The sequence below is a fragment of the Chiloscyllium punctatum genome, chromosome 50 (genome assembly GCF_047496795.1).
Source record: "Chiloscyllium punctatum isolate Juve2018m chromosome 50, sChiPun1.3, whole genome shotgun sequence".
NCBI lineage: Eukaryota > Metazoa > Chordata > Chondrichthyes > Orectolobiformes > Hemiscylliidae > Chiloscyllium > Chiloscyllium punctatum.
The window spans coordinates 22,941,137-23,013,225 of NC_092788.1; positions in this window are offsets into that span (position 1 = coordinate 22,941,137).

A 72,089-nucleotide genomic window follows, 5' to 3' on the forward strand; every position below is an offset into this window, starting at 1 on the left:
TGTTCCAAATTCCAGGTGATTGAATTGACAGATTTGAGAGCATCAAATGTAATCCCAATATTTCTAAAGGAGGCAGGGAGACCGCAGGAAATTACCGTCTGCTAGCACCAGAGAAGCAGTCAGGACAATACAAGAGTCTATTAGAAAGAATGCTTTGCCAGTGAACTTTGAGAATTATGTTAATTTGAAAGTAATGAATATGGATCAAGTCAATACCAAATTATTAATGGAGAATCATATTGAAGATTCCGACTGCGAAATAAATTATGGCGAAGCAATAGATGCAGTGAATTTGAATTTTCAGAAACATTTTTGATGATGTCCCAAGTGTAGTGTTGTGACAATGCTACTCCTTTAACAAGGTTGTGCTGTCCTTGTTTTTCTTTCATAGCAGTCTGAAAAGCAGCGAATCCGAAGAGTCTGGGTTTGACAACTTGGGAATGCTTTCAAGTCGAAAATTAAAACACGTACAATGAGTAGCGAGTTATGCTAGATCCGGTCCTGTATAATGAGACAGGAATAATTAATGACCTCTTAGTTAGGAATGAACTTGGAAGGAATGATGACAGTATGGTTGAATTTAAAACACAGATGGAGAGTGAAGATAAAATTTAATACCAGGGTCCTGTGCTTAAACGAAGTAGACTACAACAAAATGGAGGGAGGACTTGGCAAAATTCGACTGTAAACAAATACTTTATGGTGAGAGTTGACGAGCAGTGGAGAATTTTCAAAGTAGTTTTTCAAAGTCCTAAGCAAAAGTATATTCAGTAACAAAGGAAAGACTCTCAGAAAAGGGGCAGTCTGCCGTGGGTGTCTAAGCAAATACGCAAGGCTATGAAATTGATAGAGATGGAATGCAAAGTGGCCAAGAACAGCAGGAACCTAGAAGATTGGGAAAAGATTAAAGGTAAACAGAAAGCCACGAAAAAAGCTATAAAGAAAAGTAAGATAGAACACGAGAAAAAAAAAACTAGGACGGAATATGAAGACAGATAGCAGATGATTCCCTCAATATGAAAATGAGTGGCTAACTTAAATGTTGGTACTTGAGAGGATAAGAAGGAGCATTTAGTTACAGGATATGATGAAATGGCTGAGGCATTGAACAGGTGTTTTGTGTCAGTCTTCATAATGAATGACACTAATAACATGCCAGTGATCGACGAAGAGATGAAGACTCTAGATTAGAGTGGTGTTGGTAAAGCACAGCAATTCAGGTAGCATCTGAGGAGCAGAAAAATCAACGTTTCGGGCAAAAGCCTTTCATCAGGAATGCTCTGAACTGTTGTGCTTTACCAGCACCACTCTAGAATCTGGTTCCCAGCATCTGCAGTCCTTGATTCTACCAAAGAGATGAAGGTAGGTGAGGACTTGTGAACAATCATTATTACAGAGGAGGTAGCATTAGGCAAGCTAATGGAGTAATGGAGCTAAGGTTAGACGAATCCCCTGGCCCTGATGTAATGTATCCCAGGGTACTAAAAAGATAGCAGGAGAAATAACAAGTGCACTTGTGGTAATTTTCTACAATTTGCTGACCTCTGGGGCAGTCCCAGCAGATTGAAAAAAAGCAAATGGGACGCCATTGTTTAAAAAGGCAGGTAGATAAAAGTTGGGGAATTATAAACCAGTTAGCTTCATCTGAGTAGTGGGGAAGATGCCTTGACTATATTCTCAAGGAAGAAATAGCAAGGCATTTTGATAGAAAACGGCCCATTGCACAGATGCAGCGAGGATGCATGAAGGGCAGATCATGCTTACCAAGTCTTTTGGAAATCTACGAAAACATTACGAGCAAGATAGACAACGAGGCCGCAGTGGATGTGTTGTATCTAGGTTTCAAAAAGGCTTTGACAGGGTGCCACATAGTAGGCAGCTGCATAAGATAAAGATGGATGGTGTTACGGCTGAAGTATTAACATGGATAAAAGATTGGTTGACTAACGGGAAGCAAAGAGTGGGTATAAATGAGTGCTATCCTGGCTGGAAATCAGTGCTGAGTGGTGTGCCTCAGGGATCAGTATTGGGTTTGCAATTATTCACAATTTATATCGATGATGTGGAGGTGGGAGCATGCGTAGTTGGCCAATGTTTGCAGATGGCACGAAGATGAGTGGCAGAGCAAAGTTTTCAGAGTCCTGTGAAACTTTGCAAAGGAAAATAGTTACATTTCATGAATGGGTATAGGTTTGGCAGATGGAATACAATATTAATAAATATGAAGTAATCTATTTTGTTAGGAGTACCAGTAAAAGGGATTATTACTTGAATTGTAAAAAGATGCAGCATGCTGCTGTGCAGAGGGAGCTGGGTGTCCTTGTGCATGAATCACAGAAGGGTGATCTGCAGGTGCATCAAGTAATTAGGAAGGTAAATGGTATTTTGTTCTTCATTACAAAAGGGGTTGAATTTAAAAGCAGGAAGGTTATGTTACAGCTGTACAGGGTGCTGGTGAGGTCATACCTGGAGTATTGTGAGCAGTTTTGGCCTCCTTCCTTGCAAAGCGATGTACTGGCAGTGGAGGTGGTGCAGGGGAGATTCACTCTGGTGAACCTGGAGTTGAGGGGGCTGTCTTATGAGCAGAGACAGAGTAGATCAGCATTATATTGATTGGAATTTAGAAGAATGAGGGGAGGATCTTATAGAAACATAAAAAATATGATGTAGGGAAGAGGTAAGAAAAAAGTAGAGAGGATGGTTCCACTGGCAGGTGAAGCTAGGACAAGATGGAATAACCTCAATATTAGAGGGAGCAGATATAGGATTGAATTGAGAAAGAGCCTTTTCACCCAAAGGCTTGTAATTCTATGGAACTCCCTGCCGAGTGAAGTAGTTGACGCTACTTTAGTAAATGTTTTTCAAGCTGAGATAGATATGTTTTGAACAATGAAGTATATAACGGATATGGTGAGAGCGCGGGTAAGTGGATATGAGTCCATGAGTAGATTAGCCTTGATGTTACAGATTGGCTGAGGAGGTTAGAAGGACCAGATGGCCTACTCCTGCTCCTCGTCCTTCTGTTCTTATGAAGGGGGCGTGGCCAGTTCTCCCAGCGCAGTCCCTCTGCTTTGATTTGTTTGGACTGGTTTTTCACAGACTGGCTGTTTACTGAAAGCAGGCAGCCAATTGTGAAGCTATATCCGCCCCCCCCCCCCTCTCTGATATCTCTCCTGGAAGAACCTGGGTTTGATGTTTCCTTTCGAATTTTCCATGGGGTGTTTATGGAGATTGTTTCAAGTACTTCGAACAACACCTTAGATTATTTAGATACAGATTACTTACAGTGTGGAAACAGGCCCTTTGGCCCAACAAGTCCACACCACCCCCCAAAGAGCAACCCATCCAGATCCGTTTGTCTACATTTACCCCTTCGCTCTGCGCAATTGAGCATGGCCATTTCAACTAACCGGCACATTTTTGGACTGTGCGAGGAAACCCGTGGAGAATTTGCAAACTCCACACAAACAGTTGCCTGAGGCAGGAATTGAACCCGGGTCCCTTGCGCTGTGAGGCAGCAGTGCTAACCACCGTGCCACGGTACTACCCCATGGCTTTCAACCATTCTCAGTTGAGAAGTGGAGTGCTACTGAAGACCAGAAAGCTTCACCTGGAAGATTAGTTGAGTAGCCAACTTTTAATATTTTTTAATATTTATTTATAGAACTTTAAAATGACAAAAGCTGGGTAAAGTCACTTTACTTCTACTTACTGTGGAACTAGTAGCATGGATATGGCTTTTAATTGGCTGCCTCTTGGTATTATCATCCCCAATCATGTTACACAGTAATGCCCTACATTTTTGTCGGCTGAATTGAAAGTCAGTTCTTGGTCTTCCCATGTACCCACTCCTTATGAATTTCATTTGCTAACATCATTAAGTTAGGATAATCTGTGGGGTTTTCGGATAGGTTGTCATTCTGCATGCTATTCTCTTCTGTTTGTGTTTCATTCCGTAACCTTGAAAATAAATTCTGTTTTATTTAAAACTAAGTGGCTTGACCAGCTGCGTCACTCCTGGAATATCTGCCTTACAACTGCTTAAGGCAACAAGCAAAGTTTGAGTCTGTACTACTTCCTTGAAATGACTCGAGGTGGTCTGTCCTGGCCCATAACAGTGTGCAACAGTGAGATCTAATATACTGGCATGGGTTGAGAATGGGAGAGAGTTGAAAGAAAAAGTGAGTCAGAATAAGCAGTTCCTTTTTTTTTGGAATGGAAAGCAATTATGAGCAGGATGATCCTGGAATTGATGTTTGGCACCAATCTATTCAGGAAGTAGATTAAACATCTGCTCGATGGTACTAAATGTAATGTTTCAAAATCTGCTGATGGCACCAAACTGAGAATTGATTGGGTGAGGCGGATGTAAAGAAGTTCAAGGTAATTGAGACACGTGGAGGGAATGGGCAAATACGTGGCAGATGAACAGCAATGTGGATGGACGTAACATTGAACATTTTGGTTGGAAAAATAGAATATCAGGCTAGCATTTCAAAAGGAATTGATGCGAAAATGTTGATCTGTGAAGATACTAACATGCATACTTTTGTTGACTTCTTCACCGAACTCTGAAGTCCATTCACGGCAGTGAATTCTGAAACCAGGCGTCAATACTGGGATTGGCACTGGCACATATGCCAGTGGGTATATGTAACATTGAAAAGGACCTGGATCTCCCTGTACACCAGTCACTGAAAACATTATTGGAGCAACTGAAAGCAGTTAGGAAGCTAAATGATGTGTTGACCTTCATTTCTGGGGAATTTGAGTCCAGAAATAAGGGTATCTTATTACAGCTATACATGACCTTGGTGAGACCCCATCTCGAACATTGTGCAGTATTGTGTGCAGTTTTGGTCTCCTTACCTAATAAAGGACAAACCTGACATTGAGGGAGAGCAGCAAAGAATGACCAGACTGATCTCTAGGATGACAAACTTGTTGTGGGAACAGAGTTTGGTGCGACTGAGTCTGTATTCCATGTGGTTTAGGAAAATGAGTGGAGATCTCAGTGAGATATATAATACTCTGACAGGGCGAGATATATTGGAAATAGGGATGATAATTCACCTGGCTGGGACGTCTAAAACAAGCAGCCACAGTATTAGGTACAGTCAGGACACTCTGCATTGAGATGAGAGTAAATGTCTGCACTCACAGACTGGTGAATCTGGGAATTCTATGCTACACAAGCCTGTGGAAGGCAAGGCACTGAATTTCATTAAGTATTTCTTGACACTAAAGGGACGAGGTTGCAGCAGAGGTTTGGTGTGGGGAGAAAGGATCAACCATCATTATATTGAATGGGAAAGCAAAATTGATGGACCGATGTTCCTAATTCATATTGTTCCAATAATTAATCACTTCAAAGGATATCCTGTATGAAGTGTTTGGGAAAAAAATTGAAGAGATGTTAGACCAAAAACTAGAATGGGGGAGGGTCAATGTGTTGAATGACCTACTCTTCCCCAATGTTTCTGTGCAGTCTGTGTGAAAACTCTGTAAATGTGTCACAGGCTCTCAGCTGTTAGGAAGGAGGCATCTGCTGGATCAACAGGGCTGTGTTTCCCATTACCTTTTCTCATACCGAGACTGGTGCTGGGTGTTCTGTCCAATTTTATCCATTAAGGGCTCGGAACAGTTTGATACAATAGAATGTCTTGCTTGGCATTTTAGAGACCGTTGAAGTGTTTGCCACATGTCTGTCGTCTGGAGGCACTTTTAGGACAGAACAGGAAAGCAGGGGAGATTCACTGCCTGAAAGTAAATTGGGAAGGCAATTGGTGTTTACAAGTGACATTGGCTTCAAGGTCACTGTTACTGACAGCAGATTTTAGATTTCGATATTTTATTAGTTGTTTTTAACTTCCACCAGCTGCCAGAGCATTAGCCTGGTCGAGATTGGTAATCCAGTGACATTTCCACAACAGCACCATCTCCACATGGGGACCAATCGGAAACCACACTGAGCAGATAATTTTTTGCTGCTTGATAGCTCTGTCAAAAATAACTCACACAATTTTGTCTATTGTGATGGGACTGAGGGGGTGGTAAATGGTCAGCTTGTAATTATTCTTCTCTTAAGGGACAGGAAATAGTTGAGGAATTTTCCACGTTGCCAGGGAGATGTCAGAGTTGGAGCTGGAATGAAACAGTTTCCCAAGGGACACGGTTTGTTATGCAGCACAAGTCTTCAGTCCTATTGCAGGAATAGTGTCAAGGCCCATTGCCTTTTTCGTACCTACTGTATTCGGCTGTTTCTTCATGTCAGGTGCAGCGAATCGAATTGGTTGGAGACTGACATCTGTGATTCTGTGGGCATCATCTAAGGAACACTTCTGGCTGAGGATGGTGTAGACATTGCATACTGTCTTTTACACTGATGTGCAGCAAAGTTCCATTCTTTCGGGGAATGGCAAAGCAATAACCAATTGGTATTGAGCTGTTAGTCTAGCGACCCAGGCAATGCTCATGTGACCTGAGTTCGAGTACTGCCACAGCAAATGGTGGAATTCAAATCCAATAAATGTTTGGAATTAAGAGTCTAATGATGATCATGGAACAGTTGCTGATTGTGTGGGAAACCCATCTTGTTCGCAGATGCTCTTTCGGGAAGGAAACTGCCATTCATTCTTGCTCTGGCCTACTTGTACCTCCAGACGCACAGCAATGTGTTTGACTCTTAACTACCCTCCTGTCAATAAATGGTGACACAATAATCCCATTGAACAGTTTTTTTAAAAAAATATTTGTGGAGTCCTCTTCTTTCATCAGTTGTTTCATAGTTCAACTCCATTTCTAACTGGCTGTGGCAGGACTGCAGAGCTTCGATCTGATCTGTTTGCTTTGTCATCATCTCGTCCTCTCTATCAGATGTTAGTCCTACTGTTTGCAATGTAAGTGAGTAGTCAAGTGTGGTAGCTTTAAATGGGTTGTCATCAGTTTTAGGTCCACACGGTTCTGACCCTGGTATGTTCATCTACACTCGTGACTGAAACATCTTTCAGCTTAATGGGAATAATGGACTGAGGAATTATCCTGGGCAAAAAGTTACAGATTGTGACTCAGTACAATATTCGTTCTGTCCAACTATGATCTACACTATGACATGAATTCCCGGGTTTGAGCTGCAATTTCTGCAATGCAATTCTGCTGTCTGTCGCCCAATTCATACCGAGACCCAATGACCCGTACCCCGTGAGCTACTCTGGTTTCAGATGTGGTAGCACTTCCAATTTCATATTCTCATTCCTCTGAGCGTTTGTTTATTGTGTCACATCTCTTATTGTCTTGTTTTTCAAAACTCCAAAACGCAGTCCGTGAGGTAGCAACACGGCTCAGTGTGTAGTGCCGCTTCCTCACAGCGCTATGGACCCAGGTTTGATTCCATCCTCCAGCGACCATCTTTGTGGAACATGCGCATTCTCCTTGTTGGATTCTTCCCTCCCACAACCCAAAAATTTCCAGGTTAGGTGCATTAGTCAGGGGTAAATATAGGATAAGAAAATGGGTGTGCATGGTTTACTCTTCAGAGGATCGGTGTGGACTTGTTGGGCTGAAGGGCCTGTTTCCATACTGTAGCGATTCTAATTCTAACATTCATCTGAACGTTTTCCCTTGCAGTTATGCCATTTTCAGTGTTTAAATTGAATGTGCTTCACTCTGTTCTCTCAATGGCTTCTAATAAGAACTCTGTAGTGTCAATGATTCCAGTCTTATGTAGTTTCAGAACCAAGATATTTGTGCATTTTTAATTAATTTTCACTTCCCAGTGTACGGCAATCCAAGTGGGTCAGGACATTTGAGCAGCTTTGACATATACCTTTGAACATATTCAAAACCAGAAATTTCTGGAGAAACTCAGCAGGTCTGTCAGCATCTGTGGAGACAGAGAAACAGAGATAGTGTTTCAATTCCAGCGTGGCGCTTGTTCAGAATTGAAAAGGGCTGCTTAATGCCTTAGCAAAAGTGGACGACGGATGATAGGAAACAGAGCATGTGGAGACGCAATGGCACAGAGGGATGGGCTTTTAATTATGGTGAAAGAGAAACAGATATAAAATTGGTGTAAATTAAAGTGTGGATGGCAGAAATGGGTTGTCTCTATTGAGTGCAGGATAAAATAAGACACAGACGAGATCATTGGGAGGTCAGGAAGTAGAATATATGAAAAATGGAGAACAGCCATAATGGAATCAGGCTGTGAATTTGGAATTGTGTATTAACTGCTGCAGGCTGTGGCACATCAAAGTGTAAAGTTAGGTGTTACTCTAGCTTGGGTAGTGTTTCACTGGAACGTTGCAGCAGCTCAGGACCGAAATGTTAGGATGAGCGCAAGGTCGGTTATTGAAATGAGAAGCAATGAGAGGCTCAGGGTTATTCCTACAGACAGAGTGAAAGTGGTCCTCAAACCAGTCTCTGTTTGGTCTCCCCAGTGTAAAGGAGACAGCATTGTGAGCAGCAATGACAGGAGACCGGATTGAAAGTGTAAAAGTGAAATGCTACTTCACCAGGCAGGTATGTTTGGGGTCTTGGACAGTGAGAAGGGAAAGGTGAATGGGCAAGTGTTGCAGCTTCTGTTATTTCATGGGAAGGTGTCATGGGGGAGTTGTGAAGTGTTCGGGATGATGGAGGGTGTCACAAAAGAAATGGTCCCTATGAAATGCTGTCAGTGGTCGCGAGGGAAAGATGTGTTTGATGGTGCTGTCCCACTGGAAATGGTGGAAGTGGCGGAAGATGATTCTGTGAATGTGGATTCTAGTACAGTAGAAGTGAGGACGAGGGGAGATCTATCATTGTTCTGGGAAGGAGAGGACGGAGTGAGGGCAGAAGCACGTGAGATGGGATAGTCACAGCTGAAGGCCCTGTCCACCGGAATTAGCGGATTTCTGATTTGAAGGCAAAGGAGGTCACGTCACAAGCAGTTCACTGGAATGTGGCGTCATCAAAGAGAAACAACAGAGACGGAGAAACTGAGAGAATGGAGTCAGCCTCCGCTGATCATGTGTTCAGCTACATCTAGAAGACACCCCTGAATGATTGAAAATAACCAGACATCTAAATTGAGGCTTTCTGTCTCACATCTGATCTGAAGCAGGATGTGGAAGTAGACCCAGAGGAAGGTCAGTGGGTATACCTGGGCAGACATTCAAGCAGATATCCAATAACGCTCAAAAATTATTGATTCTGTTCAAAAAGAAGGACTCGATTAGAAGATGTACCACCCATGGTCGACAAGGATACTATGATGAGCATTAGTGTAGGGCCAGATTTAGGATGTTTATTTTTTGGGATCATAAGCATATGCTGGGCATGACTTTCAGCTGTGCTTCCTGAATTCCCCCCAGAAACCCCTGCCATTGCTGTTCCATCCTCTTCCCTGCTCCTCTCCCCTTCCTGATTCAAGTTCTCCATCTCCAATTACAGAGCACATTCTCTCACATTATGGTCCCTCCCCACTTCATTGAGGATGACACTGAGAACTAAAAGGCGGGCTGTTACTTAATGGAGAGGACACCCACAAAAGGAACAGTGCAAAGGGATGGAATTGTCTTTGTGTCTTAATCATAACGTCAGCATGCTGATGCAGCAAGTAACTAAGTTGGTTCATTAGGCGGATTCCTGGAATGAAAGGGTTGAATTATTTAGTACATCTAAAATGGTGAGGCGTTTATTCATTGTTGTTGAAATGAATGTGGATGATATTACTGAAATGGACATGATGCAGAGGGGGCTTGACAAGGTAGATTTCGAGAATGTGGATCCGTTCCAGGGCAGAGAGTCGAACTCAGGGTTGTAGATACAGAATAAGGGATATCGATTTCAAACTGAGATACATAGAAACATCTTCTTTCAGAAGGTAGTGAATGTCTGGAATTCCCTAACCTAGAGGTTATGGAAACTGGTTTTTTTTTAATACATTTACAGACTGGCTGGATTGGGTTTTGATAGATTAGTGATTTGAGGGATACAAAAGGTTAGCAGGAAAGTGGAGTTGAGCCCTGAAGTAGATCATCCATGTTCTTATTAAATGACAGTACAGGTTTGAGTGGCCGAATAGCCTGCTCCTGTTTCTATTTCTTACGTTCTTATGTTATTTTCCTGAAAATGGTTTTGTACAATGTTGCATTCAGGGAGAGCAGAGGATTTCTTTGAGCTAACACTGGTAGAGGGCTGTATTCACAGCGATTCTGGGTCTGTAACATGACCCAAATCTGGAGCAGAAGTTACAGAGACGGGAAGCCTGAAAAGAGGGATTGGGGTGCGGAACAATTCCTGACTCAGCCTGGATTTTCAATTACATTTCACGAACTACACCTAACCATCGGGGTGGCCTCAATCTGCCCCTGTGTAGCAGGTCCGAAGGGCTGAATGGAACATCAGAACATAAGGCTGAGGAACACGAGTGGAACATTCGGCCCTTTGACACTACTCCGACAGTTAATAAGGTCGTGTCTCATCTCATTGTGGTCCCAGCTGCACTCTTCTCTCCAAGCACCATTATCCCTGATTCACCTGTCGATGGAAAATCAGATGAAGCCAGCCTCGATATAATATAAAGCTTCAACCATCCCATACTTCTGGGAAGGAGACTTCCTACGTCAATAAATTCCCACTTTGTGAATTTCTCCTCACCCCAGTTCTGACTGAGGTTGGAGGGTGTCACTGATTCCTTTTCTAGTCCCACTCCTTCACTACTCACATCACATTTTAAATGTGACCAGATTGGTGATATAGCTGATGATAAAAGTCTTAGACTAGGTCTGGTTCAGTAAACAAGTCACGCAGATTTCTTTAGTCAGACACAAGTAACTTATAAAACTAATTGAGGAGCATGGAGGATCTGTGTTTCACACTGCTGCCTCACATCACCAAGGAGCTGGGTTCAATTCCAACCTCGGGCGTCCTGTATGTGGAGTTTGAACATTCTCCTTGTGTCTGTGTTTCCTCCCAGTGTTCCAGTTTCCTTCCACAGTCCAAACATGTGCAGCCTAGAGTGGATTGGCCATGCTAATTTGCCCATAGTGCCCAAGGATGTGTATGTTAGTTGCGTTAGTCATGTGAAATGCAGGGTTACATGGATAGGGTGGGGGCAGGTCTGGCTGGGATGCTGTTCACTGGGTCAGTGTGGATTTGATGGGCAGAATGCCTTGCCGCCACACGGTTGAAGTTCTAGAACAATGGCAAGAAGTTTGGACTATACGAATACCCAGTGGATATCTACCTGATACACTCTGTTGAAGGTTTTGTATGTTTCAGTAAGATCACCTCTCTTTCTATGAGTAACCATAATATAAGGCCTTTATTCCTGGAATACATGAAGTGAAACATTGCTGAACTGCTTCCAATGTAATTATATCCAATCTCAGGGAGGTAGACAAAAAATAACCTCACACCCCAGGTGAGGCTTTTTCTTTGTTTTCTCAGTGCTCTGAGTTTTTGGAACTCTCTTCCCCGCAGACCATTCGAGGCAGAGTTATTGAATATTTTTGAGGCACAGACGGAAGATTCATAAGTAACAACAGAGTCAAGGATTATCAGGGAATGAACTGGAATGTGCAGCATGGGGAAATGTTGACAGTGGTACAAAATGACACTGCTTCAGAACATCCGTGAAAACGAAATGGTAATCTAGAAAACATTTTAAAATGCCAACAGTGATAGAACAGAGTTCCAATGACCATAGAGCTGCTCTGTCATTAAAGAGAGACCACTTGTGGTCATTTAACCTGAGGGTCACCACACCTCGGGTGATGGGTTGAGGGTGAGACAGCGTCCCTATCATAGTAACCTCTGTCAGTGTGGTGAATCGAACCAGCACTGTTGATCTCCATCTTCATCGCAATCCAGCTGTCCAGCCAACTGAGTGGGAGACTGTATAACTGTTACAGACAGAAACAGTCACAGGCAAAGGGTAAGGGAAACTTTCATAACAAGGAATAAGGTACAATTCAGATAACGGTCAAAATAACGACTGAGGGTAAAAACGTTCTCTGCTAGAAATTGTATTTTATAATGAGACAAGTATTTCAAAGCCATCTTTGGCTGAATACGGTAAGGTGAGACATATGAAATAACCAGAATTACTAATTGTGATTGGATATCGATAACCCTAAAATGAGCGTAGATTTTTGATTGCTCTGTGTAAAATGTGCTTACCATTATATAGATGGAGAAAGCTGATGGAATATATTATTGGGACAGTGCATCCCCTTGGGAAATGTCCTCGAGCAGGCGCTTGAAGAAAACCCGCGTAAAAGTGCCTGAGTGTTGTCTGCTCAGTGACAGGAACCCAGGGGGTGGAATGACTGGAAATTCATGTAACATGGAACTGAGAAAAGCATCAGATCAGCAACAATCTTCTTAAATGCTAGAATGCGTTTGAAGGGCTGAATGGCCCCATAGTGGATTGCATGTGATTTGAAAACTGTACAATTTTGTTCCTTCCCCTTTTGTGTTACATATTGGGGCATTGAAATTTTCTTGAAAATGGGAATTATTTGGAACACGAACTTGAACATTCCACAATCAACATTCTTCAGAATATTCTATCAACATGTGAGAGTATTGCGAAGGCGAGCGTGTGTGTGTGTGTGTGTGTGTGTTTGTGTGTGTGTGTGTGCGTGTGTGTGTGTGTGTGTGTGTGTGTGTGACAAAGAGAGAAGGCTTTGCATGCAATAGTGAGAGTAGTGGACCATGAATCGTGTTCGGGTGTTGGTGATATAACAGATATACAGTGAGTGTGAGGGAGCAGGGAGAACACAGTGACCCTTATCCTGACAGTGTGGGGAAGGTTATTGAAGCTTGTCCTGTATTGCTGAACATTTCTTCAGACCGCAGATACTGCACTGAGCTGGTTGGTGAGCTCAGGCCCTGCTCGTTGGGTCTGGTGGTGTGGTTCCGCTGGAAAGAGTATGGTCCCCTCTGTACTAGCCCATCCACCAGGAGCTCCGTGTCCCTGTCGACAAACCGTGGTATAATTGCCCCTTATCTGCCATGCTCGGGGTAAACTGTGCACCAATGCCAGGGATCACGGAATATCAGGGCATCCGGCCGATCGTGAATAACTCCAGCCATGATGGGTGGGATCGGACTGGCATTGAATGACAGGGACACCATGGGGTGGCTGGATAGTTAATGAGGTGAGTTCGATATGATAGTACCAGTAAAATAGCTCAGCCTCGTGCAGACAACCCATCTGTCACACTCAGTGAAAATCACACAAAGATAAATTATGGTTATATTCAGCCCAATGAGTCATAGACTCTGCTGTGCCCACTTTCAGTTACAGAGCTGCAGAACAAATGCTCATTCAAAACTGTCCATCATCTGAACTCACACCAATATCAGGTTCCCTTTGCAAGCTCGAATATGAATGCACAATACATGGTTAAAGACAGGATTCTTGGCAGTATGGAGGAACAGAGCGACCTTGAGGTCTGTGTCCACAGATTACTCAAATTTGCTCCCAATGTTGATGGTGTGGTTAAGAAGGCACATGGTGTGTTGGCTTTCATATGCAGGGGGATTGAGATTAAGAGCCGTGAGGTTATGCTGAAGCTCTATAGAGTCCTGGTTAGACCACACTTGGACTATTGTGCTCAGTTCTACTCAGTCCATTATAGGAAGGATGTGGAAGCTTTAGACAGAGTGCAGAGGAAATTTACAAAGATGCTCACCAGACTGGACGGAAGGTTCTATGAAATAAGCTTGAGGGAGCAAGGGCTTTTCTCATTGGAGGAAAGAAAGATGACAGGTGATATGATAGAGGTGTGCAAGATGATGAGAGGCATAGACAGAGTGAATAGCAAGCGACTGTTTCCTAGGGCAGAAATATCTATCACAAGGGGTCATAATTTTAAGGTAACAGGAGGAAGGTTTGGGGAGATATCAGAGGTAGGTTGTTTAGACAGAGAGTGGTGGGGGTTTGGAATGCACTGCCAGCAGTGGAAGTAGAATCAAATACGTGAGGGAAACTCAAGAGATTCTTAGATAGGCATATGGAAGAAAGTGAACGGAAGCACGGACGATAGTCTGATCATAGAGTAGGATAAACGGGTGGCACAACATCGAGGGCCAAAGGTCCTGTACTGTGCTCTAATGTTCGTTGTTTTGTGTTCTATGGAAGTGCTCATAGAGGTTAGAGAGGGATTTTGATGTATCAGAGAGGTGAGGGCTATGAAGCCATGATCTTAGTGAAAGGCAAGACAGGCTTGGGAGGCGAACGACCTGCCTTTGTTTCTGATATTCTCACATTCTGTTATTGGAAAATTTGATTAGATTAGATTAGATTAGATTACCTACAGGAAGGTACCTGGAAGGTCTGTTATGGAATGTTGCAGTCACGGAGCCCAGGGGACGTTGTGAGCCATCTCTGGGTGAGGTATGGGGGCTGTATTCACAGTAAATCTGCATCTACCAACAAACGGAGTACAAGTTGTAGAGAGGGGAACCTCTGTAAAGAGAAATGAGGGACTGCTTTCATATCCAGCCTGGGTTTTCCAATTACATTTTCCAAATCTCCCAAACCGTGTGTGACAGTCATGAGGGAGTGAATGTTCTCCTCTGTTTCTATGCACCAGGTGATAGCAGTAAGTGGCCTCCAACTGCTCAGATCCAGCAGGTTTGAGGGTCTAAATGGAACACAGAAACAGGGGACTGAGGAGTAGGAGTAGGTCCTGAGATACTTTGAGCCTTCTCCACCAGGCACTAAGATTGTGGCTGATCAGGTTGTGGTCTCAGCCCCACTTTCCTGTCTGTATCCCATTATCCATGACGCAGTCTCTGTCAAATCTTTAACTAACTCAGCTGTGAATACTTGCAATCAGAGAAACACCACAAACTTCTGGGGAAGAGAATTCCCATTCAAAAGCCCTTTTTGCATTTTTCCTCATCACTGTGATAGAATAGCAGAGTCATACAGCATGGAAACACATCGTTTTTTTCCAAATTCTGAATGCCGATCAGGCATCCTAACGTGACCGAGTCTCACTGGCCAGCATTTGGCCCATATCCCTCTGAACCATTCCTATTTATGTATCTATCCAGATATATTTTAAACATGTAATTGTACCCGCTTTCACCACTTCCTCTGACAGCACTTTCCGTACCCCCAGGGCCTCTGCATGTGAAGGTTTCCCCTCAGGTCCCGTCTAAATCTTTCCCCTGTCATCATCAACCTCTGCCATATAGTTCTGGAAGTTCGAACACTGGGAAAAAATGTTGACCATTGAGACTATAAATAGCCCACAGGATTTTATAAACCTCTGTCGTGTCACTATTCAGCTTCCAACAGTCCAGGGACAAAAACCCCAACCTGCTCATCCTCTCCTGCAGTTCAATTTCTCAGGTTTCAGAAAATCCTTTTCTGCACCCTCTCAAGCTGAGCAACATCCATCCTTTAGCAGTGCCTACTGAATTGTACGCAGTATTCTTAAAGTGGCCTCAGCAATGTCGTGTAGAAACGTAATATGCTACCCCATCTCCTATAATCAATGTTCTGACTGAACATTAATACTCTGTCTACCTGCTACTCCACTTTCAAGGAACTATGAACCTGCATCCGTAAGTCTCTTTGTTCAGCAACATTCCCTAGGGTACCACCCTGCTTTAACTTACCAAAATGCAAAACCTCACAAATGTCTGCATTAAATTCTATCTGCCAGTCCTTGACCCTTTGTTTGTCAAGGGTGCCGTTGTACTCTGAAATAACCATCACTGTCCACCGCCCCACTATTTTTTGATTTAACCTGTAAACCTACTAACTATGCCCTCCCCTGTCTGTATCCCATTGTAGACGCTCTGCCCTCCCCCCATCTGTATCCCATTGCAGAAGCTCTGCCCTCCCCCTGTTGTATCATATTGTAGACGGTATGCCCTTCCCCTGTCTGTATTCCACTGTAGACGCTATGCCTTCCCCATCTGTATCCCATTGCCGACGTGCTGCCCTCTCCCTGTCTGTATCTCATTGGAGACACTCTGTCTCCCTTTGACATCTTATTGATTGACTATCCTGATGTATGAGCAAACTGAGCTCCATCCTCTCCATCCAGTTCATTGGTGTGGATTGTCATTTGTTGATGACCTCACACAGATCCCTGAAGAATTCCACTGCTTACAGCTTACCAAACACAAAATGAGTAATGATCTCTTGTCTGTATTTCCTGAGGCAGCCTGGGATGGTTAAATGGCATCCTCCTGTGCTGTGTAATTTACTGAAATTATTTGAATACTTCATTCTATTCCTGTCTAACCCCATGGAAGTGCATTATGGCCTCCCCCTGCTGTATTGTCACGATGATGACTGCCTCAATGGGATCTTTATCTCCCTCTGGAACAGCCTCAGGTGTGAACTGACAGAACAACGAGTGAAGTAGGAGCAGCAGTTGGCCATTCGTTCCCTCCAACTTGATGCTCAGTTTAGAAACATTATGGCTGATCTGATTGTAGCTGAATACCCCTTTCCTGTCTGTTCCCAATAAACATTGACTCCTCTGTCCATCAAAGGTCAGTCAAGGTCAGCCTTGAATATCCTCAATGACCCAGTCTTCCCTGTTCCCGGGGGATGAGAACGCCACAGATCACACAATCCAAAGAAGAAAGGAGCAATCTTATCTCAAATGGAAAAGGAAGAACCCTTTCATTTTAAAGTGTGTTAACCTCACAGCAAGTCACCTACACTTTTCAGAAACAAGGGCACAGCAAATACGAACAAACATATACCATTCAGCCCCTCAAACGTATCCACAGTCCCATTGACTGTTCAGTCAAGTATTTATCAAACTCAGCTTCTACTGCACCCTTGGAAAATAATCCTGCCACCTTAATGCCACAGAGCATAGGAAATTGGAATCAGGCCATTTGGCTCATAAGGTCTACTTTGCAGTTTGATCCTGTCTGGTGTGTATCTCAATATAATTTCCCCGCCTTCTCACCGTAACCCTTGATCGTGGTTTTAATCTAACCTTTGTCTAAAAGACATGGTTGCGTCGGTGTCTCTGTATGTGTGTGTGATTGCATGTGTGTTTCTGTGTATATCTGTTTACTGGCAGGAGACAGGGTGATGGTGGATGGTTGTTTTTTGAACTGGAATCCGGTGGGCAGCAATGATCCAGAGGCAAAATTGTTGGGTTCACTTTTGTTTGTCATTTATATAAATGATTGAGATGAGAATTATAGAAGGCATATTTCGCAAATTTGAGGATGACGTCAAGTTTGGGTTTACTGTGGACAGTGTTTGTATAATGGTGAACAGCTGAAGGTTACAAAGAGACCTTCATTAATTGAATCAATAATTCGTCGAGATGTACAACAGGGAAACAAACTCTTCAACTTGCTCATGCCATCCTAATGTTCTAAATTAATCCACTCCCATTTGCCAGCATTTGGCCCATATCCCACTAATCATAAAGCCATCCAGTTGCCTTTTAAATGCTGTAATTGTTCCAGCCTCCATCAGTTTCTCTGGCAGCTTATTCCATAGAAGCACCACCCTCTGCAGGGAAAAAAAGTTGTTCGTCATTGTCTTTCAAATATCTCTCTTCCCACCTTAAACCTATGCCTTCTAGTTTTAGACTCTCCTACCTTGGGGGGAAGGAACCTTGACCACTCACCCTATCCATGCCCTTCATAATTTTATAAACCTCGAGAAAGTGTAAATATGACTCCAATCAAGACGGTTGGCTGTGCTTTCAGTCATCCTGGGTCTATAGTCCCAAATTCAATAGTCGTACCTCTTCCTTCTCCATCAAGGCATGATTCCAAAAAGTTTAATCAACTTGTTCAGACATATTATGAAACTGCTTTGTGGGACTTGAAACGAGAATTTTCGGCGCAGTGATAGATACACTACCATCATTCAGCATTAGCCCCTAAAGCTGCAACATGATGCTCCTATATGTTGTTCATCAGCTTGTTGTAACACGCTGTGACAAACTTCCATCGGACATGACTCCACTCCACCTTCTCCAGAGATAGGGGCACTATCAGACATTCCTGGACTGGAATCGAATCCAGAGCTCCGGCTCAGAAACGTGGGCACCATCCATTAAACAAGGCCGAAACTATGCCCAGATTTTGGGTCATGTTTGAAGTGTATGGATTTATTTAATTCTGGTTAACAATACTGTTGGACAGTTAACAAACACTGTTGGAGTTCAATGTAGCTAAGTGTGAAGTGATTCACTTTGGTAAGAGTAATAAAAAGATGGATTACTGGGCTAATGGTAGACTACTTGGTAGTGTGGAAGAGCAGAGGGATCTTGGTGTCCATGTACACAGATCTCTGAAAGTTGCCACCCAGGTAAATAGTGCAGTGAAGAAGGCATATGGCGTACTGGCTTTTATTGGTAGAGGAATTGAGTTCCGGAGTCCTGAGGTCATGCTGCAGTTGTATAAGACTCTGGTGCGGCCGCATCTGGAATATTGTGTGCAGTTTTGGTCGCCATACTATAGGAAGGATGTGGAGGCACTGGAACGGGTGCAGAGGAAGTTTACCAGGATGTTGCCTGGTATGGTAGGAAGATCCTATGAGGAAAGGCTGAGGCACTTGGGGTTGTTTTCTTTGGAGAAAAGAAGGTTTAGGGGTGATTTGATAGAGGTGTACAAGATGATTAGGGGGTTAGATAGGGTTGACAGTGAGAACCTTTTTCCACGTATGGAGTCAGCTATTACAAGGGGGCATAGCTTTAAATTAAGGGGGGGTAGATATAGGACTGATGTTAGGGGTAGGTTCTTCACTCAGCGAGTCGTAAGTTCATGGAATGCCCTGCCAGTAGCATTCGTGGACTCTCCCTCTTTATGGGTATTTAAGCGGGCATTGGATAGGTATATGGAGGATAGTGGGTTAGTGTAGGTTAGGTGGGCTTTGATCGGCGCAACATCGAGGGCCGAAGGGCCTGTACTGCGCTGTATTGTTCTATGTTCTATGTTCTAATACCAAATTATACAGGGGACAAATCTCATTGAAAATTTGTACAAATTATTAGCCTTAACTATAGGATGTTGAGTGCATTCGCTGTACTATTGAGATAAACTATGAACATCTGTAATTGCTTGGCTATGATTTCCGGTTTAAATGTCTATTACCAGTAGTCTGCTATATTAGGGAAAGAAATCCTGCAACACACTGCACTATGAGGGATCTCGAGTAGATATCAATACTGAAGACCAGAGACGAGGAAAGAACACAATTCTGTGCCCAAAACACCGGTCACTATTTCAAATCTCGAGCATGTGGCTTCCCTCTTACGAAAACCATTAATTGAGATAAGACAGCTATTTCCTATCCAGCTTTTGCTTACCGACTCCTCCTTCTGCCTGCACAAGGCAAACCAAGCTCTGGGTCTTTGGGAAACTCAAGGCTGGTGTCTGTAGGCATTATGGAGAGTGGATTGTGGTTTTAATCCGAAGGGGGAGTGTGAGGGGGTAGTAATATCATTCACTGGGCTGAGGTGTTGCAGATGGGGTTTAACCTGGATACATGTGAAGTATTGCTTTTTGGTAAAACAAACAAGGGGAGGGCTTACACAATGAATGCTGGGATTTGGTAGTTATATAGAAAAGAGGGACCCGGGGGCGCAGGTATAATTCTTTGAAGTTTGTGGCGCAGGTTATTTCAGATTACGTCAGTGCTCAGACCTTTGAGTTTAGAAGTTGAGCAGGAATGCTGAGATTGTTCAGGACATTGATAAAGCCTGTTCTGTAGTTCTGTGTGCAGTTCTGTTATGGGAAGGAGATTGTTAAGCTGAAGAGGGTTCAGAAGAGATGTACCAGGATGTCACCAGTAACACACCATCTTCTGCCTCAGGAGCCAACAAACATGCGGCACGAACATTGGATCCACTGATTTACAAATTTCCCCTGGGTAACCCAGATCCCAGATCCAACTCCCAGACTCACATCTGCCCTCCTGAGGAGACATAATGCCCATCTTAATTCCCACCGCTCTATCCCACACTCCCCATCGATCTATCATGATCACCTCCTACCTTTGTTCACCTATTACTTACCTTTCCGCTGAAAGTTCTGCCTGAAACTTCGACTCTCTTGCTTCTCGGATGTTGCCTGGCCTGCTGTGCCTTTTCCACCGCCATGCTTTACATACTCTAAATTATCAAACATCTGCAGTCTCCATTATCTCTCAGGTACAATTCCCTGTCAAAAAAACCATGTCGTTGTCTGTTACAACCGCACGTAGTCTTAGGGACATTTTCTTCTCAGATCATGGACGATAAAAGTTCTTTTAACGTTTTATTGATATTGTAATTCCTGATCAGTAGTTAAAGAACGTACGTCTCAATTTATAAACAGAGAAGCATGCTCATGTTCTAATAAACCTCTGGCATTGCTCCCATATCCAAGGCAGATTGAATGCTTACACATGATTGATCGACCAACCCTAACATTTGTTCCCTCTATCATCCCCACATATCCCACCCAGAATGCGTAAATTTTAATCATACGGTTTTTTTTAAAAAAAATAAAAAGTATTGAATTGAAATGGGTTAACTGGAGATATTTGTTCAGCGATTGAGATTGATCTCAATCTCCGTGGAACCTAAATATGTCACTGGAGAGCTTTCCTCTTCTATTAATGAGGGAATCGGTTCAATGTGTTATCCCATAGTATCAGCGGGAGTATCACCAACAGCACTAAGAGGGATCAGCAGATCTAGAGAGGGGGGAAGGAGAAATCTGAATCTGAGAACATTAGACTGGAATGTTCCAACAATGGATCAGAATCTGAGAACATTAGACTGGAATGTTACAGCAATGGGCAGGAGTTTATCCGAGGGTATTTCCTTGCTTTCTCAACCTCGGATCTCATTAGCATTACGGTTCTATGGTGTACTGATGGTTATTCAAAATGGTTACTATCCCATCCTCATTATCGTTGGTGTTCCTGGTAATTCATTCTATCTGTTCATAAAGCCAGGTTGGACTGAATTACTGCTCATATTATTTAAAATTTAGAAAGGTGGACGTCAATATTTTCAATTCCAATGAAATATTCCATTCCTCACAAATTATAACGAGCAGATTATTATTGACAAATTACTCACCAATACGCGATGAGGAACCAGACTGTTCTCAAACTCCGTAATACTTCTATACCTGCACAGATCAACATTTCTATATCTTCCCCACTCACTAATCCTGTCCAATATCACCATTATGATATCCGCGACTCCTCCTCAGCCTCAGTGCATCTTCTGAATAAACCATCAATTGTGCCTTTGTTCAATCTGGATATACCTTAACAAGTCCCTTGTAACCACATGTCAGTTGCAGAATAATTGCTCTTGAGTATGTTGAATTGTTCACTGCACAGAACCTGTCAGACAGGCAGACACTGCGTGCTGCTTAAATCATTGACGCATAATCTAGAGCCACAGAATAATAATCTGTTGATAACTCAAGAAGGAAATTGATGTTTTTGAAGTGGAACCATCATCATTTGTAATTTAAAAAAGGCTCATCTGCATGCTTCCTGTCCTTCAGAGAAGTCAATGGTTATTCTTCCCCAGTCATAGCTGTGCAAACCCACATCAATGTGTTTTACTCTTTACTGTGCTGTGGAACCAGGCACTCAGTTCAAGATCCGTATAACATGCTAGCTTGACCATGGCTGCACACATCCCGTGAGGGAAGAACAAAAGTAAAGTTAGCTCCTTTCCTCTGCCTGTTTTCCTTATTTCTACACCACATTTCCATTCGGGTAGGTGACCATTCCCTATTTCAAGTGCAATCTTTCTGACTGAGTCTCTACCCAAGAGTGATGTTCATCTCCACAGGCACCTTTGGTTCTGGATTTACTGATGCTGACATACGGATCTAAGGAACTTTTAAATTCCACATCGATGGCAGTACATAGAGAAGGAATGGGTTTTTATGTCATAATAACGATATGGAGACCGTAAGTGTGGGAAAGAAATTATTGTGATCATCACTGAGAGTGTGGTTGAGACAGTACTTGGAGTATTATGGACAGATTTTCTTATCCTTAGAACGAATGATCTCATTGCTATAGAGACTAATTTCACCCGACTAATCCCTGCGCCGATGGTAAAAGAGGAGTGAGTGAAGGTTAATCTGTAGCACTGTCAGAGATAAGAGGTCATTGCATTGAAACTTGATGGTGACGGACAATCACTCATTATGTTCTACACACACTGAGAAGGTGATAAATTCCATGGCTTGTAGTTTTTATTTTACTCAGGATGCATGATTCTGGATATTTAAGTGCCTCTGAGGTTAAAACCTTCAGTCAAATCCTGCCTTGATATCGGGGTCAATCCCTCTTACCTAAGCAGGTCAGTTAAACACTTTTGTTAATGTTAATACGTGATGGTGTCTGTGTGGAGAGTGTTTTCTTCTCACAGAGGGTAGTGAATGTCAGGAATTCTCAGGTCTAGAAAGTTAGGGGAGCGATATCACTGCAAGTATTTAAAGAGGAGGTAGATGGAGTTTTAATCCGTCAGAGAGCTGAGTGGAGGGAAGAATTGGGCATTAAAGATGAGTTAATGCCAACAGTAGGTCAGACATGATCGCATACAATGGCATGAGCATCGGAATTATCTACTCCTGTTTCTTATGCTCTCATATTCTGTCATTGGAAAGTGAATGGTTGTAATTTACCTAGAAGTGCTGTTATTGAATGTTGAGGACAGTGAGAGAAAAGTATCTGGTGAGCTATCTCTGGGTGAGATATGGACCTGATATTCACAGTGAATCTGGGTCTACAACATGACCAACAAATGAAGCACCATTTGCAGCGAGGAGACACTCTGTAAAGAGATGAGAGGCCTCTTTTGTATCAAGCCTGGATTTCCCATCACATTTTCCAACCCACACCAAATCACCCAGTGTTGAGGGACTCAATAATATCCTGTCTCCATCTGCTCCTGTTCAGGTGGTGTTAAGGACGGAATGGAACATAGGAACATAGGACTGAGGAGCAGGAGTGGGTCATTAGACACTTTGTCATTGCTCGACCAGACAATAAGATCATGGCTGATCTGAGTGTGGTCTGCGCAGCACTTTTCTGTCTGTCCACAATTTTACGCCATTCACATGTCTGTTAAATGTTGAATAAACTCAACTTTGAATAAATGCAAGCACCCAGGCACAATATTAGGGAACTGCACAAAGTCAAACTACACAGGCAGCACAATTCTGGAAGGCGCCAGGCATTTGTCTAACAGTCTTGTTCCCATACAATTAATTCTGCTGCAGTTCATCATTTTTTATTTATTCATGGAATGTGGGTGTTATTGATAGGCCAACATTTATGGACCATGTCTAATTACGCTGGAAGTAGTGATGTTGAGCTGCATCTTGGGAATAAACTTCTAGGGAAGAGAATTCCCATTTGAACAGCCCCGTGAGAATTTCTCATTCCTGCTCTGACCAATGTTGGAGGGTGACTGTTTCATTTTCCAGCCCAACACTTCTCCACTGATTACAACAAGTTTGAAGTGTAACCTAGGTCATTTTCTCGAAAAATGTGAGACACAAAGTCACACACATACAGACACATACACCAACGCACATGTCTGAAGACGATAAAGAATAAGAAATGGTTTCCAAAGTTTCATAGTATTTTTAATCATATCAAATGGAAAAGAGATAATGTGTCCCAACTGCTATTCTGTCTCCGACGTTATTCTACTCAAACAAGCTGCTGGTATGAGACTTCTTCCTGGAACAGTTGGATTTGGCAGAATTTCCTTTCCTTCAAGCAGTGGAGCGATTCCCATGAATCCTCAATAGGAATCCTCCACGTTTGTTAAAGATGATTCAGGGACTTTTTAAGCTCACACTTTGCTGACAGGAGGGTCAAGGTAAGAGAACGGGAGCATCAGACTGCAGCTTACGACCATAAGATCATCGAAAATAGGAACAGAAATGAGGCCATTGAGCCCATCAAGTCTGATCCACCATTCAATTATGCTGACAAGTTTCTCAACCCCATTGTCCTGCTTTCTCCCTGTAACCCTTGATCCCTTTGATACTCCAGAAGCAAACTATCTCTATCTTAAATATACTCAATGATCTGACCTCCACTGCCTTTTGTGAAAATGAATTCCATAGGTTCCCCACGCTCTGGCTGAAGACATTTCCCCTTACCTCCATTCTAAACGGATTTCCCTTTACTCTAAGTTTGTGTCCTTGGATCCTAGAGTCTCCTATCAATAAAAGTCTTCTCACCATCCGTACTGTCCAGGACATTCAATATTCTGTATGTTTCAATTAGATTCACCCACATCCCTCTGAACTCCATCAAGAACAGCCCCAGAGTCTTCAAACGTTCCCAAATATTAAGCTTTTCATTCCTGGGACCATTCTCATGTACCTGCTGTGAACCCATTCCAAGGTCAGCACATCCTTCCTGAGGCATGGGGCTCAATACAGCGCATAATACTCGACATGTGGTCTGACCAGAGCCTTATAGAGCCTTAGAAGTACATCCTTTTTTTTTACATTCAAATCCTTTCAAAATAAATTCCATCACTGCATTTGCCTTCCTAACTACTGACTCAATCTGCACGTTTACATTGAGAGAAGCCTGGAGTAGAACTCCCAAGTCCCTTTGCACTTCAGACATCTGAATTTTCTCAGTAGTCCTTGTTTTTATTCTTCCTACCAAAGTGCATGTTCCCACAATTTCCCAGTTTGTACTCCATCTGCCACTTCTTTACCCATTATCCTAACTTACCCACATCCTTCTTAAGCCTCCATGCCTCTTCGACGTTACCTGTCCCTATACCTATCTTTGTATCACCTTCAAACTTAACCAGAATGCCTTCAGCTCCTTCATCTGGATGGTTAATGTATAAAATGAAACGTTGTGGTCCCGACACCGAGCCTTAAGGAACACCACTTGTCACTGGCTGTCATCCTGAGAAGGACACTATTATCGACGCTCTCTGCTTCCAGCCAGATAGCCAAATTTCTATCCATGCTAGCACCTTGCTCTTGTACCATGGGCCCTTGGCTTACTCAGTAGTCATTGTCAAAGACCTTCTGGAAGTCCAGGTGATGACATCCATTGGCTCTCCTTGTTCTAAGCTGCTCGTTACGTCCTCAAGGTTTTCTAGCAGCTTTTCCAGGCATGACCTCCCCTCTAAGAAACCATGGTAACTTTACCATCCACATCCAACTATTCAGAAATCTCATCCTTCACAATGGATTCCAGGATCTGACCCAGAGCTCAAGTTTTGATTAGACAGTCTGTGATTTCCGTTTTTTGCTTTACTCCCTTTTTTAAATAGGGGTATAACGTTAGCGATTTTCCAGTCCACTGGGAATCTCCCTGATTTGAGAGATTCCTGAATGATCACCACCAACGCCTCCACTGTCTCATCAGCTATCTGCCTTAGAAATCTGGAATGGAGTCCATCTGGTCCAGGTGATTTACTTACCTTCAGGCCATTCAGTTTTCCCAGCACCTTCTCTGAGGTGATGGCCACCTTACTCAGGTCTGTCCACTAAGTCTTTTAAATATTTGGGATATTGCTCGTGTTTTCAACCGTTAAGACTGACACCAAGTAATTTTTCAGCTCCTCATCCATTTCCTTGTTCCACATTACTATCTCTCCTGTGTCAATTTCTAGCGATCAGATGCCCATTTTTGCCTCTAATTTGCCCTTTCCATGTCGAAAGAAGCTCTTACAGTCTTTCTTTTTATTTAATCTTCTCACTCCTTACTTCTGTTTTTTTTTTGCTCTCTGTTGGTCTTTACAAGTGTTAAGACATGGTGGCGAATGCCTCTATTAATTAAACCAAACATCCAGGAAAGCTCAACTCACCTCGTAATCTATTAGAATATGAGTGACAGAGAACTCCCAAATTCCATTATTTAAAGAAAATAACGCCAATTTATTTTTAACTGTAAAAGTGAACATTACACCACAACTATTTACAACTTTATCCAGCTCCGACCCCCACCCCAACCACACAACTGCACCCACCTCTATAACAATATGCTGTTTCAATTAGACACTTATGAAGATTGCATCAACTTGATTTAAAAACCACACAGCCACTGCCGTCCTCTGTGATGTTACTCTCCTGGCTGCTGAATTCCCTGGGTCGTCGTATTTCTGTTTACTGTGAATATGTTTCATATGAAAAAATATCTATGATAGTGAGTATTTCCTAATTTCTTGCAGAGCAAGATGGTTGATCCCAGGCTTCTCCGTCTCGATTGCATCTGCTGCCTCCCCAATTTTCAAAATGTTCGCATTTTTATATACTCAGCATCAAATTGTCTCACTGGTTCAATGTTGGCAAAACAATAAATTCAATCTCGATTTGCTTTCAGTGACAGAGAGAGTGAAGGAAAGAGTGTGTTGCATGCAACAGGGTGACTGGTGGAGCAAGAGCCTTGTTTGGGCGTAGGTGCTGTAACAGATATACAGAGAGTGTGAGGGAGTAGAGAGAATAGGGAGACATTTGTCCTGGCCGAGCGGGGAAGGTTATTGATGTTTGTCCTGTATTGATGGGCATTTCTTCAGATCATCTCAGCATCGGGGTGAGCCTCCCCAATGTCTTGTCCACGTCTATCACTAATAACAGCACAGAGCACATCCCACAGCTTCTTCAGAATATGTTTGCGTGGATCTTGCAAACAACAAGGAGGAACAAACATTGGTGCCTTACATATCTAAACCAAAACTGTTGTGCATCCGATTCTCTGGAAATTAGATATGCAAATATCGTGGGTGCTGCAGTAATATTGAATGATCTAAAATTGCAACTTAACTGCGTTAACGAAATGATTGCTAATGCTGTGAAAAATACATTTCATAAGTGTGTATGGGGTAGGCTGAAGAGTATGTTATGAACCAAAGTAGAGAGCAGATTATTTCGGGCGTGGTGTTGTGTGGTCAGAAGGACTAATTACTTACCGTGCTCTGAGGAACCTATTGGGCAATCGTGACATTATATGTTGCATTTTACAAGGCGCCTGCAAGCAATATAGAATGTTTGAACATTACACTCAAATATCATGGAAACCCGAAGGCTAGAGGCTCAAGTGAATTGGAAAAATACAATATTACATTTAGTGTGAGACAGACTTTGCCTATTAGTGATAGAAATACTGTAAAGTCTGAAAAATACGTATATAACACTAAGGTACAAACACCAATTAAAGGAAAGGTGACTCATTGATGGTTTACGTAAGAAATTAATGATTGCATTAAATCTAAGGAAGCAGCTTCAGAAGAATTCCAGATATTGTGCAAACCTGAACATTCTGAGAGATTTACTTTGCTGAAAATAAGGCCGAAGAAAGTGTTAAGTAAATCAAAAAGAACATGAATACAAACAAACAGGAAACACACAGACTGCTCAAATAAAAACAAACAGGAAACACAAAGACGGCTCAAATCTAGGATCCATGCACCAAAGAAAACAAAAGTAAGGCCAAATGTGGAAATGTATAAGGGTTAGGACAATACATTGTGGGGAACTAGGAAATGGCAGAGAAACTAACCATCTAATTTGCATCTATCTTCATGGAGAAAGCGCCAGGCAATCCTTGTGTAAAGCAAGCAATCACCTGGGATTTGTGGAACTAAAGACATAAAGTCAATTCATATCAGCAACAAGGTAGTACTTGAAAATGGAGCTAGATTGATCATTGCTAAGTCTGATGGGCCAGATATACTTCATATCAAAATGTCAGAAATAAAACAACATATTAATTGAACTGTCAGTGACTGTGTTTTATTTTCCTGTAGATCCTGCAAAGACCATAAGCCCTTGTAGATCACTGGAAGGTAGTGAACGTGATCCATCTGTGTACACAGGGAAGAAGAGATAATGTGGAGAAGTGCAGAACAATTAATTTGACATATGGACGGAAACAATTAGAATCCATTATATAAGAAGTCTTACTGGGTACTAAGAAATGAACAGCAATGTTGCAGAGAATCACAATGCATTTCTGAAAGAGAAATCATGCCTGACAAACTTATTTGAATTTATTTCTTGCAGCATAGACCACGGACAACTAGTGGAAGTAGTGTATTTGGATTTTCAGAAGTCTGGGCGGGAAAACATTTCTGGCTGTAACAGCTGCTCCTTTTTTGAGGTATTTTAGGTGTCGAAGGTGATTTCCCCGAATTCCAGGAGCAGCAATTTCTGCTTTGTATGCTGTTGCATTGGTTTGGAACTTTGGGGAAAAAAGTCAAAGCAACAGCAGTTTTAAAAGGGAAAAGAACATACAAAGGAAGCACACGGTGAGGGGAAGCAACTGACAGGATAGCGTACCTGCACAGTTACTGCCTTTGCTGTTTGAATTCATGTATTGCTGGAGATCAGAGTGCGTCTAGAAAAATTAACAAACAGTGAAATTTACAACTGGTTTGGAGGAACTGTTTGGGCAAAGTCCCCAGCCAGATAAGTGAATTGTTTTAACTGTGTCCTACAGAAAGTCTTCAGAATTTAGTAGAATGGATTCTTCCTTAATTATATGTTTTTTGAGATATGTCCCTTGATTAATCATAAAATATAAGCCATAAATATTAATTTAACCTGGGGCAGTGTTTTGTAGAGGAACAAGACAGTTTTGTTTTTCTGGGTCTGTAGATTGTGAAGGAGCACAAATGGCCTTGGTAGAATCATATGCACTTCTTGTCAGATGTAGGAGTTTAAAAAGGATTTGAGGGTTACTGCGGACTATATCTGCAATAAATGCTTCTAGTTGCGAATCCTATCAGATCGAATGGATCGGTTGGAGAGACAGTTAGAGACAACGAAAAATTTGTAACAGCAACAGTATGTGATGGATGACAGTTATAGGAAGGGGGGAAAGTCTCAGATGCAGTCACATAGATGGGTTAACTCCAAGAAACGTAAGAGAGGTAAGCAATTAGTGCAGGAGTCTTCTGGAGCTGTCCCCATTTCAAACAAATATGCTGTTTTGGAAAATGTGGGGTGTGATGGATTCACAGGGGAACATAGCACGAACAGGCAAGTTTCTGGTATTGAGACAGGCTCTAATGCAACAAGGGGTATGTCGGATTCCATGAGGTCAATTGTGTTAGGGGACTCCCTAGTCTGAGGAACAGACAGACGTTTCTGTGGACAGCAGAGAATAAAAGAGAATTGTTGCTTCCCTGATGCCAAGATCAAGGATGTCTCAGAAAGGGTGCAGAATATTCTCACGGGGGAGAGGGGCCAGCAAGAGGTCATTGTCCACATTGGAACCAACGATATAGGAAGGGAAATTTTGAGAATCTTGACGGAGATTGCAGTGTGTTAGGCAGAAATTTAAAAAGGAGGTTCTCGAGAGTTGTAATATCTGGATTACTCCTGGCGCTGCGAGCTCGTGAGAGCAGGAATAGGAGGATAGAGCAGATGAATGCATGGCTATGGAGCTGGTGTATGGGAGAACGATTTGCATTTTTAGATCGTTGGAATCTCTTTTGGGGTAGAAGGGACCTATACCAGAAGGACAGATTGCACCTAAATTGGAAGGGGACGAATATGCTAGCAGGGATATTTGCTTGAGCTGCTCGGGAGGGTTTAATCGAGTAAGGGGGGGGGGGGGGGTGGAGGGGGGCAGGGAGATAGTGAGGAAATAGATCAATCTGAGATTGGTACAACTGCGAACAGAAACAAGTCCAACAGTCAGGGCAGGGAAATACAAGGTAGTACTAATAAAGTAAACTGCATTATTTAAATGCAAGGTCCTAACAGGGAAAGCAGATGAACTCAGGGCATGGTTAGGAACATGGGACTGGGATATCATAGCAATTACAGAAACATGGCTGAGGAATTTGCAGGACTGTCAGCTAAATGTTCCAGGATACAAATGCGACAGGAAAGATAGAAAGAGAGGCAGGAGAGGAGGGGGAGTGGCATTTTTGATTAGGGTTAGCATTACAGCTGTACTGAGGGAGGATATTCCTGGAAATATATCCAGGGAAGTTATTTGGGTAGAACTGAGAAATGAGAACGGGATGATCACCTTATTGGGATTGTATTGTAGACCCCCTAATAGTGAGAGGGAAATTGAGAAACAAACTTGTAAGGTGATCTCAGCTATCTGTAAGAAAGTAGGGTGATTATGGTAGGAGATATTACCTTTCCAAATATAGACTGGGTCTGCCATAGCCTTAAGGGTCGAGATGGAGAGCAATTTGTTACGTGTGTACAACAAAATTTTCTGATTCAGTATGTGGACGAACGTACTAGAGAAGGTGCAAAACTTGACCCACCCGAGGGAAAAAAAGGCAGGGCAGGTGACTGAGGTGTCAGTGGACGTGCACTTTGGGGCCAGCTGCCATAATTCTGTTAGATTTAAAGTAATTATGGAAAAGGGTAGGGAAGATCTAAAAGTTGAAGTAGAAAATTGGAGAAGGGCCAATTTTGACAGTTTTAGGCAAGAACTTTCAAAATTTGATTGGGGGCAGATATTCACAGGTAAACGGACGGCTGGAAAATGGGAAGTCTTCAGAAATGAGATAACAAGAATCCAGAGAAAATATGTTCCTGTTAGGATGAGTGGAAAGGCTGGTAGGTATAAGGAATGCTGGATGACTAAAGGGTTTGGTTAATAAAAAGAAGGAAGCATGTGTCAGGTATAGACAGGTTAAATTGAGCGAATCCTTAGAAGAATATAAAGGCAGTAGGAGTACACTTAAGAGGGAAATCAGGAGGGCAAAAGGGGGACACGAGATAGCTGTAGCAAGTAGAATTAAGGAGAATCCAAAGGGTTTTTACAAATACATTAATGACAAAATCATAACTAGGGAGAGAATAGGGCCCCTCAAAGATCAGCAAGGCGAGAAAATGTGGGAGATACTAAACGAGTATTTTGCATAAGTATTTACTGTGGAAACGGATATGGACGATATAGAATATCAGAAAATAGATGGTTACACGTTGAAAAATGTCCATATGAGGAGGAAGTGCTGGATGTCTTGAAATGGGTAAACGTGGATAATTCCCCATGACCTGAACAGGTGTACCATAGAACTTTGTCGTAAGCCAAAGAAGTGATTGCTGGGCTTCTTGCTGAGACATTTGGACCGTTGATAGTCACAGGAGAGGTGGTAGAAGACTGGAGTTTGGCAAACGTGGTGCCACTATTTAAGAAGGGTGGTACGGACAATCCAGGGAACTATAGACCAGTGAGCCTGACGTCAGTGGTGGGCAAGTTGTTGGAGGGAATCCTGAAGGACAGGATGTACATGCATTTGGAAAGACAAAGACTGATTAGAGATAGTCAACATGGCTTTGTGCGTGGGAAATCATATCTCGCAATCTTGATTGAGTTTTTTGAAGAAGTAAAGAAGAGGATTGATGAGGGAAGAGCAGTAGATGTGGTCTATATGGACTTCAGTAACGCGTTCGACAACATTCTCCATGGGAGACTGATTAGTAAGATTAGATCTCACGGAATACAGGGACAACTAGCCAATTGGATACAAAACTGGCTCAAAGTTTGAAGACTGAGTGTGGAGGTGGAGGGCTGATTTTCAGACTGGAGGCCTGTTACCAGTGGAGTACCACAAGGATCAGTGCTGGGTTCTCTTTTTTGTCATTTACATAAATGATTTGGCTGCGAGCGTAGGAGGTATTGTTAGTAAGTTTGCAGATGACACCAAAATTGGAGGTGTAGTGGACAGCGAAAAAGGTTACCTCAGATTACAACAGGATCTTCAGATGGGCCAATGTGCCTAGAAGTGGCAGATGGAGTTTAATTCAGACAAATGCGAGATGCTGCATTTTGAGAAAGCAAATTTTAGCAGGACTTATGCACTTAATGGTAAGGTCCTGGGGAGTGTTGCTGAACAAAGAGACCTTGGAGTGTAGGTTCATAGCTACATAAAAGTGGAGTCGCAGGTAGATAGGATAGTGAAGAAGGCGATTTGTATGCTTTCCTTTATTGGTTAGAGTATTGGAGTTGGGAGGTCATGTTGCGGCTGTATAGCACACGGATTAGGCCACTGGTGGAATATTGCCTGTAATTCTGGTCTCCTTCCTATCGGAAAGATGTTGTGAAACTTGAAAGGGTTCCGGAAAGTTTTACAAGAATGTTGCCATGGTGGGAGGATTTGAGCTAAAGGGAGAGGCTGTACAGGCTGGGACTGGTTTCCCTTGAGCGTCGGAGGCTGAGGGGTGCCCTTCTTGAGATGTACAAAATTATGAGGGGCATGGACAGGGTAAAGAGACAAAGTTTTTTTCCCTGGGTTGGGAGACTCCAGAACTAAAGGGCATAGGTTCAGGGTGAGAGGAGAAAGATGTTGGGTGGCACGGTGGCACAGTGGTTCGCACTGCTGCCTCACAATTCCCGCCACAGGCGACTCTCTGTGTGGAGTTTGCACATTTTCTCCGTGTCTTCGTGGGTTTCCTCCCACAATCCAAAAATGTGCAGGTTATGTAAATTGGCTATGCTAATTTGCCCATAGTGTTAGGTGAAGGGGAATGAGTCTGGGTGGGTTGCGTTTCAGCGGGTCCGTGTGGATTTGGTTCCACACTGTAAGAAATCTGATCTAAATGTAAAAGAGACCTAAGGGGCAACATTTTCACACAGACAGTGGTACGTGTATGGAATGAGCTGCCAGAGGATGTGGTGGAGGCTGGTACAATTGCAGCATTTTAAGGCATTTGGATGGTTACATGAATAGGAAGAGTTTGGAGGGATATAGGCCGGGTGCGGGCAGGTGGGACGAGATTGGGTTGGGATATCTGCTAGACATGGACGGATTGAACTAAAGGGTCTGTTTCCATACTGTACATCTCTACGACTCTATAACTCACACAGTGAGTTCTTAAATGCAATTACTTTGATTGGTAATTGGAGGAATACGTGTAATTGGAAAGTTAAACTTAGGTTGGATTTTGTTTAAGGGAATAGGAATATAGAGGGAAAGACATCATGTCGCAGTTGCATAGAGTGTTGGTGAGAATGTACCTGAGTTATTGAGTGCAGTGTTGGTGACCTAATCTAAGAAAGATTACACTGATCAATGTACATCCTCCAGATTAATTCCACAGATGACAAGATTTTCTGATGGAGCGAGTTGTCTTGCAACCTCTCCAGTTTCAAAGCATGAGAGGTGATCGCAGTGAAATTTCAAAAATCTATGATGCATGTGATGAGGTGGAAATAAACAGGATGTTTCTCTAGCTGTCTACTCTATATTAAAGGTAAATAATGACAGGATAAGGGATATGCCATTTAAGGCCGTAATAAGGCAGAAATTTTTCCCTCGGAGGGGACTGACTAATACAGGGGCATGGAAGCCTGTTGGCAGGGCAAGATAAAGGAGAATCCCCAGATATTCTTCACGTATATCGAGTAAAACAGAACAGCCAGGGAACATGTAGGGCCTATTAGTGACTTGCAAAGTTGCATCCAAACTCAACTTCATGGTAGAAGGGTGTTTTTGTGACTGGAACCCAATTTCCCCTGGTGTACCGCAGAGATCAATGCTGTGCCCCTTATTATTTGTGGTATTCATAAGTGATGTGAATGTGAAGTGGGTAGGGGGAGTGTGTGAAGTAAGTTTGTGTTTGACACAAAGATTGGCTGGGTGGTTGGCAGTGAGGAGGAAGGTCTTATGATACAGGAATATACAGATGGAATGGTCAGATGGTCAGATCAATGGCAGATGGAATGTAACCCTGATAAATATGAGGTGATACACTTCGGAAGAAGGAACCAGACAGGGGAGTACTCAAAGAATGGCACCTCACTAGGAAGCTCAGAGGGTGCCTCTCCACACATTTCTGAATGTGACTGGAAGTGATAATTGATGAGTTCAGCATTATTGTAGACAAAGCATTTATTCATTGACCCAAAGGTTATACGAATTTTATATGGCACTTTGGTTAGGACAAATGAAATATTGTGTGCAATTCTGGGAGCCACATTACAGGAAGGATGTGATTGCTCTGGATGAGGTGCAGAGGAGATTCACCAGGATGTTCCCTGGGATGGAGCATATGAGCTGTGGAGAGAGGCTGGGTAAGCTCGAGTTATTTATTTGGAGCAGAGGAAGTTGAGTTGGTAAGTAATTCAGGTATAATATTACAAGGGGCATGGACAGGGTGAATAGACAACAGCTGTTCTTTTTAGTCAAAGTTTCAGCTTCCTTACAGTCTGAAAACAGGAAATGGAGAATGGAGAACAGAGAAACATGACACAACTACTTCACTTCTGTCTTCACAGAAAAATACATAAACAAAGCCTTCCCAGCAATAGGAGTCTGAGGAGGAAATTATGTTGAATGAAATTAGTAAATAAAATAATTTGGTGAAATTATTGGAACCAAAAATAACGGGCATAGAAAAAAAATCAACACAGATTGATGAAATGGGAAAGATATTTGAGAAACTGACTGGTGGATTAATTACAGAAAAAAATAATAGAGGCATTGAACTTGGATTTTCAGCAAGAATTGTAATAGAGTCCCAAGCCTAGTGTGCAAAGTAAATGCAATTGGGATGGGGGTAATATATGAACATGGTGTTAAAATGGGAGTGTTGACAGGAAACAATGAGGAGGAATAAATGGATGGTTTACAGTTTGGAAGGCTCATGAGGCATTGCAATAATTGATGCTGGGCGCCAGATATTCACAATACATCACAAACATCTCGTTGAGGGAATCAAATGCAAAGTTTCCAAGTCTGCTGACGGAACTAGGATTTTGAAAATTGAGGATGATGTGAAAAAATCTTCAAGGCGATTGAAACAAATGGAGTGAATGATTAAATATGTGGCAGATGAAGAGCAGTGTGTATAGATGTGATGTTGTCTACTTTGTTGGGGAACACTAAAATGCCAGCCAACCATTTAAAAAGGGAGTGGTTGAGAAATGTCGATCTATGAAGACACTTTTCCTCTATTATTGTTTGGACAGACCTCTGATATCCATGCAGGGCAGCGAGTTCTGAAGACAGAAGCCAATACTGGAAATACATTGACACAGAGACCAGTTTACGCAGACCCATCATGTGGGGAGCTGTAACATTGAAAAGGATCTGGGATCTCCGTTGTACACCAGTCACTGAAGCAATATTGCAGGAGCAGAAAGCAGTCAGGAAGATAAATGTACAGGACTTTGGTTATGCCACATTTGGAGTACTGTGTGCAGTTCTGGTCGCCTCACTTTAGGAAAGATGTGGAAGCTTTGGAGAGGGTGCAGAGAAGATTTACCAGGATGTTGCCTGGAATGGAGAGTAGGTCGTACGAGGATAGGTTGAGAGTTCTCGGCCTTTTCTCGTTGGAACGGCGAAGGATGAGGGGTGACTTGATAGAGGTTTATAAGATGATCAGAGGAATAGATAGAGTAGACAGTCAGAAACTTTTTCCCCGGGTACAACAGAGTGTTACAAGGGGACATAAATTTAAGGTGAAGGGTGGAAGGTATAGGGGAGATGTCAGGGGTGGGTTCTTTACCCAGAGAGTGGTGGGGGCATGGAATGCGCTGCCCGAGGGAGTGGTAGAGTCAGATTCATTGGCGACCTTTAAGTGGCATTTGGATAGGTACATGGATGGGTGCTTAATGTAGGATAGAAGTGCGGCACAACATCGTGGGCCGAAGGGCCTGTTCTGTGCTGTATTGTTCTATGTTCTATGTTCTATGTTCTATAAATGGGGTGTTGACCCTCATTCAGGTGGACTTGACTCCAGGAGTAAGGGTGTCTCAGTGCAGCTGTACAGGCCTTGGTGAGACCGCAACTCGAACATTGTGCAGTATTGTGTGCAGTTTTGGCCTCCGTACCAAATAACGTACAAACCTGAAATTGAGGGAGTGCAGCAAAGGACTACCAGACTGATCTCTGTGATGACAGACTTTTTGTGAGAGCAGAGTTTGGGGTGACTGAGCCTGTATCCCATGGGGTTGAGGAAAATGAGTGGAAATCTCAGAGGAATATATAAAACACTGACAGGGTTAGGTAGATTGGAAACAATGATGATAATTCCCCTGGCTGGGACGTCTAAAACAAGGAGCCACAGTATTAGGTGCAGACAGGTCACATTGCATTTAGATAAGAATAATTATCTGCACTCAGTGACTGGTGAACCTGGGAATTCTCTCTCACATAAGGCTGTGGAAGACAAGGCATTAAAGACTATAAAGGATGTCGAGACACCGAAGGGGTGGTGGAGAGAGCAGGAGTATGGTGTAGAAATAAATGTTCAGTCATCATTATATTGAACGGGACAGCAAATTCGACAGATCAAAGGGACTACCGCAGTTCCTATTTTATAGCTTTACAAGGTTAATCACATTAAGGGATGTGAACAGTGAGTGGGGCAAGTGCATTGAGGAGATGTTCAGACATTAACTAGAATGGGGCAGGCTCAATGTGCTGTATGGCCTATTACATTTCCGATGTTTCTCTACGGTCTGTGGGAAAACTCTGTAAATGTTGTCACAAGTTCGCAGATGTTAAGAAGGGGGTCTCTGCCGGCTCAACATGACTGTGTTTCCAGTTCCCTTTTCCATACTGAGGCTGGGTGTTCTGTCCGGTTTTATCCTTGAAGACCTCGGAGCAGTTTGATACAATAGAGTGTCTTTCTTGGCCTTTTCAGAGACCATTCAAGTGTTTATCACATGTCTGTGTGTTTGGTGTCACATTTAGGCCAGACCAGGAAAGCACAGGAGATTCACTTCCTGAAAGTACATTGGAAAAGAAAATTGTTGTTTACAATCGACATTGACTTCAAGGTCACTTCAAGGTCTCGATATTTTATTAATTGCTTTTAACTTCCACCAGCTGCCAGAGCATTAGCCTGGTCTTGATTATTAATCCAGTGACTTTTCCAAAACAGCATCATCTCCACATGGGGACCTATTTGAAGCCACACTGAGCAAGTTATGTCTGTGCTGCTTGACAGCTCTGTCAAAATGAACTCCAAATTTGACTATCGTGATGAGACTGAGGGGGTTGGAATTGGTCAGATTGTAATTATTCCCCGCTTAGGAACTGGACATAGCTGAGTCATTTTCCATATTGCCAGGGAGATGTCAGAGTTAGAGCTGGAAGGAAACAGCTTCCCCAGGGACAGGGATAGTGAGAGTTGGAGCTGCCTTTTTTTAGAGACATGAAATGGCCAAAATTTAAAAGTCTACTTCAGTTGTCTGTTTTTGAAAAGCCACAAAATAGCCAGACATTAAAATAGATTGCTTCAGCATTCGCGAAAAAAGTGACTTTGAGAAGGAAATAATTCCAAGGCCAAAGAATGGATAATCTGATTCGCAAGATTCTGAAACATGCTAACATAGTGATAAAGAAGGTTCTTGTTGCGAAAAATTGATGATTTGTAACAGAACACAGATGAAATAATGAAATTGTAGCACAAAAACTCTGAAGAATCACTACAAAAGGTAACTTATTCTGATCTCAGTAAGGATTCTTTTCATCCTCAAAAACAGCAACTCAAGTTATCTTTCAGAAGCCAGCTTGGCCTTTGAAACTGTTTACAATCGTAAAAAGTTCTAGTTAAATATTTGGTGAATAATCATGGACACAGATTTCAACGTAATTATAAAACCTTAAACAGATGCCTGGCATGTCTTGTCTAATTCGCTAAGAAAAAGATTAACAGTAGAAATAATAATAATATTACGAATTTTGTATCAGAATCAACTTTTTAATGTAAAATGTGAGAAGTGGTAGCCTGCCCAATGGAGAATAGAATTTATGCAATCCTTCAAAATAAACAATGAGTCACTGGAGGGTTTGCCTCTTCTATTAATTAAGGACTCGGTTCATTGTGTTATCCCAGTATTGGCGGGAGCATCAATGACTGGACTAACAGGGATCAGTAGCTCGAGAGACAGGGGGAGGAGAGATCAGAATCTGAGGACATTAGACTGGAATGTTCCATTAATGGATCAGAATCTGAGAACCTTAGACTGGAATATTACAACAGACAGGAGTTTATCCTGTGGTTTTTTTCTACCTTTCTCAGCCTTGGATGTCATTAGCATCACGGATCGAAGATATCCTTTGGATTATTCAAGGTGGTTACTATCCCATCCTCGCTATAGTTGGTGTTCCTGGAACAGAATTATTGTGATCAACCCTGAGAGTGTTGTTGTGATAGTATTTGGGGTATTGTGCACAGATTTTCTCTCCTTTATAAGGAACAATCCTCTTGGCAGAAAGAGTATAAAGGAGTTTCGCCTGACTAATTGTTGGAATGATTGTACCATCGGGAATGCATGAGGATTAATCTGTAGCGCTTTGAAGAATAAGAGGTGATTGCATTGAACTCAAGGTGATGGACAGTCACTCATTATATTCCAAACAGAACTAAAACGGTGATAAATTCCATGTTTTTTTTAACTTGGTTTACATGATTCTCGATGGCTTAAAAGACTCTGAGAACGTTCCTCTCACTCCACACCACTCCCCATTTCGATTGAGAGAGAGAGAGAGCCAGTCTTTAACTGAACTCTTCCAACATTAATACAGTGCATTTGGTGTGTGATCATACATAGAACTTCACATTATCCTCCATCGCAACAGGAGCCACAATACCTTCATTCTATAACAATTTAACAATCCCCACCAGCCTCTGACCCCCAAGGAGAACATGGATCTGTCTTCTTGGAGATGGAAGATGCCTCCTTGAGGCTTGGCACAAAACATTTGGCTTCCTCCCTCACTGTCCGCAAAATACGTTAAAGTATCATTTGTTCCACAGGCAATGGAGCCACGAGGAACATTGTGAGCAGTCTATGAGTGCAGTCTCTGCTCCATTCGTTTTCCAGGTTGCAGCATCAATAACACCCTCCTATTCCTGTGTAAGTGTCTCGAGAGGTTAATGGTCTCCTACTGGTTCCATAGAACAGGTTTAGGGGTCTTACTGGACTCTGCCTGTTCCTGTTTAACAGCTCAATGTACTGATCAGACGCCTCCTCTTCTGTGGAACACGCAGGAGGATTGAATGGGCTGTCCCTCTTCTTGTTCAGTCATTTCGATGGGCTGAATAGTTTCTACATATTCGGGTGTAACCAGCTTGAGGTGCTGAATGAGCTCCTCTTTTAACTGTGGAAATGTGCAGTGCCTGGCCGTTCTGTTACATGAATGTTACCGACACTTTAACAGCACAAATGTGAATGTTGTTCGGGTCTTGCTGAATATGGACACAGACCCGTTCAGGAGCTGAGTGCGGACAAAATATTCCGAATATTGTGTGATCTTCAGTGATCACTCCGCTTCTGATCTTGAGATAAATGGGGGGCGTCGGAATGGGGGCACATAGACGTTGACGAAGGAACTGAAGATGTTTGTGCTGAGGAAAGTTAATCTGAGGATCTCGTGAAGCGATGTCCCGGGATTGAGAGGATTGTCGGCCACCGACCACAAACATCTTCCTTTGTGCTCTGACAGACCCCAACCAGTGAGGAGGTTAGACCTGATTCTCATTAAGCTCAAATAAGTAGGTGGTCCCGATAACACCCGCAGTCATCTACTGCATTGATATTAAGGCCATTCACTCTATCCTGAGCCCCTGTGTTCACCTCTTGTTCATATCAATAGGTGACAGTGTATGTGTAGAGAGTGTTTTCCTCTCACAGAGGGTAATCAATGTCAGGAATTATCTGGACTAGAGAGTTAGGGGAGATACATCACTGAAAGTATTTAAAGAGGTGGTACATGAATCTTTGACCTGCCAGAGAGCTGGGGAGTGTGAAGAACTGGGCATTAAGGAGGAGTTAATGCTAACAGTAGATCAGCCATTATCAAATACAATGGCTTGACCGTCCAAATTACATATTCCTGTTCCTTATGTTTTCATTTTCTGTAATTTCAAAGTAAATGGCTGTAATTTTCCTGGATGTACTGTTATTGTATGCTGTAATCAGAGAGAACAAAGCACTTTTGCATCATCTCTGAGTGAGGTATGGAGCTTTATTCATAACGAATCCTGGTCTAGACCAAGACCAACAAATGAAGCACAAGTTGCAGAGAGGGGACACTCTGTAAACAGACCAGTGGCATCTTTCAAAACCAGCCTGGATTTCCAAATAACATTTTCCAATCCATACCAATCTGAGTGTGACAGTTGTGAGTGATTTAATGAAATCCTGTGTTTCTGTGGACCAGGTATTTGGAGCAAGTGGCCCCCATCTGCACCTTGCAGGAGCTGTATGAGGCTGACTGCACCATAGTAACACGGGACTGTGGAGCAAGAGTGGGTCATCAGACACTTTGTCACTGCTCTTCCATGAACTATCATCTGATTAAGGTCTCAGCAGCACTTTTCTGTCAGTACCATTTCCCTACATTCATTTTTCTTTCAAATGTCTTACATAGACAACTTTGAACAAATGGAAATATCCAAGCATCACAATCGTCTGTGGAAGGGAATTCACACCTTAACAACCCTTTGAGAATCTCTTGTTTGTGTTCTGACCAATGTTGGAGGGTCACTCATGTCTTTTCCCACTCCTCTATTGGTGAAAGCAAATTTTAAATGTAACCAGTTGAGTGCTGTGCCCAATGATATAGGTATCCGATTGGATAATTTTCTGGAAAAATCTGAGACACAGAAAGTTGAACTGTAAACAAATGGTAAAATCATAGAGTGTCCCAAATATGTTTCTGACTTTGAACTTATTCTGCTCACACAAATGTCTGGGAATGCGGTTTTCTTCCCGGAACAGTTGGATTTGGCTGAATTCCCTTTGTTTCGAGCTGTGCAGAGATTCCTATGAATCCTCATCAGGAATCCTCCACGAATGGTAAAGATGACTCAGGAGTTTCTGCTCTTACACCTTGTTTTCAGGCAGAACAAAGTAAGGTAGAGACACCAATTGGCTGCTGCTTCTGAAGCAAGTAATATTTTTCTCCATCTCTGTGTGGAAAAATACAAGAATGTCAACTGAACACCAAACTGGACCATGTGCACTCTCCATGTGCATTCTCTGGAATGGATGATAATAGACTGTATGCAGCATCATTGCTGTTGTTGTGTACAGTGCATTTCATTAGCAAAATAAATTAATGTGCCCGTTTTATGATTTGATGAGGTCCTTATATGCATCAGCGTAATTTTTAAAAATGGGTTGATATCTTCATAAGATTTGTGTTAATACCAATGCATCTCATTCAAAAAAATTATTATCTAGCTTTAGACTTCTTAACAAGAGAAAATATGTATCCAGCTGAAAGACTTCTCTGAAAATCGTGGTTCAGTAAGATTTCTCATCTAAGATCTAAACAGATAATCCCCGATAACAAAAGGCCTTCATTTCAGGAATGAGTAAAGGGAAGCATCTTTGAACATCTTTGAAAGGAATTGTCTCCTTTTTTTTAGTTTAGAGGATCAGAACTGCACCCAGTGTATCTGATGTGGTCTCAGCAATCCTTGCACAGATACAGTGAAATATTCCTAATTAAACCCAATACCCGTTGCCACAAACATTATCATTCCACTTACTTTCCGAATCACTTGCTGCATCTGCAGACAGACTTCATATGATTCATGTACCAAGAATATGAAAAACATCTGCATCACAGAGTTCTGCAATCTCTCTCCATTTAAATTGTTCCCGACTGCAATAGACAACTCACATTATATTATTCCTGCTGAGGGTATGCTCACTAACCTACCCTGTCTACATCATAATGCAGATTCGCTACCTCCATTTGAAGATCAATTGAATGATCATTTTGGTGTCCGAGGTAGTTCAGCTTTGATCCATTCTGTCCCTTCATCCAGATATTTTACATAGATTATTGATCAGTGATGACCCTACAGTGATCTCTGAGTCAAAACTAGTTACAGTTTTGTTTAAAAAAGTCATATATCACTACTGTCTATTTCCTGTTAGCGACAGCTTCCCTGTTCCTGTGCAGCAGTTCAGGCGGGTTGAATGGCCTCATCCTGGGCTGTGTAATGTACTCAACGAGCTGAATTACTTCATCATATATTTCTGTGTAATTCTTTGGAGGGGCAGAATGGTCTCCTCCCGTGTCATTGTAACGATCCAGTCAGGCTGAATGGGATAGTCCTCTACCCTGTAATCGCACTCAGTGGTGGATTGAGGGAACAACACATGGGGTAGGGACAGCAGTATATCTCTGTAACGGCCGGGAGCGTGGATTGAGGGAACAACACATTGGATAGGGGCAGCAGTTGGCCATTTAGCGGCACCATTCAGAATGCTCATGGCTGATCCGAGTGTGTCTGACCATCCGTCTCCTGTCTGTTCCCAATAAACATTGACTCTCCTGTCCGGCAAAGATCAGTCAAACTCAAACTAAAATACCTAAATTAACCGAGTCTCCACTGCTCCCTGAGGATGAGGACACCACAGATAGCACAACATTAAAGGGAAAGGGACATCCTTCTTTCATTGTGGGACACATTTTTTAAAAACTGTGTTAACCTCATATCAAATCACTGCCCCTTTTCGAATATAGTGGTACAATAACTAGGAATAGACATTAACAATTCTGCACTCCAATCTTTTCCCACATTACCACTGACTGTTTCCAATCAAATATGTTGCTGCTGCTGTCTCAGGAAGAGAATACCTGATAGCATAACACTACACAAACATTATAAAAGGATCAGAATTAGACCATTTGGCCTATCGAGTCTGATATACTTTAAAGCCATTTATATAATGTTCCTCAACATCATTCTCTTACCTTCTCCCAGAATCCTTGATCTCCTTATAAATCAGAAACTTATTTATTTGTGTCCTAATGGCACTGACGTCTGTGTCTTAATGTGTACTTAAGTGTGTGTTTGTCCATGTACTTGTTACTTTTGTATTTGTGTGACTATATCTGTCTGTCTTTGTATCAGCCTGTGTGTTTCTATCTGTGTTTGTGTCTATTTGTGTGTGACTGTTTATGTCTTTGTGTGCTTCTCCGTGTGTGCATGCTTATCTCCTTGTATGCATTGTGCATGTTAGTATATTGGGGTGTTTACCAATACGTCTGTGTATTTCAATGCCTGCATCTCTGTGCAATGGGGTATCTGTTCATCTGCGAGTGAGAGAGATGAGGTTGGAACTGACAGTAGGTTTGAATTGAGAATTGCTCTTTACTAAACACTGCTCCTTATTCGGTTGGTGGGACGTTGATGTTTCCGAATCTCCACACAAGGCCTCCTGGTCCTCTCCGGCTCACTCCAGGATCCTCCCCACATATCAGGGTAGGGGTATGAGGGAACTGATATCTGGCACTCCACCACCTGGGTTGGCCCGTTCTGTCCTATTCCAGGCTGGTTCTCCTGGAAACGGAAGGAAGGAGTGTGGGTGGAAGTGGATGGTCCTGCTGTTAGTGCTGGACTCGGTGATGTGTTTTGTTGAGGTGGCCGGAGGGAGTCTGTCCATAGTGTTGTATCCATGTCGTGCTATTAGTGTGTGGGACTATTGCATCAGGGACAGAAAATGTGAGGGATGGAAGGTGCTAAATTCAACAGTGAGAGTGGTCGTGCTTGAACCTTATTGGAGTTAGAGTGTGAGTCTTGGTCGAGGGTCGGTGCTATAAGAGACATACAGTGAGTGTGAGGGAGCAGTGAGAATATACGGTGACACTTATCCTGACAGAGCGGAATGGATATTGATGCTTGTCCTGTATTGCTGGACATGTCTTCAGATCATCTCAGCATCGAGGTGAGCCTCCCCATATGTCTTATCCAAGTCTATCACTAATAACGACATAGGCTCTGTCCCTCAGATTCCATAGAATGGGTTTGGGTGGGTCTTACAAATAGCAAGGAGAAACAAATTTGTTGTGTTATATATCTGAACCAAAACTGTCGCGCAAATATTTTGCATCATATGCTCTGGAAATTATATTTGCAACAATACTCAAATGGAAGCTATGACATAGTGATATTATCGCTGGGCTCTTAACCCAGAGTCCCAGGTAATGTTCTGGGGGCATGGTTTCAAATCCTGCCATGGCAGATTGTGTAATTTGAATTCAATATGTATCTGGAATCAAGGGTTTATGATGATCAGGAATCCATTCCTGATTGTTGGAAAAACTCATCTGGTTCACTCATGTCCTTTAGGGAAGGAAACGGCTGTTCTTATCTGGTCTGGCCTGTATGTCACTCCAGATCCAAGGCAACGCTGTTGACTCTTAACTGCCGTCTGGAATGGCCATTAAATGCTGGTTATCCAGCTAAGCCCCCCATCCTGTGAATGTGTAACAAATACTCGTGGGTTCTGCAGTAATAATGAATGGTGTCAAGTTGCATTGAAACTGAGTTAACTAAGTGACTGCTAATGTTGTGAAAAATAAATTCCTTAAGTGTATATCAGGTAGGTTGGAGAGTATGTTGTGAACCAAACTAGAGAGCAGGTTATTTCGGATTTCGTGTTGTGTGATATTGATTAAGGATGATCAGCCATGATCATATTGATTGGTGGTGCAGGCTCAAAAGGCAGAATGGCCTACTCCAGCACCTATTGTTTATTATCTATTGTGTGATTGAAAGGACTAATTACTTACCTTCCTCTGAAGCAGCTTTGGAGGAATAGAGACATTAATATGTTGTATTTTACACGGCGTCTGCATTCAATGTGGAATGTTTGAACATTCTGGTCAAACATCATGGAAGCCCAGAGGTTAGAGGGTCAAGTTCACTCCAGTGAATTTGGAAAATACAATATAACATTCAGTAGGAGAACAATGGTTGTTAGATCCATATAGTCTTACTGCACGGAGACAGGCCATTCGGCCCAAACTGGTCCATCCCGTAAAAAGCATCCATTCACACTAACCCCATTTCCCCGCCATTTCCCTGTATCCTTCTAATCCTTTCCTAACTCTGTATTTGTCCAAATGTATTTTAAATTTTGTGAATGTACCCGCCTCAACTACAGCTGTCAGCTCATCCCATATGCGTACCATCCTGTGTGTAAAAGAAATTGCCCCTCAAGTTCCCTTTTACTCTTTCCCCTCTGACCTTAAATTGATGCCCTCTAGACCGTGATTGCCCAATCCTGGGGAAAAAAAGACTGAGTGCATCGACTCTATCCACGTCTCCCATGATCTTACACACTACTATCAGATCCCCCTCAGCCTCATACATTCTAAAGTACAAACTCCTAGCTTGTTCAACCTCTCACTATAACTCAGACCATTGAGTCTTGGCAACATCCTTGTAAATTTCTTCTGCACTCTTTCCAGTTTAATAACATCCTTCCTCGAGCAAAGTGAACAAAATTGAACATGGCGCGACAAGTATGGACTCACCAACATCTTGTATAACTGCAACATAACTCCCTAATTTCGATACTCAGTGCTCTAACTGATGAAGGGCAGTGAGTCAAAAGCCTGGGACTCCACTTACAGAAAATCGTGCACCTGAATTCCAAGGTCACTCTGTTCCACTGCACTCCTTAAGGCCCTGCCAGTCACCATGAAACTCCTGCTTTCTAAAATGCAAGAACTTACACTTATCTGAATTAAACTCAATTTGCCATTTCTCTGCCCAATTCCCCACCTGATCAAGGTACTGCTGTAATTTCTGAGATTTCTGATAACCTTCCTCACTGTCCACGATACCACCTATTTTAGTGTCACCTTCAAACTTACAAATCATACCTGTACATTCTCATCTAAATCATAGATATGTGTAATATATGAATATATAGTCCCAGCACCTATCCCTAAGGCATTCCACTCATCACAGGCCTCCGGTCCAACCAGCATCCTTTCACGATTGCCCTCTTGTTCCTATCATCAAGCTAATTTTGGACCTAATTTGCCAACTCCCCCTCAATTCCATGTGATCTAACCTTCCAGAGCAGCGTACCATGTGGAACCTTATTGAAGGCCTTACTGAAATCTATATATACAGCCATGTCCTTGCCAAACTTACTGGTCACTTCATCAATGCAGTCTAACAAACTTGTGAGCCATAATCCTCCATTCACAAGGCCCTGTCTTTCCAAATGCATGTATATCTTCTCCCTCAGAATCTTGTCAAATAACTTACCTGCTACAGATTTTAGGTTTACTGGTCTATAGTTCCCCGGTTTTTATTTGTAGCCCTTTTTGAATAACAGCACAGCATTCACTACCCTCCAGTCCTCCAGGACCTTACCCATTGACGACCGATGATGCAAGAGTACCAACCAGGGCCCCCGCTATTTCTATCCTGTCCTCCTGCAGTGTTCCTGAATATATATGGTCAGGACCAGGAGATTGATAGAAATACTACAAAGTCTGAAAAATATGTCTATTTATTTCAGGTAAAACACCCAAGAGTGAGAAAGTGAGTTAACAATGATTAGCATAATAAATTAAAGATCACACGAATCACAGGAAGTAACTTCAGAAGAATTCCAGACATTGTGGAATCCTGAGAATTCTCAGAAAATTACGATCCAGAAAAGCAGGGCCATGAAACGGGTAAGGAAATCAAAAAGGGAACATGCATACAAACAAAAAGGAACACAAGGACTGCATAAATCTATGATCTATATTTCAAAGGAAAGAGAAAAGCATAGTCAAATGTGGAAATCTGCAATCAGGAGAGACGAGTTTATTATGGATAACAGAGAAATGGCCAAGCAAATAACCAGTTACCTCACATCTGTCTTCATGGAGGAAGATCCAGAAAATCACCCAGAAATACGAAGTGATCGTACAGGACTTGTGGATCGAAAGACAGAAAGTCAATTTATATCAGTAACAAGGCTCTACTTGAACATGCAGCTGGACTGAGCTTTGCTAACCTTGACAAACTAGATGTACTTCATACCAAAATCTTCAGAAATAAACCACTAATTGAAGTATTAGTTGCACTGTCGATGACTGTGCACCATTACCCAGTGCATTCTGCATAGTCTGGAACCAAGCACTACAGATGAACGGGAGTGATCCAAGCATCTACAAAGGGAAGAAGAGATAGTGTGGAGAACTGCAGACTAATTAACTTGACATTTGTGGGGAAACTGTTGGAATCTATTATGTAGGATGTGATATTCGTTATTGAGAAATTAACAGCAACATTGGAGAGAATCAGTATGTATTTCTGAAAGGGAAATCATACTTGACAAGCTTTGGAATTGTTTGAAGTTGATTCTTACAGCACAGATAATGGGGAACCAGTAGAAATGGCATACTTCAGATTATCAGAAGGTTTTCTATAAGAACTCACACAATGAGTTTGTAAATGCAATGAATGTGAAGGGTATTTGGAGGAATATATGCAAGTGGTAAGTTAAAGTTTGGATTGCATTGCTTTACGGGAGTCAGAATATAGATGTAAAGACATGTTGAAGACATGTTAACAGCGTGTTGGTGAGACTGTACCTGGAATATTGAGAACAGTTTTGGTCACCAAATCTGAGAAAGAATATACTGACCACAGAGGAAGTACAATGGACATTCTCCAGATTAATCCCTCAGTTGGTGAGATTGCGCGATGAGGAAACTCGGCCTGTGTTCTCTAGAGTTTCAAAGAATTACAGATGGGTCACTGTGAAATGCAAAAAATTCACAAAACATGTGACAAGTTGGAAATTAACAGGATGTTTCTCCGGCTGCCTAATACACAATCAAGGGAAATAATGGCAGGATAAAGGACAGACCATTTAAGACTGCAATAAGGAGGAAATTCTGCATGCGTTGGGGACTAACTAACACAGGGGCATGGAAACCTGCTGGCAGGGCAAGATTATGGATTCCCAATTATTCTACAAGTGTATCCAGCGGAACAGAATAACCAAGAAACAGGTAGGTCTCATTAGGCCAAATTGCATCAAAATAAAGTTTAGTGGTGGGAGACACAAGGTGGTGGTTGACTCCTTTTGTGACTGGAGGCCAGTATCCAATGGTATACGACAGGGATCAGTGCTGTATCCCTTATTATTTGTGATTCGGAGATGCTGGTGTTGCACTGGGTGGACAATGCTAAAAATCGCATAACAACAGATTATAGTCCAATAGGTTTATTCGGCGGCACTAGCTTTCTAAATGCTGCTTCTTCATCAAAGCGCACAATCACCTGATGAAGAAGTAGCGCTTTGAAAGCTCGTGCCTCCGAAAAAACCTGTTGGACTCTATTCTGATGTTGTGTGATTTTCAACTTTAATATTTGTGGTACTCATAAATGATGTCGCTGTGAATATGGACGAGAGGTGGGGAGTGTGATAAGTAAGTTTGTGTTTGATACACAGATTGGCCATTGGCTGGCAGTGAGGAGGAAGGTCTTAAGTAACGGGAAGATACAGATGAAATGGTTAGATGGACAGATCAATGGCAGATGGAATGTAACCCTGATAAATATGAGGTGATACACTTTGGAAGAAGGAGAGGACTCAATGAATGGCAGCACACTGGGAAGGTCAGAGGGTGTTTCTCCACACATCCCTGAATGTGATGGACAGGTTCATACACAATTTGGGAAAGCACAGAGGACTGTAAACATAACCTTGATTCATTGAGGCACGGATTATAAGAGCTATGCGGAACTTTGGTGACGCCAAGATGGAATACTGTGTGTAGTTCTGAGAACCATATTACAGGAAGGATGTGACTGCACGGGAGGGTTTGAAGAGGAGATTCACCAGGATGTTCCCTACGATTGAGCATATCAGCTATAGAGAGAGGCTGTATAAACTTGAGTTGTTTAGTTTGGAGGAAAGGAGGCTGAGGGGGACGTATTCAAAAGCATAGGATTACGAGGAGCATGGACAGGGTGGATGGACAGCAGCTGTTCCTTTTAGTCAAATGGGCACACTTTTAAAGTGAAGAGTTTGCGGTTTAGTGAGGATTTGAGGATTGCTTTTCAGCCAATGTGTATTGGGGTCTGAAGTGCACTTCTTGAGAGGGGAGATGTCATGACAAACTCAAAATCATTCGAAAATACGCGGTTGTGCACTTGAAGTACCTTAAGATACACGGCAAGGCGTATTGTGTCGGAAAGTGGGCCTTATGTAGACCATGCTGTATTTCTGATAGTACAGAGTCTTTGCTTCTGTGATTGTATGGCTGTAGAAGGCCAATCAGTGAGTACCTTAAAATAGGAATTGATAGGTTTCTGAAGAATGTCTTAACAAAGTCTATAAGACAGAACTTACGATATTTTCTGAAAATATGTTAATGGCAAAATTAAGAGAAAGAAATGTGCAGCTTTCTTACAGTTTGATGTCAGATAATTGAGGACCAGGAAATGGTAGAACTATGTAACAAAAGTTTCAGTCATGCCTGCACAGAGGAAAACAAAATAAAAAAGAAAACTTCCTAACAATACTAGGGATCTTTAGTCTGGTGAGAAAATGGGAATAGAATGAAATTAGCAACTAAACAGTTTAGAGAAAGTATCGGAATGAAATTAATGGACGTAGACACAGTCAACAGAGATTTATGAAATGGGAATCATATTTGAGAAAGTGGCTTTTAGCAACATTATGGAGAAGGTATCAATGTAATACGAGTGGAATCTCAGAAAGATCTTTGATAAAGCCCCAAGCCTATTGTGCAAATTCGAATCCTGTGGGACTGGGTCTAACGTATGGTCATGGTTTTAGAATGGGAGAGCTGGCAGGAATAAAACAACATTTTTTTTTAAATGGAAGGCTAGGAGGATATAGCAAGGTTCGTGTCTTGGGCCCCAGCTATTCCCAATACAAATCATATATTTGGTTGACGGGCTCAAATGCAATATTCCCAAGTCTGCTGACAGCACTAAACATTGTCAGCCTGTGAGTTGGCGAGAAAGATGTACAAATGCTCCAAAGTGACTGAGACAAGTGAAATTACTTGGATAATATGTGGCAGATGGAGAGCAATTGGGAGAGATGTGATGTTGTGTACTTTGATGGGAACAATAGAATGGCAGCCTCTCATTTGAAAAGGGAGTGGTTGAAAAATGTTGTTCTACAAAGGAATTTAAGCTGCATTTTCATTTATTTCTGCACAGCCCTCTGAGTACATGCAGGACAGTGAGTCTGAAGCTCGAAGTCAATACTGGGAATGGCATTGATACTTTGACCAGTGTATATAGACCCAGCAAGTGGTGAGCTGTAACATTGAAAGATGACATTGTACCAGTCACTAAAGCAATATTGCAGGAGCAGAAAGCAGGTGGACAGATCAATGATGTATTTCACCTTCATTACAGGGGAATTGAGTGCAGGAGTAAGAGTATCCTACTGCAGCTGTACAGGACCTTGGTGAGACCCCATCTCTAACATTGTACAGTATTGTGTGCAGTTTTGGGCACCTTACACAATAAAGGACAAAGCTGACATTGAGGGAGAACAGGGAAGAATGACCAGACTGATCTCTGGAATGACAGACTTGTTGTGGGAGCAGAGTTTTGGGCGACTGGACCTGTATTCCATGGGATTTAGGAAAATGAGTGGTGATCACAGTGAAATATATAAAACTCTGACAGGGCGCGACAGATTGGAAGCTGGCTTGGATGCCTCAGACAAGGGGCCACTGCATTCAGTACAGACAGGCCACTTTGCATTGAGATGAGAATAAATGTCTTCACTCTGAGACTGGTGAACTAGAGTGTTCTCTCCCAGCTCAGGCTGTGGAAACCTAGGCACTGAATATAAATAAGGATTTCTGGAAATTAAAAGGATAGCGGAGTATCGTGTGAAGATAGAAGATCAGCTATCAATCCAGGTTGTTCTCCAATAACTCAGTAGCTGTGTTCCTGTGCAACACCGTGTTGTGCAAAATCGTGCAATATTAATCATGGGGTCTATGGGAAAAAGAGGGTAAGGGGCGAACCCCCAAAATTATTAGTAAAGCCAAAAATTTAATTTAGTCTAACACACATACTAGCAAAGTCTAAATAAAACTTTAAGTCACATATTGTAATAAAACAGTGCTGTAAATGTAACACTTTCAAAATACAGGTCACTGACTACAGCAGTGTACCTTTCACCACACTCTTCACCAGAAAGCGCGTGAGGCTGACTGACCACGTCATGTCGATGGGGAGATTCCAGTTCTCCTCAAGAATCTCCCCACAGTTTGAAATAAAGTTCTTTCTAAGTGGATAATACAATTCCCCGTTTCAGGCTCAGTTTCAAGGCTTCCAGAGCGGATTACATTCCTGTTTTAGCTGAACACATTGATTGTACATTTTGCAGACAGAGGATCCTGAGGCTGGGTTTTGCTGTTCAGTTGGTTCCCGGCAAGGAATTGCGTCACAGTGAACGGGAATTCACTTTATGGAAAAAGGTTCATGAATCACATTGCAGCCAAATTTTATTTAATCAACACGCGTTATCTGAGAACTGCCTGTATATTGAATGGAGGAGCAAAATTGATGGGTTGAAGGGACTACAGCAGTTCTAATTTTATATTTCACAATGTTTAAACATATTAAGGGATATGAATATTGTATGGGTAAAACTGCATGAAGGAGGTGTTCGACCATTAACTTGCACAGAGAAAGCTCAATGTGTTGTGTGACGTACTCATTTCCCGAAGTTCCTGTACAGTTTGTGGGAAAGCTCAGTAAGTGTTGTCACAAACCGTCAGACGTTAGGAAGGAGGTCTCTGCAGGGTCAACAGGACTATGTTTCCCGTTCCCTTTTCTGAGACCAAGGTTGTAGCCAGGTGTTCTCTCCGGGTATATCCTTTAAGAGCTCGGAGCAGTTGATACAATTGAGTCTCTTGCTTGGCCGTTTTAGAGACTATTGAAGAGTTTATCACACGGCTGTATGTCTGGAGTCACTGTTAGGACAGACCAGGAAAACATGGAGATTCACTTCCTGAACGTACATTGGGGAAGGAGATCGATGGACTCAAGATCATTTTTACTGAACCAGATTTTCGATCTTGATATGTTAATAATTGTTTTTATCTTCCACCAGCTGCCCAAGGATGAGCCTGGTCTTTATTAGTAATCCAATGACAATTCCACGACTGCACCATCTCCACATGGAGACCTATCTGAAACTACAGTGAGCTGGTTATTTCTGTGCTACTTGACAGCTCTGTCAAATAGAACTCCCACCAATTAGACTGTCGTGATGGGACTGATGGGGTGGTAATTGGTCAGATTGTATTTATTCCCCTCTTAGGAAACTGGACATAGCTGAGTAATTTTCCACGTTGCCAGGGAGATGTCAGAGTTGGAGCTGGAATGAAACAGCTTCCCCAGTGACACGGCTTATTGTGCAGCACAAGTCTTCAGTCCCATTGCAGGAATGGGTTCAGGGCCCATTGCCTTTCTTGTATCTGCTGTGTTCAGCGGTTTCTTCATGTCACGTGCAGCGGATCGAATTGGTTGAAGACTGGCATCTGTGATTCTGTGGGCATCATGATAGGGTAAGTTGGAACATCCACTCAACACGTCTGGCTGAGGACAGTGCAGACACCACATACTTGACTTTTACACTAATGTACAGGACTGTTCCATTATTTAGGATGGGGATATTTGTGGAGTCCTCTCCCCCAGTCAGTTGTTTAATGGTCCGTCGACATTCATGCTTGGATATGGCAGGATGACAGTGCTTCGATCTGATTTGTTACTCGTGGTATAATTTCTGCCTCTGTACCAGATGTTAGTTCTGCTGTTTCGAGAGAAACCAGCCAATTGCGGTAGCTTTAATGGGTTTTCATCATATAAAGGTACACATAGTACTGACCCTGGCATGTTCACCCACACTCGTCACTGAACTATAGATCGGCTTGAGGGTAATGGTGGACTGAGACATTATCCTGAGGGAAAGGTTACAGATTGTCATTGAATACAATTCTGCTTCTGCTGTTGCTGCTGTGACCTACAGCATCAGATGATAACCCAGTTTTAGCTGCAATATCTACAATTCAATTCTACTGACTGTCCCTCAGTTCACACCGAGACCCATTCACCCATTAACCCTGTACTCAGTGACCTACTCTGGTTTCTGATGCGGTAACCCTTCCATTTTCATATTCTCATTCTGCTGAAATTCTTTCCATGGTGACACGCCTCCAATTTGTTACTTTAACTCAATCAATTTAAGGTACGAATCTGAATCTTTTCCGTTCAGTAATACCATCTTCTGTATTTGAAGTGAATGTGTTTCCTTCTGTTTTTCTCCCTGACCATAATTCAGAGCTCTGCAGTGTCAGTAATGCCAGCCTTATGCAGTTCCAGAGTTAAGGAACTTGTCACCATGTGTTATCGTTCAGTTCCCAGTGTATGGCACTCCATGTTGGACAGGATGTTTGGGCATCTTTGACATTCGTCGTTGGAAATTGTTCAAAAACAGAAATTGCTGAAGAAATTGCTGAAGATGTTGCAGCATTTTATGGAGTGAATGCAGATATAAACTTTCAGGTCCAGTGAACTTTCTACAAAGCTCCCGGTTTCTCTAGCAATTTTTGGTATTTTTATTTCCAGTATCGATCGTTATTTTGTAATTGAAAATATGTTCAATGCCGCTATTCATTTCTGGAGAAACTCAGCAGGTCTGTCAGCATCTGCAGAGACAGAGAAACAGAATTAGTGTTTCAAGTCTAGTGTGACATTTCTTCAGAACTCGAAATGATTGGAAAATGTGCTTTAAATCCCTAACCAGAGTTAGGGAATGGGTGACAGGGGAAAGAGGGTGTGGCAAAAGATAAAAGAAGATTCTGTGAAATGGGTTTAAATTAAGATGCGATGGGGAAAGAGGTTCTCTCTATTGAGTGCAAGATAAGGAAGACACAAGCACAGAAGTTCAATGGGAGGCCAGGTGGGGGAATGTTGACTATATGGTATTATATAGATCTGGCCATAGATACGTTTTCATTGTTGAGATCATCACCCCCGTTAGACAAATAAATTCAGGTGCGTGACTTGTTATTGGCACTAAATAAGCGTTTCATGCTGCCTCAGTATTGGAATATGGAGAAAAACAAATAATAGTATGAAGCTTTGGTTGTGTATTGTTTTATTGTCATGTTTAATATAGTTTCAAATTTGCAGCACTTATCTTTACATGTTTGTTCTTGAAGTTAGTATCAGATGGAGTGGAGAAGGTTGTGGGCTGATATAGAAGTTTATGAAATCATGAGAGGTATGGATCGGGTGAATACCCAAGGGCTTTTCCACAGGAGGGGAGAGTTCAACCATAGGAGGCATAGGTTTAAGGTGAAAGGGGGAAGATGTAAAAGGGACGCAGTGGCAGTGTTTTTATACAGAGTGGTACGGGTATGGAATGAGCTTTCAGAGGAAGAGTGGTAGATGCCAATATAGCTATAACATTTAAAACTCATTTGGACAAACATACGAATGGGAAACATTCGTAGAGGCCTATGGGTCAAATGAAAGCAGATGGGGCTAGTTTAGATTGGAAAACCTGGCCAGCATGGACATTAAGAAAAGCTTCACGCAGTGTCAGTGAGGGTTTGTGAAAGGAAATTATATTTTGCCCTGTAAGATCATGCAAAGATTTATGGAGATGCCTGGAAATATAACAAGCGGACTTGATAAAGGGGATCTGGTAGACAAGAGGCTTTTCAGAGATTTTCCGCAGGGTATTACAAAATAAAAGATCTTACTCAAGCCGGAAGCTCGTAGGATGACGGATAATGTATTAACATGCGATGATGACTGGTTAACACATAGAAATCAGTGAGTCAGGATTAATGGATCTTTATGATAAAGGTGTATCTGCTGGATCACCACACATATCAGTCCGATGGCATCAGTTATTGCAATCTATACTGACAGCCTGAAGGAGGGAGCTGAGTGCAATATACATCCGAGTTTGTGGAAGACACTGAGAACCAAAAGGCTGGCTGTTATGTAATGGAGAGGACTTCCAGAAAAGGAGGAGTTCAAAGTGATTGGAGTCTTCCTGAGTATGAAGCATCACGTCAGCATGCTGATGCAGCAAGTAATGCGGTTGGATCATTAACTGGCTTCCAGAGATGAAAGGGTTGAGTTATTCAGAATCTCTATAATGGTGAGGTTATTATTCATTGGAGTTTAAATGAATGAAGAGGGATACTATTGAAATATATAAGATACAGAGCGGGCTTGAGAAGGTAGATGTTGAGAAGTTGCTCCCAATCGTGGGCAGAATGTCGAACTCGAGGATAAAGATACCGAATAAGGAACATCGATTTCAATCTGAGATGCAAAGTGATGCCTTCTCTCAGAAGGTAGTGAATATCTGGAATTCCCTAACCCAGAGAAATGTGGAGAGATACAGGAGTCAGCATGAAAGTGGAGTTGAGCCCTGGAGTAGATCATCCATGTTCTTATTTTATGACAGGGCTAGCTTGAGGTGGCGAATGACCTACTTCCGTTCCTATTTATTAATTTCACATGGTACGCTATTGGAAACTAACAGGTTATTTTCCTGGAAGTCGTGTTGCACAATGTTGCATTCAAGGACAGCAGATGATTTGTTTAGGTTAACCGTTGGTGGTGTATGGGGGCTGTATACCCAGCGTATCTAGGTCTGTAACATGACCCACATCTGGAGCAGATGTTACAGAGAGGGGAAGCCTGGAAAGAGAGCTTGGGGGTGGGGGTCAGTTCCTGACCCAGCCTGAATTTTCCAAGTAGTTTTCCGAAACTACACCTCACCATCGGAGTGGCCTCGATGTGCCTCTGTGTAGCAGGTCTGAAGGGTTGAACGTAACATCAGAACATGGGGCTGAGGCACATGAGTGGGCCATTCAGCCCATTGACACTACTCCACCAGTAAATAAGGTTGTGGTTCATCTCATTGTGTTCCCAGCTGCACTTTGCTCCCGATGCACTATTATCCTTGATTCACCTGTTTATGGAAAATCATTTTATATTATATCGAAGCCAGCCTCGATATAATGTAAAGATTCCGACATCCCAAACTTCCGGGAAAGAGAATTCCCACTGGAATAAATTCCCACTTGGTGAATTTCTCCAAATTCCTGCTCTGACTGAGGTTAGAGGGTGTCACTGTTTCATTTTTATCCCACTCTTCCACTGCTCTGAACAAATTTAAAATGTAGCTTTGAAATGTATTGCTGGAAAAGCGCAGCAGGTCAGGCAGCATCAAAGGAGCAGGAGAATCGACGTTTTGGGCATGAGCCCTTCTTCAGCAATGAGGAGGGTGTGCCAAGCAGGCTAAGATAAAAGGTAGGGAGAAGGGACGTGGGGGAGGGGCGTTGGGAATACGATAGTGGAAGGAGATTAAAGTGAAGGTGATAGGCCGGAGAGGGATGGGGTGGAGAGGTCGGGAAGAAGATTGCAGCTCAAGAAGGCGGTGCTGAGTCTGAGGGACTGAGAAAAGTTGGGGAGAGGGGAAATGAAGAAGCTGGAGGAATCTGCATTCATCCCTTGTGGTTGGAAAGTTCCGAGGTGGAGCTCTTCCTCCAGGTGTCGTGTTGCTCCGGTCTTGCGATGGAGGACGCCAAGGACCTGCGTGTATTTGGCGGAGTGCGAGGGGGAGTTAAAGTGTTCAGCAACGGGGCGGTTGGTTTGGTTGGTGTGGGTGTCAAAACGGTGTTCTCTGAAACATTCTGCAAGTAGGCGGCCTGTCTCCCCAATGTACAGGAGGCCACATCGGATGCGGCGGATGCAGTAAATGATGAGTGTGGAAGTGCAGGTGAATTTCTGATGGATATGGAAGGATCCCTTGGGGCCTTGGAGGGAAGTGAGGGGGGAGGTGTGGGCGCATGTTTTGCATTTCTTGCGGTTGCAGGGGAAGGTGCCAGGAGCGGAGGTTGGGTTGGTGGGCCGTGTGGATCTGACGAGGGAGTTGTGGAGGGACTGGTCGTTCTGGAACGATGATAGGGGTGGGGAAGGAAATATATCCTTGGTGGTGGGGTCCGTTTGGAGGTGGCGGAAATGATGAAGGATGATACGATGTATCTGGATGCTGGTGGGGTGGTAGGTGAGGACCAGTGGGGTTCTGTCCTTCTGGCGATTGGAGGGGTGGGGTTCATGGGCGGAGGATTGGGAAGTGGAGGAGATGCGGTGGAGAGCATCGTCAACCATGTCTGAGGGGAAATAGCGGTCTTTGAAGAAGGAGGCCATCTGGGTTATTCAGTATTGGAAATGGTCTCCCTGGGAGCAGATGCGGCGGAGACGAAGGAATTAGGAACATGCGATGGCGTTTTTACAGGGGGAAGGGTGGGAGGAGGTTTAATCTAGGTGTAATCTAGGTAGCTGTGGGAGTCGGTCCGTTTATAGTAAATGTCCGTGTTGAGTCGGTCGTCTGAGATAGAAATGGAGAGGTCTAGGAAGGGGAGGGAGGGGTCTGAGACGGTCCAGGTACATTTGAGGTCGGGGTGGAAGGTGTTAGTAAAGTAGATGAACTATTCTCCTAATAAACTTTAAATGTAACCAGGTTGGTGATGTGGCCAATCATAAAGTTCTCAGACTGCGTCAGGTTCAGTGACAGGAACAAGTCAGGCAGATTTCTTTAGTCAGCCACAAATAACTAATAGAACTGTCGGATGTGCATGGTGGATATCTGGTTAGCACTGCTACCTCCCATCATTAAGGATCTGCTTTCCATATAACCTCAGGCGACGCTATGTGTGGAGTTTGAGCATTCTCTCTGCAGTTTTCTGTGTGGGTTTCCTCCCAATCCTCCAATTTCCTCCAACAGTCCAAAGATCCACAGCTTAGAGTGGATTGGTTTTACTAAATTGCCCATCATGCCCAGGGATATGTAAGTTAGGTAGGTTAGTCATGGGAAATGCAGGGTTACTTGGATAGGGTAGGGGGGCAGGTCCGGTGGATGCTGTTTGGCGGGTCAGTGTGGAGTTGATGGATGGGATGTCTTACTTCCACACTGTAGAGATTATGTGAAAATGACAAGAAATTTAGACTATACCCAGTGGGTATCTATCTGATCCACTCTCATCTAGGTCTTGTATGTTTCAATAAGATCATCTCTCTTTCCAAGGGTGACCTGTTAAATTCTTCATAATATAAGGTACTCATTCCTGGAATGCGTGAAGTAAAACATCACCGAACTGCTTCTAACGTAATTATACTCTTTCTCAGAGAAGGAGACAAAGAAAAAATAATCTCACACTCAGATCTTGAGTTTTATTTTTTTTTCTCAGTGTTGTGGTTCTTTGTAACTCTCTTCCCCACAGAACATTGGAGGCAGAGATATTGAATAATTTTGAGGAATAGACAGAAGGTTCATAAATAACAACGGTATCGAGGATTATCAGGGATTGGCAGTAATATGCGGTATGGGGGTAAATGTAGACAGTGGTACCAAATGACACTGCTCCAGAACATCCAGGAATATAATTCAAAACGAAATGGTAATGTCGATAAAATGTTAAGGGGGAAGCCCAGATGGTGGCGATCTGCAAGGTTTGTTTTAATGGGGTCTGCATCAGAGCACAGGCAAAGTGGTTCTCTAACCCACCCCATCCCTGCCAGTTACTTAACATTCAACACTAAAAAGAGCGATAGAATCTTTACTAATCCCGTTTCGTCAAGTGGAAATGACAAAACATGGGAAAGGATCGATCAAGTCACAACATGCAGTGCACCCGTCAGAAGCATCGAGCAGGCCTGAGGCTGTAGCTGCAAGCCACTCTGCTCATTCAATAGACCCAGTTACTCACCAGGCCTTGGTCACTGAGTTCACCAACTTAAGTGAAATGATTGAAGTCATGACTGAACAGAAGTCTAGCTGTGGCTAGAACCGCTCTCAGACGTGCTCCAAAAACATGAGCAGCAACTAGATAGCCTTGGAAACAGAACATACAATGTCAAGTGCCGAACTGCATTGACAGAGACTGCGATCAATTCCTCTCGGGAGAGGATCCTCCCCCTTGAAATACAGGTTCATACCTTAACTGAACAAGATGACCTCCTCGAGAACAGGGACAGGACGAAGAGTGTTCACATCGTCGATCTGCTGGGCCCGACGCCAGGTGGTCAGCTTTGATTTGGCTGCTGTGATTCCTTCACTTCGAAGCTGAAGTTCATTGGGTTATGGCACGGTGGTAAGACTCAGACCAACGCCTTTGCCCTGTCCTTGTACGGTTACATAGTTACAGGGATAAACAAAGACTGATGGAAGCTCAGTGTGGTTTCCGATGGCTTTAATTCACGAGAGCTCCAGGATTATGTTCTTTTATGACTTTTCAACATCGGTGATTCAGGAAAGAAAATCTTTTGATGATATCAAGAGAAGAGTAAGTGAACTCGGGATTCAGTATTCCTTATGCTCTGTATTGCTTTGAATGGGTCAATGAACTCGTCTGATTCTCCAGAGAAAGCGAAAACTTTGTGGATATTTTAAAGAAAGCTGGATGTTGAGATAATCATGTTTCTCCCTTAAAGAAATTTTGTTGGATTTTTCTGGTATTAACCAGTGTTGAATTATAGTCGGGGATGGGTAGAGTGCACACTTTTAACTTCTTCATTAGTATTACTACTTGTTTTCTCTTTCTTTGCTTGTGTCGGAGGTGTGGCTCAAGCTGCAGGGAGTTACAAAAGTAGTTGTGATGACAAACTGCTGACCGAAGGACAGTTGAAGCCTGGTTTTTGTTATGAATTGCCCTGAATGCCATATTGGTCGGGGGGAGAAGATAAAGTTTTGGGATATGTAAGCGCCTCCAAGGGGCGGGGTAAATTTCCATATAACGTGTCATTGGCACTTGGGATTTTGTTTCGTTCGTTGTTTTTTTTTATGTGTTTAGCTTTGGAAAGTTTTGCGAGCTTGTTAGTTGTAGTAGTAATAGTTTGTATCGTTTTAAGGGTCGCTGAGTGTTTTATCATTAATGTTCAGCGATGTGTAATTCGATGTGAAACTCTCTCGAATTCAAATGTTGCTGCAATGTGTTATGGATTATAATGTGGTTAAATAGTGTACCTGAAACATTAAGGGCAGTGATCTGCCAGTCAAGAGGAAAAATGTAATTTCTCGTCTTAAAATCAAAGAGGGTGGTTGTTGCCTATTGCAGGAGATGCACCGTGATGACAAGGAACATTTGATGTTACAGCAGGGCGGCTTTGATCGGGTTTATTTCGCGTCTTTTAATACTACGAGTAGGGGAAAAGTCAGAATGGATTGTTAGAATCTTCCATTTAAATCACTAGATTGCATTAAACACCCATGGAAGGATCATAATCCTCAAAACCTTGAACTATAGGAATTAATACAGTGTTTTGAATTGCCACCCAGTGCACCCGCTGAAAATCCTGGTAGATGCATTTCCCAAATTAAGTTATCTTGCATCGTGGCACATTGTTGTAGAGGATATTTCAACTGTCTTATGCACCCCACTGTGGACAGAATGACCAAAGGTCCCCAATACCCTCGTTATAATGTACGTAATTAGTGGATTTGTGTGCAGAATCAGAGCTGGTGGATGTCTGGAGGCAGTTCGACTTCACAAGAAGAGATTTTATTTTCTTCTTGAACCCGCATAAATAGCACACGAGGGTTGATCTCTTCCCCATCCCTGAAACAATCTTAGGTTCGCTGGCATCCTGCACAATTGGGAATATTACCCCAACATACTTGCCCCAGTAATGGGATAGAAGTCACATAAGATTATGTTGTTTGTAGATGAAGGTCTTATGTTTTTGTCAAATCCCGCAATTTCGGCAGCTCACGTGATGCAATGCATTAATTCGCTCGTCACCTTTTTGGGCTTTAAGATTAATTTTACAAAGTTGGAGGCCATGCCTATGGGAGGCCTTAGGGAATTACCAGATTTTGAGGGTAAATCCTGTTTTTCTTTTAAATGGACGGGGGTGGGTGGGGGGAGGGAGGTTTCTCTATTTCAGTATATTCATTACAAAAACATCCGTTTTTGATCATTTATTTAACAGGAACTATGTCTATTTGTTTGAAAAATTAAACAAGACCTTCAAAGAAGGGAGGCACCTCCAATATCCTGGCTCGGTCGGATAGCTGTTCTTAAAATGAATGTTCTTCCTCATTTACTGTAACCCGTGTGAAAGCTTCCTTTGATGGTTCCCAGACAGACATTTAGGAACCATAAGCGACTCTCTATCAAGCTAACCAAATTTTAACTGCCCCACATTGTGGGGAGTAGATCTCCCAGATTAAAAGCTATGAATTCAGGTCTTTTTTTATCCTATGTTAGTGCCTGGGCCGCTGATGACTCGGCGTCAATAGGATTAGATATTGAACCCTCTCAGACAAAGTGAACCCTTATTGGTCTGCTGGTCTTAGACAAAATGAGAATATTTATGGAGTATTGTAATAACCCAATAATTATCAATACTGTTAAAGCATGAATGACAATGCGTCAGATTGAGGGCAATACAGTCAAAACCATGTTTCTTACACCTATAATTGGTATGCCGGGTTGTCATACTGGGATAATGGATTCCAGGTTTAAACTGTGGGCAGCAAGGGGTGTGTCTTACTTGAGTGATTTAGAATTAGTAGAATCCTTACAGTCTGGATAAAAGCCCTTGGGCCCAGCAAGTCCACTTTGACCCTTTGAAGAGTAGCCCACCCAGACCCATTCCCGTACCGTCCTATATTTCCCCTGACTAATGACCCAACCTACTCATCACTGAACACTATGGGTGATTTATCAATAATCAATTCATCTAATCAACACATCTTTGGACTGTGGGAGGAAACCCACACAGACAGGCCTCGAATATGTTAACTCCACACAGCCAGGCACCCAATGCCGGAACCAAATTCGGAACCCTGGTGCTGTGAGGCAGCAATGCTCACTACTGAGGCACCTCGTGCTTTTTGAGGGAGAAACAATGATGTCATTTGATCAAATAACTCGTATGTATGGACTGGCTAGTAGAGACCTCTTCTCTTTCTTTTCCAGATCAGAGATTTGATTTTAAAAAACACACTTTTACCAGACTCTTACAGATCCAATAGAGAGAAGAGGGTGCTTATTGCTTAGAATACACTCTCCCACAGTACCCTTTATCATTAGTTGGAGAGTGTCCCCTCAGACGAAACTGTGCAGCTTTGTGATGTCTGCGAGAGAGAGTTGGGGGTTCAGAACACTTCGGAGCCAGAGGAGGATATTTGTGAAAATGCTCGAAGAATTTCATCTGTAATAGGACCCTTTCCATGCAGTTGGAAATTCTTCATAGGGCCTATCTGACCCTAGATTATCTCCCAAAATTCAAAATGGGATTATCTTCAGCATGTCCGAAATGCAGAATGACTACAGGCACTCTTACACATTGCATGTGGTCCTGCTGCAGGCTTCATAAATATTGGAGCAATGTGTTAGGTGTGAGAGAGTGGGTCAGGGGACTGAATTGGAGATGGACCTGGTTTCTCTTTTCCTGGGCCTGCCCAGGGTACTTTACACAGATGCACAAGTGAAAAAATATCCTTAGTTTCTGTGCTAGGAAAAGCATTCTGTTGTGTTGGATGTCTGAATCACCACCCCCCCAAAACCCCCAAACTCCTCCCGCACCCCCCGCCCGGATCTGTTGGGTCGTCGTAAGCTCTTCATGGAGAATATCCATTTGGCCTTTCTCACCAGCATGGTGCACCAAAAACAGATTTATATAAGACCATGGCAGACCTTTTTGAATTACCTTGATACAGGCTTATCTGCCACTCTCAGAAGGGCTTTTATACAGCCATGACGATATTATCTAATAAATCTTATATCCAAAGAGGAGGAATAATGAACATAAAAAGGGATATCAGCTAATGCTCTTGAAGAACGAGAGCTATCATTTTGTTACACTGAACAGTATTATTTATTCATTATTTACTGTTAATTTTTGTTTTCCTTCTGTCTGTTTATTTTTTTTAACTTGTTTTGTATGTACATGCACATGGGTGCAATTTAGATCAGTTACTGGAGTTGTGTTGTTATTGGTTTATTATAAAATTAAAATTCTCTTTTTCAATAAAGATATTTTTAAAAGCATTAAAATGCTAACATTGATAGAATAGAGTCCCAAAGAACTCTCATTAGACAGTCCACTCATGGTGGTTTATCTTGAGGGTCACCACATCTCGGGTGATGGGGTGAGGTTGAGAGAGCGTCCCCTTCTTGGTAACCTCTGTCAGTGTGAGGAACTGAACCTGCGCTCTACATCACAAACGTGCCGTCCAGCCAACTGAGTGGGAGACTGTGTAACTGTTACACACAGAAACAGTCACAGACAAAGGGCAAGAGAAGCACTCATAACAAGGAAAGTGGTACAGTTCAGATAACGGATATAACATTTATGGAGTATTGTCATAACTCAATAATTATCAAGACTGTTAAAGCATGAATGACAATTCGTCACATTGAGGGCAATACAATCAAAATCATGTTTCTTACCCCTATAATTAGCATCCTGTGATAATGGATTCCAGGTTTAAACTGTGGGCAGCAAGGGGTGTGTCTTACTTGAGTGATTTATAATTAGTAGAATCCTTACAGTGTGGATAAAAGCCCTTGGGGCCCAGCAAGGGTAAAAACATTCTCTGCTCGAAATTGTATTTTATAACAAGACGTGTTTAGAAGTTGTTTTTGGTTTAATATCATTATGGTGAGTCAACTGAAATAACCAGAATTACACAGTGTGATTGGATATCTATAACCATAAAATAAAAGTATATTTTTGTTTGGTCTGTGTAAAGCATGCTGACTGTTGCATGAAAGTATACAGTTGATGGAATATACTGTTAGGAGAGCGCGTTCCATCAGAAATGCCCTCAAGCAGGCGCTTGAAGATAATTGGGGTAAAAGTGCCTGAGTGCCGTCTGGAAGTGACAGGAATGCAGAGGGTTGAATGATTGAAAGCTCCTGTATCTGAGAAAAGCACCAGATCAGCTGGGAAGTTATTAAATGCTAGAGCACACTTGAAGGGCTGAATGGCCTCAACATGGTTTGAAATATGTGTGATTTGGAAAACGTGCATCTCTACTCCTTCCTCTTTTGTGGTTACACACTGGGGCACTGCTAATGTTCCTTAAACTGGGCATTATTTGGAACACTATCTGAAACATTCCATATTCGGTGTTCTCCAGAATGTTCTCTAACTGTGTGAGGGGTATTACAAAGGCGAGAGAGAGAGAGAGCGAAGCTGTTGCATGTGGCAGTGAGAGTGGTGGAGCATGAGCCTTGGTCGTGCTATAACAGATATACAGTGAGTGTGAGGGAGTAGAGAGACCAATTACCCTGACAGAGCGGGGAAGGTTATTGATGCTTGTCCTGTTTTGCTGGACATTTCTTCAGGCCGCAGATGCTGCATTGAATTTGGTGGTGAGCACAGACCATGCTCGGTGGGTCTGGTAGTATGGCCCCCTCTGGGAAGGCAATGGCCCCTCTCTGCACTAGCCCATCCACTATGCACACCATGCACCGTCAACAAACTATCTGCCATGATCGGGGTAAACTGTACAGGGCAGCTCCAAACTGAGAAAACTTAGCCGTGTGCCCCTTGGCCTTTTAAAGATGGCACCAGTGACAGGGAACACGGAATATCTAGGGAAATCCTGGCGACTGTGAGTACCTCCAATCATGATGGGTGGGAGAATCGGGCTGGCATTCAATGAGAGGTGGGTGGGGTGGGTGATATTTAGTGAGGTGAGTTCGATAGGACAGCACCAGGAAACTAGCTTAGCTTCGTACAGACAATCCCTCTGTCACACTCAATGAAAATGACACTGAGACAAATTACTGTTTTATACAGTTCAATGAGCCGAACACTCTGCTGTCCTCACTCCCAGTTACAAAGTTGCAGAACAAATGCTCATTCAAAACTCCCCATCGCCTGAACTCACAGCATTATTCCATTCACTCATAATTCTTCATAATACTGACCCGTGTTGCATGATACTATCGAAATGTCTTCATATCAGCATTCTAAAACCTGTGAACATATCTTTCCATGGCATTTTTTCTCAGTCTGTCCCTCTCTGTCTCTATCCTGAAACACACATGTTTACAGTCATATGATTCTACTGCATGGAAACAGGTCCTTCGGCCCAACTGGTAGATGCCGACCAAAATGTGCATCCACACTCACCCCAATTCCCTGCCCTTGCTTCTTTCTTATCCATGTATTTATCCAAATACCTTTTTAATGTTGTTATTGTACCCACCTCAACCACTTCCACTGGCAGCTCAGTCCAAAGGCAAAACACAGTCTGTGTAAAAACGTTGACCCTCAGGTTCCTTTTTATTTTTGTCCCCTCCAAACATTAACAGATGTCCTCTAGTCCTTGGCTTCCCAACCTTGCAAAAAAAATTGAAATATTCACCCTATGCATGGTTCTCATGATTTGATAAGAGGTACACTTCAATATAATCCCCCTCAGTTTTCTACGCTGTTAGGAAATATGTTCTAACCTGCCCAACTTCTCCCTATAACGCAGACACTTTAGCCCAGGAAACATCTTTGTAAATTTCTTGTACATTCTTTCTCGTTCAATAATATCCTTTCTAGGGCAAGGTGAACAAACCTGAACACAATACTCCAACTGCAGCCTTACCAACATCCTGTACAACGGCAACAGAACGTCCCAACTTCTATACTCAATGCCCTGATGTAGGCCAGTGTGCCAACAACCTTCTTCACTGTCCTGTATATCTGCGACTCAAATTCAGACAACCATGCACCTGATATCCAACATCCTTTTGTTCCACTACACTCCTCAAGGCCCTCTCATTCACCATTAAACTCCCACCTGAATTTGACTTTCCAAAATGAAAGATGTAGCATTTATCTATATTAAACTCCATTTGCTTTTTCTCAGCCCACTTCCCCAGCTGATCAAGGTAGTGCTGCAATTTCTGATAATGTTGCTCACTGTAAACAATACCACTATAACATCACTAACCCCCTCTTACTTCCTTGTACCATTCAATATTTTAGTGCCATCTGCAAACTTACTAACCTGCATTGTGCACTCTCGTCTAAATCATTGATCTAGATAACACACAGCAATGGGGACAGTACGGACCCCTGAGGCACTCCACTAGTCACAGGCCTCCAGTCCAACAAGCATACCTCCACCATAGCTTTTTGCTTTATAATGTCAAACCAATTGCATAACCAAATTGCCAGCTTACCTTAGAGTCTGTGCGATCTAACCTTCTAGAGCGGCCTTTCATGTGGAATCTTACGAAAGGCCTTACTGAAATCCATATAGATTATGTTGACCGCCCTGCCCTCCACAACTTTCCTGGTCACTTCCTTAAAAAACCCTAATAAAATTTGTAAGGCATGATCTGCCACGCACAAAGCTATGCTGACTGCTTCAAGTCAAACTCTGTCTTTCCAAATGCATGCATATCTTGTATCTCAGAACCTTCTCAGGTAGTTTACCGCAAACAGATGTGAAGCTTACTGGTCTGTATTTCCCAGGCATTTATTTGCAGCCCTTCTTGAAGAAGGGCACTATATATTTGTTACTGCCCAGTCTTCCAGGACCTTGGCCCCTGTCTTCTCTCACCTCTTGCAGTCCTCTTGGGTATATCTGGTCAGGACCAAGAGATTTTCCTGACTTTGTGCATTCTAATATGTCCAGCAGCACCTCTACTGTGATTTCGACAGTACCAAGATATGACAATTAACCTCTCAAAGATCACAAGTCTTCATGTCTTTCTTCATGGTAAACACAGAGGGGAAATTGAGGACCTCAACCTCTCTTGTAGTTTTACACATGCGTGCCTATTTTGGTTTTTAAGGCGTCCTATTCTCTCTCCAGTTGTTCTTTTTCTTTACTATAGTGAACTTGGGTTCACCCTAATCGTCTCAGCCAAGGCTATCTCATACTCCCTTTTCGCCTTCCTGATTTCCTTCTTCAGTAAACTCCTGTATCCCCTGTATACCTCCAGGGATTCCCTTAATTCCAGCTGCCTGTACCTGAACCACGCCTCCTTTTTGCTGGCTAGAGCCTTAATATCTCTTGTCATCCAGTGTTTTCTCTTCCAGCCTCACTTTCCCTTCACCCTCACAGGAACATGTAAACCTTGAACTCGAGCTATCTCACTTTTACAGCCCTCCCTCGTGACTAATATCCTTTTACCTGAAAACAAACTACTCCAATTAACCCCTGCAATCCTCTGTCTAATTCCAACAAAATATGCCTTGGCCCAATTCAGAACTTGAATCTGTGGACCAATTTGGTCTCTCCCATAACTATTTTAAAATTAATACAACGCCAGTTACTTTTCCCAAAATACTCCCCCACTTTACCACCGTCACCTATCCATCCCTATTTCACAACAGTTTGTCCTTCCCGTGTCGGACCCTTTATTTACTGCTTGGGAAACTTTCTTGAACAAACTTAAGAAATTACGTTCCATCGAAGTTCTTAACCATCTGGATGTCCCAGTCTATGTTAGGAAAATTTAAATCACCTATTATGACAATCCTAATGCTCCTGCTACCCTCACCAGTTTCCCTGCATATTTGTTCCTCTAATTCCCATTGATGATTTGGAGGCTTATAGTACAACCACTACAACATCATGAACCTCCTCTTACTTCCTTGTACCATTCACAGAACCTCATCGGATAATACCTCAGTTATTTCATCTTTAACTACTTGTAGGATACTCGCCTTAATCAGAACTATTGGTGTTTCAACTGTTTTCATTTACATCTCTCCCTTGCAATGATTTTCACATCTGCATCAAAACTTGCCAAGGTACAGTGGAGATATGCTGCTGTAACTGGATGGGAGCTGCACATCCTGTCACTTCCAGCAAGTTTCCCCACACTGGGCAGTGATCTAACACAGTGTTACCGAAAACTGGAACAACCTGTGTTTATATATGAATAAACCAGTGAGGTCTGCACTTCTCCCCACGCTGGACATTTATCCCAGGAATATAGATCAAGTATTGGTGTGGGCTGCACAGAGTTCCATTCTGGATATTGTTGGGTTGCATTCAGCAGTACACGAGCCATATCTACACAGTGCTCCATCCCGAATGCATTATGGATGGGCTGTTTATGTGAGTTTGATTGCGAATGTGAGAGAACTAAACATCTGGCAATACCTTTCTTTTGTGTTTTCATTCTTGTGATTGGATCCTTCAAATCCTGACTCATCCTTAGACCCGACCCTCTGGATGAGTCATTGTGACTGGTGTTGCAGCATCTGGGTCTGTAACATGACCAACAAATGGAGCAGAGGCTGCAGAGAGGGGAAGCTCTGTAAAATGGAATGAGGAAATCACAATCAGATCAGCCGTGGTCTTAGTGAATGGTGGGGCAGGATTGAATGGACCACTAATCCAACTTGTTCATGTATTTATGTTTGTTCCAAGCAAACTCCTCTTCTCTCCCAATGTCCCATACTAGTGGGAAGTGAGTCAGCTCCTCCTGCTCCTGTGTAACAGGATCCTGGGGCCTCACTTGCCTACAGATTTCCCTGTGGCCCAGTTTCGAGCAGTTGAGTGACTCCCTCCTGTCCCTGTGTCCCAGTCTCGAGCAGTTGAGTGACTCCCTCCTGTCCCTGTGTCCCAGTCTCGAGAAGTTGAGTGACTCCCTCCTGTTCCTGTGTCCCAGTCTCGAGCAGTTGAGTGACTCCCTCCTGTTCCTGTGTCCCAGTCTCGAGCAGTTGAGTGACTCCCTTCTGTCCCTGTGCCCAAGTCTCGAGAAGTTGAGTGACTCCCTCCTGTTCCTGTGTCCCAGTCTTGAGCAGTTGAATGACACCCTCCTGTTCCTGTGTCCCAGTCTCAAGCAGTTGAATGCCCGCCTCCTGTTCCTGTGTCCGAGTCTCAAGCAGTTGAATGACACCCTCCTGTTCCTGTGTCCCAGTCTCGAGCAGTTGAGTGACTCCCTCCTGTTCCTGTGTCCCAGTCTCAAGCAGTTGAATGACTCCCTCCTGTTCCTGTGTCCCAGTCTCGAGCAGTTGAGTGACTCCCTCCTGTTCCCATGTCCCAGTCTCAAGCAGTTGAGTGACTCCCTCCTGTTCCTATGTCCCAGCCTCGAGCGGTTGAATGACACCCTTCTGTTCCTGTGTCCCAGTCTCAAGCAGTTGAATGACACCCTCCTGTTCCTGTGTCCCTGTCTCAAGCAGTTGAATGACACCCTCCTGTTCCTGTGTCCCAGTCTCAAGCAGTTGAATGACACCCTTCTGTTCCTGTGTCCCAGTCTCAAGCAGTTGAGTGACTCCCTCCTGTTCCTGTGTCCCAGTCTCAAGCAGTTGAGTGACTCCCTCCTGTTCCTGTGTCCCAGTCTCAAGCAGTTGAGTGACTCCCTCCTGTTCCTATGTCCCAGCCTCAAGTAGTTGAATGACTCCCTCCTGTTCCTGTGTCCCAGTCGCGAGCAGTTGAGTGACTCCCTCCTGTTCCTGTGTACCAGTCTCGAGCAGTTGAGTGACTCCCTCCTGTTCCCGTGTCCCAGTCTCAAGCAGTTGAATGACTGGCTCCTGTTCCTGTGTCCCAGTCTCAATTAGTTGAATGACACCCTCCTGTTCCTGTGTCCCAGTCTCAAGCAGTTGAATGACACCCTTCTGTTCCTGTGTCTCAGTCTCAAGCAGTTGAGTGACTCCCTCCTGTTCCTGTGTCCCAGTCTCAAGCAGTTGAATGCCCGCCTCCTGTTCCTGTGTCCCAGTCTCAAGCAGTTGAGTGACTCCCTCCTGTTCCCATGTCCCAGTCTCAAGCAGTTGAGTGACTCCCTCCTGTTCCTATTTCCCAGCCTCGAGCAGTTGAATGACACCCTTCTCTTCCTGTGTTCCAGTCTCGAGCATTTGAGTGACTCCCTCCTGTTCCCGTGTCCCAGCCTCGAGCAGTTGAATGACTCCCAGCTGTTCCTGTGTCCCATTCTCAAGCAGTTGAATGACTGCTTCCTGATCCCAAGTCTGTGAAAATGGATGTCCTCCTCCTGTTCCTGTGTAACAGGCTCCAATAGCTCTGTGCTCACCTCCTGCTCCTGTGGAATGGAACTGAGGGACTGAATGGCCTCTTCACATTCATTACAGCTTCTGTTGACTAAAAGCAATTCTCCTGATTCTGTAAATCACCATCAAAGTCTGAATGATGTATTTTTGTATTTTGCTCTCAGTAAATGAGCAAACAATCTGACTGACAGAATTCAGAAGCTGAGTAGCCTCCTCCTGTTCCTGTGTTATACACTCAAATGGCAATAGAGTCTCAGAGATGTACAGTACAGAAAACGATCCTTCAGTCCAGTCGTCTATGCCAACCAAATATCCTAAATAAATCTCGTCCCCCTTGCCAGCACTTGGCCCATCTCCCTCTAAACCCTTCCCATTCATGTATCCATCCAAATGCCTTTTAAATGGTGTAACTGTACCTGCCTCCACCACCTCTTTTGTCTGTTCAATCCATACACACAGCAGTCTCTGTGAAAATGTTGTCCCTCATGTCCCTTTTTAAAATATTTCTCCTCTCACCTTAAACCTTTGTCTTCTAATTTTGGACTCGCCTATCCTGGGAAAAGACGTTGACTGTTTACCTTATCTATTCCCCTCATGGTTTTATAAACCCCTTTAAGATCACCCCTCAGCCTCAACACTTGAAAATAGCCCCAGCCTATTCAAACTCTCCCTGTAACACTAACCCTCCAACACCTGCAACATTCTTTTAAATCTCTTCTGCACCCTTTCAAGTTTGACAACATCTTTCCGACAGCAGGGAAACTGGAATTAAAGGCAATATTACAAAAGTGGCCAAACCAATGTCCTGTACAGATGCAACGCGTCGTGAAAATGTTTAGACACAAAGCACGGACCAATAAAGGGAAGATCACCAAGTGCCTTCTTCACTGCACTGTCTACCTGTGATGGCACTTTCAAAGAACAGAGAACCTGCACCACAAGGTGACACAGTAGCTCAGTGACTAGCATTGCTGCTTCAGAGCACAACGATCTGGGTTTAACTCCATCTTTGAATGACTGACTGTGTGGAGTTTGCACATTCTCCCCGTGTCTGTATGAGTTTCCTCCGGATGTTATGTTTTCCTCCGACACTATAAAGATATATAGATAAGGGTAGATCGGCCATGCTAAATTGAGTAAAGTACCCAGGGATGTGTAGGCGAGGTGGATTAGCTATGGAAAATGCAGGCTCAGAGGGATAGGGTAGGGGTTTGTCTAGTGGGATACTGTTTAGAGGGTCGGTGTGGCCTCGATGGGCCGAAAAGCCTGTTTCCTCACTGTAGGGATTCGATAACTTCTATGGAATTCTCCTTGATTGGCAGCTTTCGACAGGACCCTACCTACATATCTTGCCTTGATATGTCTTGCCAAAATGCTACACCTCACATTTCACTAAAATAAACTCTATCTGCCACTCCTCGGCTCACCTAAACAAAGTCCCATTATAGTCTGAGAGATCATTCATCACTGTCGTCGACACCACCAAATCTGGTATTATCTACAAACTTACTGACCATACTTCATATACTCAAATGTAAATGATTTGTATCAGTGACAAAAGGCAGTGGACCCCCTATTGATCTTTGCGGCACGCCACTGGTCTCAGGTCTCCAAGTTTAATGAACAAATATCACTGTCACGCCCTGTCTCCAATATTCAAGAAAAGTTTGGACCTAAATGGCGAGTTCTCCCTGGATCCCAGCCAGTCTAACCTTGCTAACCAGTCTACCATGTAGAACATTTTGGTTTTCTTACTGAATTCCATAAAGCCAACATCCACTGTCCTGCCTTCATCAATCATCTTCATCACATCCTCAAAAAATTCCACCGAGTCAGTGAGACGTAATCTCAATTGTACAAACCCCTCAACAGTCCTTGTCTTTCCAAATACATATCGATCTTTTTCCTCGAAATCCCCTCCAACAATTTAGTTACCATTGACGTCATGCTCACCAATCTCGAGTTACCTGTTTTTTCTTTACTTTCTTAAATAATTGCGCTATGTTAGCAGCGCTCCAATCTTTTGACACCTCACCTGTGAAAATCAATGTTACAAATATATCAGCAAAATGCATAAGCAATCTATTTCCTAGCTTCCCGCAAACATCTGGGATACAACTGATCAGGTCCCAGGGATTAGTTCACCTTTATGTGTTTTAAAATGTCCAACACCTCCTTGTAATATGGACACTTTTCAAGGTATCGTTGGATATTTCTTCATTCTCTCGCTCTTGTAACCTCCTCCACATTAAATACTGAGGAGAAATACTTGTTTAGTATCCCTCAAATTTGTTTTGGTTCCATAAATAGGTAGCCTTACTGATCTTTAAGGGGCCCTATTGTCTCCCGAGTTAATCTTTTGCCATTAAAGGATT